At 46.5% G+C, this 72,089-nt stretch overlaps 1 protein-coding gene across 1 annotated transcript; it reads left to right on the forward strand.

Annotated features, from left to right (window-relative positions):
* Window positions 1-8,263: 8,263 nt before the first annotated feature.
* Window positions 8,264-41,698, forward strand: LOC138674750 (olfactory receptor 1500-like). The gene is made up of 2 exons (XM_069762566.1): window positions 8,264-8,836; window positions 40,772-41,698. The coding sequence occupies exons 1-2, from the start codon at window positions 8,264-8,266 to the stop codon at window positions 41,696-41,698; spliced, it is 1,500 nt and encodes a 499-aa protein (XP_069618667.1).
* Window positions 41,699-72,089: the final 30,391 nt, after the last annotated feature.

Genomic DNA, 72,089 nt, shown 5'->3' on the forward strand with positions numbered 1-72,089 from the left:
AAATTGCCTACAGCCATGTGTTATTATTTTAGGCCTTCGATGCCTGTCTGCGGTCACTCCTTCCACTAGGCCTCCACTGAGCACACCACTGCTGTCCGTGTACCCCTGGAACCAATTTAAAATTGCCTACAGCCAGCCCAATTTTTTTATTTTAGGCCTTCGATGCCTGTCTGCGGTCCATTCTTTCAACTACTACTACACTGACCAGGGCACTGCTGGCCGTGTTACCCTGGAACCAATTTAAAAGTGCCTACAGTCAGCCCAATTTTGTTATGTTAGGCCTTGGAAGCCTGTCTGCGGTCACTCCTTCCACTAGGCCTCCACTGACCACACCACTGCTGTCCGTGTACCCCTGGAACCAATTTAAAATTGCCTACAGCCATGTGTTATTATTTTAGGCCTTCGATGCCTGTCTGCGGTCACTCCTTCCACTAGGCCTCCACTGACCACACCACTGCTGTCCGTGTACCCCTGGAACCAATTTAAAATTGCCTACAGCCATGTGTTTTTATTTTAGGCCTTCGATGCCTGTCTGCGGTCCATTCTTTCAACTACTACTACACTGACCAGGGCACTGCTGGCCGTGTTACCCTGGAACCAATTTAAAAGTGCCTACAGTCAGCCCAATTTTGTTATGTTAGGCCTTGGAAGCCTGTCTGCGGTCACTCCTTCCACTAGGCCTCCACTGACCACACCACTGCTGTCCGTGTACCCCTGGAACCAATTTAAAATTGCCTACAGCCATGTGTTATTATTTTAGGCCTTCGATGCCTGTCTGCGGTCACTCCTTCCACTAGGCCTCCACTGACCACACCACTGCTGTCCGTGTACCCCTGGAACCAATTTAAAATTGCCTACAGCCATGTGTTTTTATTTTAGGCCTTCGATGCCTGTCTGCGGTCCATTCTTTCAACTACTACTACACTGACCAGGGCACTGCTGGCCGTGTTACCCTGGAACCAATTTAAAAGTGCCTACAGTCAGCCCAATTTTGTTATGTTAGGCCTTCGAAGACTGTCTGCCGTCACTCCTTCCACTAGACTTCCACTGACCATACACTGCTGCCCATGTACCCCTGGAACCAATTTAAAGTGCCTACAGCCAGCCCAATTTTGTTATGTTAGGCCTTCGAAGCCTGTCTGCGGTCACTCCTTCCACTAGACTTCCACTGACCAGACCACTGCTGCCCGTGTACCCCTGGAACCAATTTAACCCTCCGTCACATACAACTGATCTGACAGGCGCTTCTCTTTTACTTTCATTTCTCCTTCCTCACCAGATTGTGAGGAAACCCCCTCCCTCCAGGTAGTCTCCTGTCTCTTGAAGGTCTGTGAAACCTGATATCACAGTTGGATTTCAGAGCTTCAGGGGAGAGGATATAGCTGCACAGATCTCTCAGGCTCATTGTATGTGAATACGTCACATTCAGTAAGGTTGGTATTTTATGTTTTTATTCATCACAATAGTTTATTTAGCTTGTTTTATGAATGTATAGCACAAAATGTGAGGATATTTCATAGAAATAAGGGAGATTTTATAAAAGAAAGTGTGCTGCTCAGGCATATACAGTAGTTCCCTAACATATTCCTTCTCTTGCTTCAGATTATCTGCTGAAATGGAGAGGAAAATGTACAATTTATCCAAACAACTTGATGTTGAGGAAGTAACAAACATGCTGTTAGATGATAGAGACCTCACACTTCATGATGATGCTGCCATCGATCCTGGGACTGGGGCAGAAAAAAAAACGGAGATAATTACATTTTACAATGCCACCAAAGGGGGTGTGGATACAGCAGATCAGATGTGCTCCACTTTCAACGTCAGCAGAAACATCAAACGCTGGCCAATGGTCATATTTTTTGCTATGTTGAATTTGGGTGGTATAAATTCACAAGTAATTTATCTTGAAAACAAGCTTGAACCACTCCGTAGACGATTGTATCTGAAAAAATTGGCCCATGAACTAGTACTTGGAGAGCTACGCAGGAGAAGCGTGAAAACAATCGGTATCCCCTCTCGCCTTCAAGTTCAGCTCAAAAGGTTCCGCCCAGAAGATGATGGTGAAAAGTCACCATCTGCACCACCTCACAAAAGAAGGAGATGCACCACCTGCCAAACGGAAAGCGGAACCAGAAGGCTTTCAAATTATGAATGTCTCAAATGTCATAAAGCAATTTGCCTGACACATGCAAAAATGGTGTGTAATTCTTCCTATTTGCTCTGCAAGTGTGACTTTTCTGGGGAAACCTCAGCATCTACTTCTGATTGAATATGTTTTTAATAGTACTTAAGGTACCTTAAAATTAAGTTTGTGTTCAAAAATTTTCTTTGTACATTTTTTTGAGACAGTCGAACTGGGGACTATTTGGCGGGAGTTTTGAAAAGTTTGTATTTCATAGTTATTAGTTTTATGTTAAGTAAATGTTTTTTTTTGCAACTGATTATGTGTAGTCTCTTTTATTACATCCCTATGAAGGTCACTGATCACTTTTAGAGCACTGAAATTGCAAACATTAGATATTATAGGTATTTTTCCAGCAGGCGCCTGACAGGCACATTGTATGTGAACTCGTTAGTCCGAATATTGTATGTGACGGAGGGTTAAAAGTGCCTACAGCCAGCCCAAGTTTGTTATGTTAGGCCTTGGAAGCCTGTCTGCGGTCACTCCTTCCACTAGACTTCCACTGACCAGACCACTGCTGCCCGTGTACCCCTGGAACCAATTTAAAAGTGCCTACAGCCAGCCCAAGTTTGTTATGTTAGGCCTTCGAAGCCTGTCTGCGGTCCATTCTTTCAACTACTACTACACTGACCAGGTCACTGCTGCCCGTGTACCCCTGGAACCAATTTAAAAGTGCCTACAGCCAGCCCAAGTTTGTTATGTTAGGCCTTGGAAGCCTGTCTGCGGTCACTCCTTCCACTAGACTTCCACTGACCAGACCACTGCTGCCCGTGTACCCCTGGAACCAATTTAAAAGTGCCTACAGCCAGCCCAAGTTTGTTATGTTAGGCCTTGGAAGCCTGTCTGCGGTCACTCCTTCCACTAGGCCTCCACTGACCACACCACTGCTGTCCGTGTACCCCTGGAACCAATTTAAAATTGCCTACAGCCATGTGTTATTATTTTAGGCCTTCGATGCCTGTCTGCGGTCACTCCTTCCACTAGGCCTCCACTGACCACACCACTGCTGTCCGTGTACCCCTGGAACCAATTTAAAATTGCCTACAGCCATGTGTTTTTATTTTAGGCCTTCGATGCCTGTCTGCGGTCACTCCTTCCACTAGGCCTCCACTGACCACACCACTGCTGTCCGTGTACCCCTGGAACCAATTTAAAATTGCCTACAGCCATGTGTTATTATTTTAGGCCTTCGATGCCTGTCTGCGGTCACTCCTTCCACTAGGCCTCCACTGAGCACACCACTGCTGTCCGTGTACCCCTGGAACCAATTTAAAATTGCCTACAGCCAGCCCAATTTTTTTATTTTAGGCCTTCGATGCCTGTCTGCGGTCCATTCTTTCAACTACTACTACACTGACCAGGTCACTGCTGCCCGTGTACCCCTGGAACCAATTTAAAATTGCCTACAGCCATGTGTTATTATTTTAGGCCTTCGATGCCTGTCTGCGGTCACTCCTTCCACTAGGCCTCCACTGACCACACCACTGCTGTCCGTGTACCCCTGGAACCAATTTAAAATTGCCTACAGCCATGTGTTATTATTTTAGGCCTTCGATGCCTGTCTGCGGTCACTCCTTCCACTAGGCCTCCACTGACCACACCACTGCTGCCCGTGTACCCCTGGAACCAATTTAAAATTGCCTACAGCCAGCCCAATTTTTTTATTTTAGGCCTTCGATGCCTGTCTGCGGTCCATTCTTTCAACTACTACTACACTGACCAGGTCACTGCTGCCCGTGTACCCCTGGAACCAATTTAAAATTGCCTACAGCCATGTGTTATTATTTTAGGCCTTCGATGCCTGTCTGCGGTCACTCCTTCCACTAGGCCTCCACTGACCACACCACTGCTGTCCGTGTACCCCTGGAACCAATTTAAAATTGCCTACAGCCATGTGTTTTTATTTTAGGCCTTCGATGCCTGTCTGCGGTCCATTCTTTCAACTACTACTACACTGACCAGGGCACTGCTGGCCGTGTACCCCTGGAACCAACATCAGAAAATATAAAAATAAGTATTTTGCTTATAAAAAAGAAAATACTGGTGAGATATCAAATGCAGACATTTTAACATTAAAAACAAACACACAACTAAAATCTGGTACAGTACTAAAAATGGCCACCAGCTACAATTACTTTCTCCTGCAAGTAGTTAACTGAAAGTTTTTTTAAATTGAAAACACACATATGGCATCCACCGAGTGTTGTCCTGTCGCGTCTTCTTTATATTATTGCCGAGAAGATGCAAAATAATGAAAATAATAAAATCATTAATTACCAAAATAATAGAGAAAGTCAACACCACATTGCAAATAAACATTCATTCCAAATAAAGAAGCAGGGCGCGTCCGAGGGTGAGTATATACCTAATAAGAATCTAATCACCCTCGGACGCGCAATGCTTATTTCCAACAGCCTTCCTTCCTAAGAATCAGCCCTTCCGTCGTGTAGAGAGACGTTGTGTTACACTCCAAGGTGTTCCCCAGGTTGCCTTTCCTGAGCTTCGATCTTCCGGCTCTCGTTTAGTAGTTCTTGGAAACTACACTGCATTAGGCCTTCAAATTGGGTATGGGGTGTAGAGAGAGGGTGTGTTACACTCCAAGGTGTTCCCCAGGTTGCCTTTCCTGAGCTTCGATATTCCGGCTCTCGTTTAGTAGTTGTTGGAAACTACACTGCATTAGGCCTTCAAATTGGGTATGGGGTGTAGAGAGAGGGTGTGTTACACTCCAAGGTGTTCCCCAGGTTGCCTTTCCTGAGCTTCGAAATTCCGGCTCTCGTTTAGTAGTTGTTGGAAACTACACTGCATTAGGCCTACAAATTTGGTATGGGGGAAACATTGGCGCATCTGCGGTCCCTCCTTCCTCTAGGCCTCCACTGACCTGTCTACTGCTGCCCGTGTTCCCCTGGAACCAATTTTAAATTGCCTACAGGCAGCCCAATTTATTATGTTAGGGCTTCGAAGCCTGTCTGCGGTCCCTCCTTCCACTAGGCCTCCACTGACCTGTCTACTGCTGCCCGTGTACCCCTTGAACCAACATCATAAAATAAAAAAAAAAGGATTTTGCTTATAAAAAAGAAAATACTGGTGAGATATCAAATGCAGACATTTTGACATTAAAAACAAACAAACAGCTAAAATCTGGTACAGTACTAAAAATGGCCACCAGCTACAATTACTTTCTCCTGCAAGTAGTTAACTGAAAGGTTTTTTAAATTGAAAACACACATATGGCATCCACCGAGTGTTGTCCTGTCGCGTCTTCTTTATATTATTGCCGAGAAGATGCAAAATAATGAAAATAATAAAATCATTAATTACCAAAATAATAGAGAAAGTCAACACCACATTGCAAATAAACATTCATTCCAAATAAAGAAGCAGGGCGCGTCCGAGGGTGAGTATATACCTAATAAGAATCTAATCACCCTCGGACGCGCAATGCTTATTTCCAACAGCCTTCCTTCCTAAGAATCATCCCTTCCGTGGTGTAGAGAGACGTTGTGTTACACTCCAAGGTGTTCCCCAGGTTGCCTTTCCTGAGCTTCGATCTACCGGCTCTCGTTTAGTAGTTGTTGGATACTACGCTGCATTAGGCCTTCAAATTGGGTATGGGGTGTAGAGAGATGGTGTGTTCCACTCCAAGGTGTTCCCCAGGTTGCCTTTCCTGAGCTTCGATCTTCCGGCTCTCGTTTAGTAGTTCTTGGAAACTACACTGCATTAGGCCTTCAAATTGGGTATGGGGTGTAGAGAGAGGGTGTGTTACACTCCAAGGTGTTCCCCAGGTTGCCTTTCCTGAGCTTCGATATTCCGGCTCTCGTTTAGTAGTTATCGGAAACTACGCTGCATTAGGCCTACAAATTGGGTATGGGGTGTAGAGAGAGGGTGTGTTACACTCCAAGGTGTTCCCCAGGTTGCCTTTCCTGAGCTTCGATATTCCGGCTCTCGTTTAGTAGTTGTCGGAAACTACGCTGCATTAGGCCTACAAATTGGGTATGGGGTGTAGAGAGAGGGTTTGTTACACTCCAAGGTGTTCCCCAGGTTGCCTTTCCTGAGCTTCGATCTTCCGGCTCTCGTTTAGTAGTTGTTGGAAACTACGCTGCATTAGGCCTTCAAATTGGGTATGGGGTGTAGCGAGAGGGTGTGTTACACTCCAAGGTGTTCCCCAGGTTGCCTTTCCTGAGCTTCGATCTTCCGGCTCTCGTTTAGTAGTTCTTGGAAACTACACTGCATTAGACCTTCAAATTGGGTATGGGGTGTAGAGAGAGGGTGTGTTACACTCTAAGGTGTTCCCCAGGTTTCCTTGCCATTGCTTCGGTCTTCCGACTCTCGTTTAGTAGTTGTAGAAAAGTACACTGCATTAGGCCATACAAAATGGGTATGGGGTGGAGAGAGATGGTGTGTTACACTCCAAGGTGTTCCCCAGGTTGCCTTTCCTGAGCTTCTATCTTCAGGCTCTCATTAAATTGTGGTTAAATGGAACAACTGCATTTGGCGTACTAGTTGGTTTGGGGCCTACTATCGGTGTCTGCCACTCCTTGCTGTTCTCCTCCACTGAACAAAGCTGTGCCGCCTGTTTACTACGGTTGCCAATTTTGAACTGCATTTCGACTACTTACTGATTTGGCCCTACTCTCTGTGTCAGCCTCTCATTCCAGTTGTCCTCCACTGCAATGCCCCCTGGTTATTCCTGTGTTACCAATTTTGAACTGCATTTAGCCCACTTTCTTCTTTGGGCCTATATCTGTGTTTCCACTTCATCGTGCCCATTGCCCAGCCAGTGATAGATGAGTCTGCTGGTACATTGACCCATAACGCAACATTCCCCGTGCACGCTACACAACAACATTGTGACCCTGCTGAAAGTCAGGTTGCTCTTCCCGCATACCATACCACCTTACACGGGGACAAAGAGGAAGGTGCAGATGAAAGTGCAGGTTCCTTCATCAGGTGGGGGGAGGAATACTAGTTGGCGACGTCACTGGCACAGGGCCTCTCATAGTACGCAAAAGTGTTGCTGCCGGTGGGAGGCGCCCCCGCCGTGCAAACACACCGCTGTACTTTGAGGGGCCCTGTGCCAGTGCCAATGCCAACGAGTGGGCCCCCCTGCTTGCTCAGGTTCACAGCACTTGCAAAGTTGAAATACTTACCTCTCCCTGCTCCACTGCCGTGACGTGGTCCAGATTTCCTGGGCCCACTAATTACTTGAACCAGCCCTACCCCCCACAACTTTAGCCAAATGACCCCCAATTTCAAATGCCTTCCAATTATTATAAGGTAAATTACGCTTGACAAGCTTCATTAAGAAGAATGGATGGTTTTGACATTAAAATGGGCACTCTAGGTGTTTTCCTGGCCCCCACTCACTGCCGACTATGCTGCCCCATTGACTTGCATTGGGTTTCGTGTTTCGGTCGATCCCGACTTTACGTCATAATCGGCCGATTTCACTCGACCCGACTTTGGACATAGTCGGGTTTCGCAAAACCCGGCTCGACTCTAAAAAGGTCAAGGTCGCTCAACTCTACTGGAGACTTAATGAATCGTTGTTTGATAGCCCGAGACATACAGACAAACTTAGAGCCATCATCTCTCATTTCTTCAGTGAAAACATAAATACGGGTCATCTCACTCCCATTATATGGGAAACACATAAAGCCGTCCTCAGGGGTGAACTCATCTCACTTAGCTCGTAAATTAAAAAACAAAGAGAAAAAGAAATCCAATCTCTCCTCCACCAAATAACCACTGCAGAACGTACACATAAAAGTACTAAATCACCCGAGTCTCACCAGGATCTTGTTTTTCTTCGTAACAAGCTCAAAGACTTATTAAATGTAAAGTCAGCTAAATTGTTTATGTATTGCAGACACCGCTTTTATTTGCATGGCAACAAAAGTGGGAAACTCACCACACAATTGCTAAAGAAGCAAAAAGAGAAAAAATTCATAAAAAAAATTGTTGCGTCGACAGGCAGGAGAGTGGTAGACTCAAAAGAGATTGCTGAGACCTTCCGGCAATACTACGAATCCCTCTAATAACCTGCCCCTTTCTGATGATCTGAAAAATTGCCCGACAGCCATGACTAAAATCCAAACTTTTTTGGCCTCTCTTCCCCTTCCAAAAATCTTCCCTGAAGAAGGTAACGCACTCACGGCCAAAATTACACTTAAAGAATTAGAAGACATCTTAAAAACCATCCCGAGTGGGAAGGCACCTGGCCCCGATGGTTTCCCGGTGGGCTATTACAAAAAGTTCTCTGATATTCTTCTTCCCCACCTAGTTGATCTGTTTAATTCCTTTCTAGAAGGGAAGCTCCCACCTCGCCAGGCCTACATTGCTATTATACCTAATATAATTGCTATTATACCTAAGGAAGGGAAAGACGACAGCCTGTGTAGCAATTACCGCCCTATCTCATTGCTCAACACTGACCTGAAACTGTGGGCTAAGGTGTTGGCTTCGAGGTTGAATGGTGTCTTGTGCAAAATTATTCGGCCTGACCAGGTGGGTTTTGTGAAGGGTCGCGAGGGCAAACATAATTCTACTAAAATCCTCCACGCTATTTCATATGCAAAGAAGACTAAGACTCCATTGACTATTCTGTCCACTGATGCTGAAAAAGAATTTGACAGAATTAGCTGGAGATACATGGTCTGTACACTTCAAAACTTTGCCTTCCCACAAGCCTTTATAGATGCTGTAATGTCCCTCTACGTAGATCCATCTGCTAGGGTTGGTGTGAACGGTATTTTTTCCGAATCATTTAATATATCTAACGGTACCAGACAGGGCTGTCCTCTCTCTCCCTCCCTCTTTATCATGGTCATGGAAACCCTTATGGAAAAGATTAGACAGGATAGTGAGATCATAGGCCTTAAGATGGGTAAACTTGAGGTCAAAGTAGCTGCTTTTGCCGACGACCTTTTAATCTTAACCTCCAATCCCAAAACATCTTTCCCGAAGTTAATGTCCCTGTTTGCCGATTTTGGTGAGATATCTAACTTTAAAATAAACGCAAATAAATCTGAAGCAGTAAATATCTCAGCAAAAAACTCAGATATCCTAGATTTAAAAGAAAACACCCCTTTTAACTGGCCATCAGAGAAACTAAAATATCTTGAAATTTATCTAACGGCCGACCCTTCCTCCCTTTATAAATGTAATTATACTCCCCTCCTGGCACGGCTTCAAACGGACTTAAAAAATTACGACATACCTTATTTATCTTGGATGGGCAGAATAAATGTCTTTAAATCTTATATTTTCCCCAAAATATTTTATACCATGAACATGGTTCCCATACCCCTTCCCAACTCATTCTTCCATTCAGCCAACCAACTGATCTCCCAGTTTATATGGAAATACAAAAGAGCCAGACTCCCTTTTAAAATTCTCTCTCTTCCTAGAGGTAGCGGCGGTCTTGGCCTTCCAGACATCAAAACCTATTACAAAGCCATACATATTGCTAGATGGTTTAACCTGGTAAAACCCAATCCAGAAAATCTCAGTACAAATCTAGAACTTGCTATACTAGGGGATGAAGCTGATCTCTATCTTTGGTCGTCTTTTAATTGCACACGCATTGTTAGGACTGGCGGAACGCACCAAGACAGATGGTATAGATGCGTTCGCAGTCCGGGGTCCACCGTGCAGGTGAAAACCTGCTGCTAGCAATTAGCAGACTATATGGTGGTACACTAGAGTATACACGCGTGGGTTAACCTCACCCAGCGTGAAAGAAGCAATCCTGTTAAGGCACAGGACCGCGGTACCGCACCTAAAGCGCGAGCAAGTAGTCAGCGAACTCAACCCCAACTGGGATTGAAGTCCGATTAGACCCTTGCTGGCGCAACACCGCAACTGGGTGTGAAATGAAACAGAAGAGCATGCAGTGCCGCACTGACGAACGCCACTAACCACCCAGGCTTGGGTAAGGAAAGCACAGAGGAAGTGCACGGCGCCGTACTGGCGGACACAGCAACTGGACGCTATAATGTGTGACTAGTGCTGTAGGATAAGTCGGGCGCTAGGTAGCAGCCATACACCTTCCGCGAACAGTCATACTATAGGGTAGGGGTATCCAAGGACGACTTGCACTCACAACATACACACATTAGCAATTGTTTGACAATACTAGCGCATGGCCGTGCGGTCATGCGCAGTTTATATAGCAGCAGCACAGGAAGTGGCCACAGCACTTTTGCCCTTCTAGGACCTGCCAAGAGGACCAATGGAATGTGCTGCAGAGCCTGAGCACATGACCCTCGATCTCCAACAGGAGACCTTACGCTGGGCATGCTCAGTACGTGCAGACAAGGACTTAGTCCCAGAGAAGTCCGCTCGCTGCTGACCAGCACTGACTTTAATGGCAGAGACTGGAGAAGCAGCAGTAACTCTCAGAACAGAGTGAGAATGAGCAAGACGCTGGGACCGACGTCCTTGCTGAGCAGGCTCCACTGCGGCTGGACAAGAATGGGAGACCGCAGCGGAAGTGGTTCGAGATTCCCCCTGTGCAGAAGCGGGAACTCGACCCCTAACACGCATAAAATCTAATGAGATCCTGTCTAACACCCTATCCATAAAGCGTTCCCTTATACCAAACCAGCTTCCGTATTGTCATTTTCTAGACAATATTCCAATTAAGATCATCCCATGGTTGGTGGACCCTACCTATGAAGACATTTATGGACTCTGGACATCCCTACCAGACGCCCCAATCTCTCAGTTCCTTTCAAACTGAATACCTTGCATTGAAAATTGGCCAATCAGTGCCATAATACAACCTACTAATTTTCTCCAGAAATATCATATACACCGTATAATGACCGCGTTTAGAACTAAGATAAACCAATCTGCGGATTGGCTCTGGCTTGACTTGCTAGGGAGGTTGAAAACTCCAATCACTAAACTGGTTTCTAAACTATACGTGAACCTCCTCAAAAGTTCAACTCAATTTAAACCCTTATATCTTTCTTCCTGGGAGATGGAGTTGGGTCTGACGCTTTCCCCTCATGAAACTCAGCGGGTACTAGCCAATTCCCATGGGTTTTCCAGATGCATCCTATTGCAGGAAAATGCATTTAAGATCCTTTCCAGGTGGTATCATACCCCGGAAAGATTGTTTCATTTGGGATTGGTGGATTCCCCGCTGTGTTGGAGGTGTTCTCGATGTGTGGGGTCCTTAGCGCATATTTTCTGGCTCTGTCCGGAATTAAAACAATTTTGGGCAGATGTAAATATATCTTTACAAGATATGGGCCTGATGGATCGGGATCTAACTCCCCAGGAGGTGTTACTCTCTCTTCCTTCTTCCTCTTTTAACCCAAAGAAACACGACTTACTACCCATTTTATTAGCGGCCGCAAAACACTTAATCTCAATACACTGGAGAAAAACATCTCCGCCAACGCTGGAAGAATGGATCCTCAAAGTCCAAGACTTATATCATTTGGAGGAATTATCTAGTTGGGAGGCACGCTCTCACGAGAAATTCAAGGATTCTTGGCTTCCGTGGGAGGTGTTTTTGTCCCCTGCTCTTAGACTTGGGGCGGAGGACCCCCCTTGAGGAATTCATCTACTAGCTCCCTACCAAGAGTTCTGTTTAGCCCTCCAACTTATCTTTTCTTTAGCAAGACGCGATGACCGTCCCGACTCTATTTTTTGCATGTTCCAGCTTTTTTCTTTGCCATCCATTCCTCCTCCACCTCATCTGAATTCAATTTTATCCGCGGTAAATTAGTCCTTCCGTCGCACCCTCTAGCCTTACAAATTTCTATCATAACTTGTACTGTATCAAGGGCTAGTTCTTTGTAGTCCTGAAATTTTGTTCTAAGTTCTGAAAGCTCAATTGTCTTCACTGTCTAAGGAATGCATACGTATAATCCATCTGCCATGAATATCTTTAGACATATTATAAAATGACAAATACCTGTATTTCTTGACATGAGAACGAATGTTTACTGTTTTATTTCTGTTCATTGAAAACTTAAAGAATTTCAAAAAAAAAAAAAAACTGTTTAACGAGAGCCTGCAAATTGAAGCTCAGGAAAGGCAACCAGGAGAACACCTTGGAGCGGCAGACACTGGTAGTAGGCCCCAACCCAAGTACTAGCCCCACTGCAGTTTGATTAATAAACTATTTAATGAGAGCCTGCAAATTGAAGCTCAGGAAAGGCAACCAGGAGAACACATTGGAGTGGAAGAATCAGTTTGTAGACCACAACGAAACTTGTGGCCCCAATGCAGTTTTATAATTCTGACAGGCTGAAAACCATCCTTTTTTTTTTTTTTTGAGGAGAACAGCTGTATTAAGTGGCGCAGACAGACACTGCTAGTAGGCCTTACACCACAAAGTTGGCTCACTGCAGGTTGAAAAAAAGGTACATGTGTACACGGTCGACATTGGTGTGGACCGCAGACAGACTTAGTAGGCCTACAGTAAAAAAGTAGGCTCTATGCACTTTTAAATAGGTTCCAGGGGTACACAGGCAGCATTGGTGTGGTCAGCGGAGGACTATTGGAAGGAGGGACCACAGACAGACTTAGTAGGCCTAAAATAAAAAAAATTAGGCTCAATGCAGTTCAAATTATCATGCAGGGGTACACAGGCAGCATTGGTGTGGTCAGTCGAGGACGATTGGAAGGAGTGACTGACACAGTTAGTGCTCCCAAAAAATAAATAGATGTTAATGTCTCGCAAAACAACAAAACCAAAAAACAAAAGGGTGGCATACTTAGGTACAGGGGTGGGTTCCTCTGCTGAGTTTCAGACATAGTAATTTGGCGCCGCTAAGTATTTACTGGTGTCAATATAGGACCCTGACCCTGACTATTTTAACTAGCATCATACATGTCAACAAATTGGTATTGTCAGTGCCAGGCATTGAAGGATGTCAGCGCATAGACTAAACATTGGTGGAGCTGTGAGAGATAATTTTGCAAGTGGTAGAGCACTGTTTGAGCTGGGGGGGAACTCTCTTGTGGCCGGCGGTACAGGCCCAGGGCCCCTCATGTTACAATGATGTGTCTGACGTTGGGTGCGCGCCACCACCACCAGAGACACTTTATTGTACTATAAGGGACCCAGTGGCAGTGCCGTCGACCAAAAGCGGGCACACCCACCTCTTCAGACAAATGGCACTCTCACGGGTGCTTGCGCCAAGTGGCGAGACCACGGCCCCGTGGGGGGAGTTTGCCCATTTATGGAGGTGTAAACCTGTTGTATGCTGGACAAACAGCTGCTGCAGATTAAGAGATTGGAACAGTCAGTAAGACCAGTCCACAAGCAAGACCTTTTTATAGGAAAGCTAGGTGTCAGCCGGGAAAGGTGGGGCAAAATAATTCGAAATCCATGAGTGGTTCATTTTAATGAAGGTTAGATCATCAACATTTTGGGTAGCCAGACGAGTCCTTTTTTCGGTCAATATTGAACCAGCAGCACTGAATACTCTTTCTGATAGCACACTAGCTGCTGGGCAAGCAAGCTCCTGCAATGCATATTCTGCCAATTCAGGCCAGGTGTCTATTTTGGATGCCCAGTAATCAAATGGGAATGACCTGAACCCGGCCTTGCAATGCCAACAGTTTCTATCGGCCCCAGAGAAGCTTCCTCATTCAAAAAATACTCATCCCCATCATCCTCCACATCCTCCTCCTCTTCGCCCGCTATCTCGTACTGTAGACTGCCCTGACCAGACAATGGCTGACTGTCATCAAGGCTTTCCTCTTCCTCAGCTGCAGACGCCTGCTCCTTTATGTGTGTCAAACTTTGCATCAGCAGACGCATTAGGGGGATGCTAATGCTTATTATGGCATTGTCTGCACTAACCAGCTGTGTGCATTCCTCAAAACACTGAAGGACTTGACACAGGTCTTGTACCTTCGACCACTGCACACCTGACAACTCCATGTCTGCCATCCAACTGCCTGCCCGTGTATGTGTATCCTCCCACAAATACATAACAGCACGCCTCTGGTCGCACAGTCTCTGAAGCATGTGCAGTGTGGAGTTCCACCTTGTTGCCACGTCGATGATTAGGCGATGCTGGGGAAGGATCAAAGACTGCTGATGGTTCTGCATACGGCTGGAGTGCACGGGCGAACGGCGGATATGCGCGCAAAGTCTGCGCACTTTGAGGAGCAGGTCGGGTAACCCCAGATAACTTTTCAGGAAGCACTGCACCACCAGGTTTAAGGTGTGAGCAAGGCAAGGAATGTGTTTCAGTTGTGAAAGGGCTATGGCAGCCATAACATTCCTTCCATTATCACTCACTACCTTGCCTGCCTCAAGATGTACAGTGCCCAGCCATGACTGAGTTATGTTCTGCAAGAACTCGGACAGAACTTCCGCGGTGTGTCTGTTGTCGCCCAAACACTTCATTGCCAATACAGCCTGCTGACGCTTGCCACTAGTTGTCCCATAATGGGACACCTTGTGTGCAACAGTGGCAGCTGCGGATGGAGTGGTTGTGCGACTGCGGTCTGTGAACGAGCTCTCGCTTCTGCAGGAGGACGAGGAGAAGGGGGGCGAACGCCTACAGCCAACTGTTTCCTAGACTGTGGGCTAGGCAGAACTGTCCCAATATTGCTGTCCCCTGTGGACCCTGCATCCACCACATTAACCCAGTGTGCTGTGATGGACACGTAACGTCCCTGGTCATGACTACTGGTCCATGCATCTGTTGTCAGGTGCACCTTTGTACTCACAGATTGCCTGAGTGCATGGACGATGCGGTCTTTTACATGCTGGTGGAGGTCTGGGATGGCTTTTCTAGAAAAGAAGTGTCGACTGGGTAGCTCGTAGCGTGGTACAGCATAGTCCATCAGGGCTTTGAAAGCTTCGCTTTCAACTAACCGGTAGGGCATCATCTCTAGCAATGTGGGCGTTCAAACCCTGTGTACGCGGATGTGAGGATGAGTACTTCCTTTTCCTAACAAGAGTCTCATGTAGGGTGAGCTGGACTGGAGAGCTGCAGATCGTGGAACTAGCAGGGGTGCCGGTGGACATGGCAGACTGAGAAAGGGTTGGAGATGGTATTCTTGCCGGTGCCCTACATGCTGTGATTCCTACCACGAACCTAGTGATTCCCTGGCTGCTTTGGCATGGCGACAAAACATGCACATAAACTGCAGGTGGTGCGGGAAATGGTGGGCTTACAATCAGGGAAGGGATGTAGTGTTACTGACTAGCTTCATTGGCCGAGGGTGCTACAACCTTAAGGGACATTTGGTAGTTAGTCCAGGCTTGCAAATGCATGGTGGTTAAATGTCTACGCATGCAACTTGTATTTAGACTTTTAAGATTCTGACCTCTGCTTAAGGTAGTTGAACATTTTTGACAGATGACTTTGCGCTGATCATATGGATGTTGTTTAAAAAAATGCCAGACTGCACTCTTTCTACTATCGGATACCTTTACAGGCATTGCAGACTGAGCTTCTTTAACCAGATGGCCACGCTATCCTACAACTGGTTTTGGTTTTGCCATGCGTTTTTGGCCAGATACGGGCCCGGCAGATGGAACCTGTTGCTCTGTTGATGCCTGCTGCGGCTCCTCCTTCTCCGCTTCAGAGCTACTGCCGCCTGCACCCTGTTCCCCAATGGCTGACAATCGGGGTCAACAACTGGGTCATCTATGACCTCCTCTTCTATCTCGTGTGCAACTTCGTCTGTGTCACCGTGTAAGCCGGTGGTATAGCGTTCGTGACGGGGCACCATAGTCTCATCAGGGTCTGATTCTGGATCAGTACACTGCGAGGGCAATATTCTGGTCTGAGTGAAAGGGACAGCATAGTAATCTGGCTGTGGCTGTGCGTCAGTGCACTCCATGTCAGATTCAACTTGTAATGGGCATGGCCTGTTAACTGTTTCACTTTCTAACCCAGGAACGGTATGTGTAAAGAGCTCCATGGAGTAACCCGTTGTGTCGCCTGACGCATCCTTCTCTGTTGTTCTTGGTGAAGAAGAAAAGGAAGCGACTTGTCCCTGACCGTGAACATCCACTAACGACGCGCTGCTTTTACATTTAGCAGTTTTAGAAGAGTAGGCGAAAGAGCTAGAGGCTGAGTCAGCAAGGTAAGCCAAAACTTGCTGTTGCTGCTCCGGCTTTAAAAGCGGTTTTCCTACTCCCAGAAAAGGGAGCGTTCGAGGCCTTGTGTAGCCAGATGACGAACCTGGCTCCACAGCTCCAGACTTAGGTGCTATATTGCTTTTCCCACGACCACCTGATGCTTCACCACCACTACCATCATTACCAGCTGGCAATAACCGCCCACGGCCACGACCTCTTCCACCAGACTTCCTCATTGTTTTAAAAACTTAACCAAACTAACGGTATTTGTTACTGTAAAACCAGTTACAAGGTGAACTCAAACTTCTGTTGGATTTATATATCCTTTTATAGGTGGGTGAGACTGCAGGGAAAATCAGGCCCAATGTATAACAGTACACAGCTTCAGTGGCAGACAGATGTGCCACTAACAGGACTGACGCTGATGCAGACACTACAAATTAAAATCTCCCCCTTTTTATTTTTTCTGGGAGAATATTGAAGAAATGTGGCCCACTCTTATACAGTATATGTTCTGTGGCACACAATTTGAGACAGGTGGCACACACAGCACTGGCACCAAAGCAGATATGCCAATCTTAATCCCCCACTATTTTTTTTTATTTATGGGAGAATTGGCAAGAAATCAGGCCCACTGTTAGACTGTATGTTTTCTGTGCCAGAAAATGAGACACAGATGCCACACACAGGACTGCCACTGATGCAGATTTGACAATTTTAATCTGCACCCTTTTTTTTTTCTCTTCAGGGAGACTAGTGAATAAATATGGGCCACTGTATTATAGTATATTTTCTGTGGCAGAAAGTGGCTTGAAGAGATATAACGAAAAAAAAAAAGGGACTGTCCTACAATTACTATCTCCCTGCAGTAATCTCAGCAAAGTATGGCAGGCAGCAATAACAAGGAGTGGACTGCTGCACAAAAAAGTCAAAAGTGTGGACAAACAAACAAGATAGCTGTGCAGAAAGGAAGGAGCAACAGGATTTGTGCTTTGAAAAAAGCAGTTGTTTTGCACAGCGGCGTACACACAGCAATGCAGCTATCAGGGAGCCTTCTAGGGCAGCCCAATGAGCTACAGAGCTGAGGAAAAAAAAAGTAGCCTCCACTGTCCCTGCAAACAAAAGGTGGTGTTGGACAGTGGAAATCGCTACAGCACAAGCGGTTTGGGGGTTAATGGACCCTGCCTAACGCTATCCCTGCTTCTGACGAAGCGGCAGCAACCTCTCCCTAGGCTCAGATCAGCAGCAGTAACATGGCGGTCGGCGGGAACGCCCCATTATAGCCCCTGTGATGCCGCAGACAGCAAGCCAATCACTGCAATGCCCTTCTCTAAGATGGTGGGGACCAGGACCTATGTCATCACGCTGCCCACACTCTGCGTCCACCTTCATTGGCTGAGAAATGGCGGTTTTTGCGTCATTGAAATGCGACTTTGGCGTGAAAGTCGCGTACCGCATGGCCGACCCCGCACAGGGATCGGGTCGGGTTTCATGAAACCCGACTTTGCCAAAAGTCGGCGACTTATGAATATGAACGACCCGTTTCGCTCAACCCTAATCATCACTACACCTGTAGATAAAAAAATCTACTCTTCTAGAAATTAGGGGCTCTGTATGTCGAGTCCGCAATCTGTTTAGGAAAATCTGTGGTCCAGGAGGCAAATAGCACTCCGTTCCTCCCGAGTCTCTCTGTATGGCTAAGCAGTTGTCATGTCGGACGCTGTTCACACTAGGGCATCCGAAAGACAGCGGTAATTCCACATTTGTCCACTATACGCTCATTGGCGCTGGCTAGATTTTATCCAGGATATCCAGGGTTAATCTGGCTGGTACTCTGGTTGGAGGCTGGATCACGCCCGTGGCCTTTAAATAGTCATTCTGGACTTTGGGCGTCGCCGATTATAGCTTGTGTCTTTTGCCTGGTGATCTCGGTCTGGAGTGATGGTCTAGGAGTTGAAGTATCGTATCTGGTGGTGTATTATCCTTTGTCATATTTCTCCTTCCTATATTTGTGTTTATTTTTGCCCTGTGCACATTATAGTGTTTTCCTGTGTGTCTGCGGCGAGGTGCGTTTTTAGTTTTCCCTGTCTGTACTTTCTGTGTAGGTTGGTGTGTGGTCTTATCACTGGGTGGCGGGTGGAGGTTTCAGCATAGGGCTGAAACAGGAGTCAGGGTCAGGCCTGTCGGCCCAGACAAGCACACCATCAGTGTAAATTCTGGGAGAGGGACAGACAGGGTTTTCCCCAGTCTGAGGGATATTGCAGGGGCCCGGGTAATCAGCTTTAGTCTACCCAATACCCCCGTGACAGCAGTACTGTACAGCCACATATGGGGCATTGCCATGTTCAGTAAAAATTCTGGGAAAAATTTATTTAACAGCCATGGAATCTGTAGATGAGCCAATCTGTTAGACATGCTTGTAGTTGGCCTCAAATTTTGCAAACATTTTAATTTTCTATCATTCAAATTTTTTTGTGATTCACTTCTTGCGAACTCAGCAAAGTGTCAGTTAGGTTGCGTCTATATTGCTGAATGTAATAAGCATAATGGTTAAAACAAATCCTTCACAGCATTATCTGTCCTGTTAAGACAGCCCTCGCTCTGCTAATCTGTGTCTCCTCCCATTTCTTTTGACAATCTTACCTTGGTTCATGGCTCCTGCAATTGAGTAGTGCCCAGTAGGGTTGAGCGAAACAGATCGGCACTTTTCAAAAGTCGCCGACTTTTAGCAAAGTCGGGTTTCGTGAAACCTGACCCCATCCCACTCTGGGATCGGGTCGGCGGTCGGCGATCTCTACTGAAAAGTTGGGTTTTGTTATATATATATATATATATATATATATATATAATGTCATTCAGACACATATATATATATATATATATATGTATATATAATTATATTAAGTTCAGCGCGATATAGCAGAAAAGTCGGTAATTCAATTACCGGCTTTTCTTTTCTCCTGCCAAAACCCGACATATGAGGAATGGTTTACGTACAATAAACCATGTCATATCCCCCTTTTTTTTTTGCATATTCCACTGTTCTGCCCACCTTAATGTGCAGAGTTAATTATCATGTTATTCAAGTTGTGGCCACTGGAGGTCATCAGTTGCCTACTTTTCATGTTGTTTACCAACCTTTCCCTCCTAAGAGCAATGTCTTATGGGTTAGTTCCGCCCACATTCTTCTTGTGAAGACAAGCTTCAGTAGCCATTTTTCCTCAGATCTGCAGAGAGGCACACGTGCTCCTGTCTCGATTACTTTCTTACCCCTGTCCTAACGGATCTCGGTACGTTAATAAAGGTTTAATGCATCTTATGTTTGTGTTAGTATTTAAGCCTTATGCAGCTCCTATAGTCAGATATAGTTAGGCAGATGTGATTTGCAGCTTGCAGTTAGGTTAATGTGTACTCTGCATTTAGATAGATGCATTCTTGTATAGAATAGGGCAGTGCTGCTAGAATTACTGTGTAATGCACTCTGTATAATTCTTGCTGTAATGTCCCAGTTATTTATGTGATATGCATATGTGCATATACTGAAATGCTGTTATTCTTTACAGTTTTTCACCAGTCATCCACTATGATCAGTCATCCACTATGATCAGCCATCCACTATGATCAGTCATCCACTATGATCAGCCATCCACTATGATCAGTCATCCACTATGATTATTCACTGAACATCCACCTTGTACATCAACATCATTCACTATTCGATCATCTACTATGAATACTGTCCACCATTGTTGTTCAAGGTTATAGTTTTGGTTATCATCACCCTAATAAATAAGACTTAAGCATCAACACAGTCTGTTTACTGGGATGTGGATGAAGGTTTAGCCATATGTTGGAATCCACACAGCATCCTACGTGGAGGAAGACAGAACAGTGAAAAAACGAGACCGCCAGTCGCAGGCGGTGATTGTAAAGTAAGAACAGATTAGCTGCCTTCAGTGAAACTGATAGCCGGTCGCAGGCTGTAGTTGTTCAGACTGTACGGAACCGCTAACACCCACACTGCTCCGCATTCGGGTATCACAGCAGCCGCCATACAGCCGCAGGACTATACTGCAGCCCGCCAAGAGGAGCTACATCATTCCCGCCACGCGGAAGCTCACCGCACCTAGACTCAGTTTCCCGCCAAGACACTCAGCAGTACGCAGCTAAGCGCACAATGTCTCGAAACAGCACATCCTCACTCAAGACGAGGTCACGAGCAAGCTCTAGCAGGTCATCATTAGCAGAGCTGGCTGCTGTCGCTCGTGCTGAAGCTGAAGCAGCCAAAGCGAGGTCTTCCTTCGCTGAGAAAGAAATGCATCTAAAGCTGAGACAAGCAGAGCATGCAGCAGAAAATGCACGTATGCGGGCAGAGCATGAAGCAGAAAATGTACGTTTGCAGGCTGAAACCGCACATTTGCGGGCAGAGCATGAAGCAGAAAATGCACGTTTGCAGGCTGAAACCGCACGTTTGCGGGCAGAGCAAGAAGCAGAAGGTGCGCGCCTGCAAGTGTCTCTAGAAAGACTTATGGTAGACAAAGAGGCAGCAGCTGCAATAGCTAAGGCAGAGTACTTGGAAGCCATGAAGGATCCTGATTATGAGAGACACAGCAACGTTCTTGGAACAGATCTAGAGCAGCAAGATCTAGCTCAGCACGTCTCAGAGTACGTTCATCGACACTCCAGCATGGACAACACCCTCGACAGACTACAACGATCAGCCTACGCCGATTATCATCGATCCAACCCCGAACTTCACTACTACAAACAAGAAGACGTCCAACACAGAGGAGTCGACCACAGCTACCGTTCCACTGAGAAGAAGGTACCCCTTCCACCTCACCTTAAAGAGACATCTTCTTCACCAGAAAGGTACTATGCAGACTGTCTGAAGCCAAGAGCATCTCACAGGTATGGTGATGCACCACACACTAGACATGGCTATAACATACCGGCTCGTACCAACACTGATCAAGCCACCATAGACTTGGCAAAGTTCTTTGCCCGCCGAGAACTGGTAACAAAAGGACTTGTAAAGTTCACTGACAAAGCCGAAAACTACAGGTCGTGGCGAGCTTCGTTCCAGAACGCCATTCAGGGACTGGACCTTTCTAGTAGTGAGGAGTTAGATCTCCTGGTAAAGTGGCTTGGAACTGAATCGGTCGAGCATGCTAAAAGACTAAGAGACCTTAACATAGAATACCCACACATAGGTTTACGTAAAGTGTGGGAAAGACTTGACGAATGCTATGGGTCCGTAGAAGTAATAGAGAATGCTTTATTCAAAAGAATTGATGATTTCCCTAAGATAGGGCCCAAGGGTTATCAAAGACTTAGAGAATTGAATGATTTATTGATAGAGTTACAGGTCGCCCAGAAGGAAGGTCACTTGGCTGGATTGGCATTCTTAGACACTGCTAGGGGTGTCAATCCAATAGTACAAAAACTTCCTTACAATCTTCAAGAAAGGTGGATTATACATGGTTCACGGTATAACAAATTCATAACGTACCATTCCCTCCTTTTACTGTATTTGCTGAGTTTGTCACCCAGCAAGCCAAGATCAGAAATGACCCTAGTTTTGATCTCACTCTGTCATGTTCCACTACCCCTGGTGTCAAACCCAGTAAGACACCCGTGGCAGTCCATAAAACTGATATTGATTCCACAGGTCCTCCACACAAGACAACTAAGCCCCCTACGGAAGAGAGCAAACCTCAGGATGTCAGTAAGCAGTGTCCTTTACACAGGAAACCACATCCTCTACTAAAGTGCAGAGCCTTCAGGGAGAAGACTTTAGAGGATCGCAAAGGTTTCCTCAAGGAAAACAACACCTGCTTCAAATGCTGTGCTATGACCTCTCACTTCGCCAGGAACTGTGGAGCTAGCGTGAAATGTGCAGAATGCAGCAGCACGGATCACAATACAGCCTTGCATCCTGGACCACCTCCAGGAGTGTTGTCACAAGCAGAGGAGCACAATGAGAAACAGAAGAACACCGACGAAGACACCCCTGCGGTCACCTCTCAATGTACGGAGATCTGTAAGGGACTCAAGGGAGGAAGATCCTGCTCAAAAATCTGCCTTGTCCGAGTCTATCCAACAGGCCACAGAGACAAAGCGCTCAAGATATATGCAATCCTAGATGACCAAAGTAATAGGTCTTTAGCCAGGTCCATCTTCTTTGACAACTTCAGCATTGTAGGCCCCGGTTCTCCCTACTCCCTTAGGACATGTTCAGGTACCGTCAAGACGGCGGGGAGGAAAGCAACCGGATACAAAGTGGAGTCCATCAATGGCCAGACCTGTCTGTCACTACCGACCATCCTGGAGTGCAACCAGATTCCTGACAACAGGTCTGAGATACCTTCACCAGAGATGGCAACGTATCACCCCCACCTGAAGCGTATAGCCCACCTGATACCTAAGTTGGAACCAGAAGCGCCAATAGCTTTACTTCTGGGAAGAGATATACTACGAGTCCACAAGACTAGAGAATATATCAACGGCTTACTGAATGCTCCATACGCGCAGAGGCAAGACCTTGGATGGGTCATTGTAAGAGATGTCTGTCTAGGAGGAGCACACAAGCCGGTCTCAGTCAACAGTATGCTTACCAGCACACTAGAAAATGGACGTCCATCCCTCTTCCAGCTGTGTCACAATAGTCTGCTGGTAAAGGAACTACCGAGCAGCACTCCCCTACCTTGCCCTTTCTCAGTTCCTATCAATGAAGACCACGCCTGTGAAGGTGAACAAGACCACATAGGATGTACAGTCTTCCACAGGACGAAGGAAGACAACAAGGTAGCGATGTCTATAGAAGACAAGATATTCCTGGACATCATGGACGAACAAATAGTCAATGATACGGCGAATAGTTGGGTCGCACCTCTACCATTTCGACCTCAGAGGAGACGCCTACCCAACAACAAGGAATTGGTCTACAGCAGATTCATCTCCCTAAGACACAAGCTTCAGAAGTCACCTGAGACGAAGGAACATTTCTTTACCTTCATGGGAAAGATATTCCAGAACAACCACGCAGAGATTGCACCTGCACTTCGACACGGAGAGGAGTGTTGGTACCTGCCCATCTTCGGAGTGTACCATCCTAAGAAGCCAGGTCAAATTAGAGTGGTATTCAACTCAAGTGCCAAATGCGAAGACGTGTCATTGAATGATGTCTTACTGTCGGGCCCAGACCTCAACAACCGACTTCTGGAAGTATTACTCTGTTTCCGTAGAGATTCAGTGGCATTTATGGCTGACATACAACAGATGTTCCACTGTTTTCTCGTCAAAGAGGAACACAGAAACTACCTGAGGTTCTTCTGGTACCGTGACAACGACCCGGACGAAGACATCGCAGAGTACCGGATGCGGGTACACATCTTTGGGAACAGTCCTTCCCCAGCGGTCGCAATCTACGGCCTCCGACATTCTGCCAAAAAGGGTGAAGAAGAGTATGGCTCGGACGTCAGGTCCTTTGTGGAAAAGGATTTTTACATGGATGACTGTTTGAAGTCCACACTGACAAGTGAGGCCGCAATCAGTCTACTAAAGAGGACTCGTGACATGCTCGCTCAGTCTAACCTAAGGTTACACAAGATTTCTTCCAACAGCCGAGAGTTGATGGAAGCCTTTCCCTCTGAAGACTATTCCAGCGATCTAAAGGATTTAGACCTCAGCATCGACCCCCTTCCTATGCAGCGGAGCCTTGGATTGCTGTGGGACCTGAAGACAGATACCTTCACCTTTCAGATCAGCAAGGATGAGAAACCCTTCACGCGCAGAGGAGTTCTTTCCTTCGTGAATAGTTTATACAACCCCTTGGGGTTCGTAGCTCCAGTAACCATCCAAGGAAAGCTGATGCTCAGGGACTTCACCCAAGACACTACTGATTGGGATGATCCACTTCCAGCGGGAAAGGCTGACCTGTGGGCAGAGTGGAGGAAGTCTCTTGAAGCCCTGACCAACCTTTGTGTGAAACGACCGTATGCTCCTGTGCCATCCACAGAGGTCAAAACGCAAACACTTTGTATTTTCTGTGATGCATCAGTCAAAGTGATTGCAGCTGTAGCGTACCTCAAATCCACAGACGTAAGCGGACAATGCCATATCGGGTTCGTTATGAGCCGGACGAAATTGGCGCCACTTCGTGAACACACGATACCCAGACTGGAACTCTGTGCTGCTGTCCTCGCAGTTGAGTTGGCCGAGCTGGTCTCGGATGCGATGGGCCTGAAGATCGGGGATGCAGAGTTCTACACCGATAGCAAGGTGGTACTGGGGTACATCTGTAACGAGACACGACGCTTCTACGTCTACGTCAGCAACCGGGTACTTCGGGGAAGAAGATCCACCGACCCTAATCAGTGGCACTACGTACCTTCTCACCACAATCCTGTGGACCACGCAACTGGATCCGTTGCACCCAGTCATCTGAAGGACACTTCATGGTTCACAAGTCCTACCTCTTTGTACCGTTCGATGCCCCACATCAGCAGGCCTGAAACTTTTGAACTTGTGGGTCCAGACACAGATGAAGAGATCCGACCTCAAGTGTCTGCTCTACATACAGAGAATCCAAGCTGCCACCTTGAATCTCACCGGTTCAGCAGGTTCTCCACCTGGAAGTCACTCGTTCGAGCTATAGCTTGTCTGTTTCATGTAACGCAGTCCTACAAGACAGCACTTTCTAGTGATTCTGGAGATCCATCCATCCTTACTCCTGCAATGTTACTCACACAGTAAACCTGTGTCCCGAAAGCTCCACTCGGAGAATTCAATGACAAAGACCTCTACAGACGACAATGGAGGCAAGTACAAAGCGTGTCCAACGTCTTCTGGAATAGATGGAGGAAACAGTATCTCTCCACTCTGCAAACCAGGACAAAGTGGAAGAAAGACCGCCCAAACATTCAATCTGGCGATGTTGTACTCGTCAAAGACAGTCAGTCACATCGGAACGAGTGGCCACTCGACCTAGTCATTAAGACCCTTCCCAGTAAAGATGGGAAAGTGCGGAAAGTAGAGGTCAGAGTGTGCAAGCTTGGAGAAAACAAACTGCTCCTCAGGCCCGTTACCGAGCTTGTATTTTTATTTTCCCCAAAATAACCTAATTGTGGCATCTGTTGACGCCAAGCGGGGAGTGTTCTGCCCATCTTAATGTGCAGAGAGTTAATTATCATGTTATTCAAGTTGTGGCCACTGGAGGTCATCAGTTGCCTACTTTTCATGTTGTTTACCAACCTTTCCCTCCTAAGAGCAATGTCTTATGGGTTAGTTCCGCCCACATTCTTCTTGTGAAGACAAGCTTCAGTAGCCATTTTTCCTCAGATCTGCAGAGAGGCACACGTGCTTCTGTCTCGCTTACTTTCTTACCCCTGTCCTAACAGATCTCGGTACGTTTATAAAGGTTTAATGCATCTTATGTTTGTGTTAGTATTTAAGCCTTATGCAGCTCCTATAGTCAGATATAGTTAGGCAGATGTGCTTTGCAGCTTGCAGTTAGGTTAATGTGTACTCTGCATTTAGATAGATGCATTCTTGTATAGAATAGGGCAGTGCTGTTAGAATTACTGTGTAATGCACTCTGTATAATTCTTGCTGTAATGTCCCAGTTATTTATGTGATTGCACCCTGTATGTGCATATACTGAAATGCTGTTATTCTTTACAGTTTTTCACCAGTCATCCACTATGATCAGTCATCCACTATGATCAGCCATCCACTATGATCAGTCATCCACTATGATCAGTCATCCACTATGATTATTCACTGAACATCCACCTTGTACATCAACATCATTCACTATTCGATCATCTACTATGAATACTGTCCACCATTGTTGTTCAACGTTATAGTTTTGGTTATCATCACCCTAATAAATAAGACTTAAGCATCAACACAGTCTGTTTACTGGGATGTGGATGAAGGTTTAGCCGTATGTTGGAATCCACACAGCATCCTACGTGGAGGAAGACAGAACATCCACACTACTAATGTTAGTAGTGTGTATGTGCAAAATTTCAGCGCTCTAGCTCTTAAATTTAAGGGTTAAATTGCGGAAAAAATTGGTGTGGGCTCCCGCGCAATTTTCTCTGCCAGAGTAGTAAAGCCAGTGACTGAGGGCAGATATTAATAGCCTGGAGAGGGTCCATGGTTATTGGCCCCCCCTGGCTAAAAACATCTGCCCCCAGCCACCCCAGAAAAGGCACATCTGTAAGATGCGCCTATTCTGGCACTTGGCCACTCTCTTCCCATTCCCGTGTAGCGGTGGGATATGGGGTAATGAAGGGTTAATGCCACCTTGCTATGTTAAGGTGACATTAAGCCAGATTAATAATGGAGAGGCTTCAATTATGACACCTATCCATTATTAATCCAATTGTATGAAAGAGTTAAAAAAAACACAAGCACATTATTAAAAAGTATTTTAATGAAATAAACACACCGTTTGTTTTAATATTTTATTGTACGCTCAATCCACTGGCTGAAGACCCTCGTTCTGTAACAAATAAAAAATAATAAACCAACAATATCCATACCTTCCGTAGATCTGTAACGTCCCACGTTGTAAATCCATCTGAAGGGGTTAAAATATTTTACAGCCAGGAGCTCTGCTAATGCAGCGCTGCTTGTGGCTGTAAACCCCAGCGAATGAAGGTAATATAGGTCAATGACCTGTAGTTACCTTCATTCGCGGTGATGCGCCCCCTGCTGGATGTCCCTGGAGCATGGGAAAAGTTCCCAGGCTCGAGGTCATATGAGGACATCCAGCAGGGGGCGCATCACCGCGAATGAAGGTAACTATAGGTCATTGACCTACATTACCTTCATTCGCTGGGGTTTACAGCCACGAGCACAGCTGCATTAGCAGAGCTTGTGGCTGTAAAATATTTTAACCCCTTCAGATGGATTTACAACGTGGGACGTTACAGATCTACGGAAGGTATGTATATTGTTGGTTTATTATTTTGTATTTGTTACAGAGCGAGGGTCTTCAGCCAGTGTATTGAGCGTACAATAAAATATTAAAACAACCTGTGTTTTTATTTCATTAAAATACTTTTTAATAATGTGTGAGTGTTTTTTTTAACCATTTAATGCAAATGGATAATAATGGATAGGTGTCAGAATTGACGCCTCTCCATTATTAATCTGGCTTAATGTCACCTTACAATAGCAAGGTGACATTAACCCTTCATTACCCCATATCCCACCGCTACACGGGAATGGGAAGAGAGTGGCCAAGTGCCAGAATAGGCGCATCTTCCAGATGTGCCTTTTCTGGGGTGGCTGGGGGCAGATGTTTTTAGCCAGGGGGGGCCAAAAACCGTGGACCCTCTCTAGGCTATTAATATCTGCCCTCAGTCACTTGTGTTGCCAGTCCTGTATGCCATCTGTCAAATAGTGGGCCACAGAAAGCCTACTGTCTGTTTTTTTATTTTTATTATTTTGGTTTTAAAATTCTCCCTGAAAAAAAAATAAACAGTGGGAGATTAATATTGGTCTTTGTGCTTTGTGTGCCAGTCCTGTGTGCCATTTCTCAAATAGTGGGCCACAGAAAGCCTAGTGTCTGTTTTTTTATTTTTTTTTATTTTGGTTTTAAAATTCTCCCTGAAAAAAAAATAAACAGTGGGAGATTAATGTTGGCCTTTGTGCTTGTGTGCCAGTCCTGTGTGCCATCTTTCAAATAGTGAGCCACAGAAAGCCTAGTGTCTGTTTTTTGTTTTTTTTTTGTTTTTAAAATTCTCCCTGAAAAAAAAAAAATAAACAGTTTTTATTTTGGTTTTAAAATTCTCCCTGAAAAAAAAAAAATAAACAGTGGGAGATTAATATTGGCCTTTGTGCTTGTGTGCGCGCCAGTCCTGGGTGCCATCTCTCAAATATTGGGCCACAGAAAGCCTAGTGTCTGATTTTGTTTTTTTTTTATTTCGGTTTTAAAATTCTCCCTGAAAAAAAAAAATAAACAGTGGGAGATTAATATTGGCCTTTGTGCTTGTGTGCCAGTCCTGGGTGCCATCTGACAAATAGTGGGCCACAGAAAGCCTAGTGTCTGTTTTTTGTTTTTTTTTATTTTGGTTTTAAAATTCTCCCTGAAAAAAAAAAAAAAAAAACAGTGGGAGATTAATATTGGCCTTTGTGCATGAGTGACAGTCCTGCGTGTGTGGCATCTCTTCTCATTTGGTGCCACAGAAAACATAGTGTGTAACATTGTGCCTGATTTTCCTTGCAGTCTCACCCACCTATAAAGGGATCTCTAAATCCTACAGAAGTTTGAGTTCACCTTGTAAGTTGTTGAACAGTAACAAATACCGTTACTTTGGTTACGTTTTTAAAACAATGAGGAAGTCTGGTGGAAGAGGTCGTGGCCGTGGGCATTCATTGCCAGCTGGTAATGATGGTAGTGGTGGTGGAGCATCAGGTGGTCGTGGGAAAAACAATATAGCACCTAAGTCTCGAGCTGTGAAGCCAGGTTCGTCGTCTGGCTACACAAGGCCTCGAACGCTCCCTTTTCTGGGAGTAGGAAAACCGCTTTTAAAGCCGGAGCAGCAAGAGCAAGTTTTGGCTTACCTTGCTGACTCAGCCTCTAGCTCTTTTGCCTCCTCTTCTGAAGCTGGTAAATGTAAAAGCAGCGCGTCATTAGTGGATGTCAGGGACAAGTCGCTTCCTTGTCCTCTTCAGCAAAAACAACAACAAAGAAGGATGCGGCAGGCGACACAACGGGTTACTCCATGGAGCTCTTTACACATACCGTCCCTGGCTTAGAAAGTGAAACAGTTAACAGGCCATGCCCATTACAAGTTGAATCGGACATGCACAGCCACAGCCAGATTACTATGTTGTTTCTTTTACTCAGACCACAACATTGCCCTCGCAGTGTACTGATCCAGAATCAGACCCTGATGAGACTATGGTGCCCCGTCACGAACGCTATACCACATACTTACACGGTGAAACAGACAAAGTTGCACACGAGATAGAAGAGGAGGTTATAGATGACCCAGTTGTTGACCCCGATTGGCAGCCATTGGGGGAACAGGGTGCCGGCGGCAGTAGTTCTGAAGTAGAGGAGGAGGGGCCGCAGCAGGCCTCAACATCGCAACAGGTTCCATCTGCCGGGCCCGTATCTGGCCCAAAACGCGTGGCAAAGCCAAAACCTGTTGGAGGACAGCGTGGCTATCCGGTTAAAGCTCAGTCTGCAATTCCTGAAAAGGTATCCGATGCTAGAAAGAGTGCAGTCTGGCATTTTTTTAAACAACATCCAATTGATCAGCTCAAAGTCATCTGTCAAAAATGTTCAACTACCTTAAGCAGAGGTCAGAATCTGAAAAGTCTAAATACAAGTTGCATGCATAGTCATTTAACCACCATGCATTTGCAAGCCTGGACTAACTACCAAACGTCCCTTAAGGTTGTAGCACCCTCGGCCAATGAAGCTAGTCAGCAACGCAACGTCCCTTCCGTCACTATAAGGCCACCATTTTCGGCACCACCTGCAGTATCTGTGCAGGTTTCGTTGCCTAGCCAAAGCAGTCACGGTCAGGGAATCACCAGTTTCGTAGTAGGAAACACTGCATCTAGGGCACCGGCGGCAAGAATACCGTCTCCAACCGTCTCTCGGTCTGCCATGTCCACCGGCACCCCCGCTAGTTCCACGATCTCCAGCTCTCCAGTCCAGCTCACCCTACATGAGACTCTCGTTAGAAAAAGGAAGTACTTAGCTTCGCATCCGCGTACACAGGGTTTGAATGCCCACATAGCTAGACTAATCTCGTTAGAGATGATGCCCTACCGGTTAGTTGAAAGCGAAGCTTTCAAAGCCCTGATGGACTACGCTGTACCACGCTACGAGCCACCCAGTCAACACTTCTTTTCGAGAAAAGCCATCCCAGCCCTCCACCAGCATGTTAAAGAGCGCATCATCCATGCACTCAGGCAGTCTGTGAGTACAAAGGTGCACCTGACAACTGATGCATGGACCAGTAGGCATGGCCAAGGACATTACGTGTCCATCACGGCACACTGGGTGAATGTGGTGGATGCAGGGTCCACAGGGGACAGCAATTTTGGGACAGTTCTTCCTAGCCCATTGTCTAGGAAACAGTTGGCTGTAGCCGTTCGCACCCCCTCCTCCTCCTCGTCGTCCTCCTGAAGAAGCGAGAGCTCATCCACAGACTGCAGTCGCACAACCACTTCATCCGCAGCTGCCACTGTTGCACACCAGGTGTCCCATTATGGGGCAGCTACTGCCAAGCATCAGCAGGCTGTATTGGCTATGAAGTGTTTGGGCGACAACAGACACACCGCGGAAGTTCTGTACGAGTTCTTGCAGAAAGAAACGCAGTCGTGGCTGGGCACTGTACAGTCATGGCCAAAAGTTTTGAGAATGAGACAAATATTAATTTTTCCAAAGTCAGCTGCTTCATTTTTTCTAATGGCAATTTGCATATATTCCTGAATGTCAGAGTGATCAGCTTAACAGTAATTACTGTACTTGCAAAGTCAATATTTGCCCAGAAAATGAACTTTAACCCCCAAAACACATTTCAACATCATTGCAGGCCTGCCTTAAAAGGAGCAGCTAACATCGTTTTAGTGATTGATCCATTAACACAGGTGTGGGTGTTGACGAGGACAGGGCTGGCGATCAATCAGTCATGATTAAGTAAGAATGACATCACTGGACACTTTAAAAGGAGGCTGGTGCTTGGAATCATTGTTTCTTTTCAGTTAACCATGGTTATCTCTAAAGAAACACGTGCAGCCATCATTGCACTGCACAAAAATGGCCTAACAGGGAAGAGTATCGCAGCTACAAAGATTTCACCTCAGTCAACAATCTATCGCATCATCAAGAACTTCAAGGAGAGAGCTTCCATTGTTGTCAAAAAGGCTCCAGGGCGCCCAAGAAAGACCAGCAAGCGCCAGGACCGTATCTTAAAACTGTTTCAGCTGCGGGATCGGACTACCAGCAGTGCCGAGCTTGCTCAGGAATGGCAGCAGGCTGGTGTGAGTGCTTCTGCACGCACTGTGAGGCGGAGAATCTTTGAGCAAGGCCTGGTTTCAAGGAGGGCAGGAAAGAAACCACTTCTCTCCAGAAAAAACATCAGGGACCGACTGATATTCTGCAAAAGGTACAGGGAGTGGACTGCTGAGGACTGGGGCAAAATCATTTTCTCTGATGAATCCCCTTTTCGATTGTTTGGGACATCTGGAAAACAGCTTATTCGGAGAAAAAGGGGTGAGCGCTACCACCAGTCTTGTCTCATGCCAACTGTAAAGCATCCTGAAACCATTCATGTGTGGGGTTGCTTCTCAACCAAGGGAATCGGCTCACTCACACTCTTGCCTAAAAACACAGCTATGAATAAAGAATGGTACCAGAATGTCCTCCAAGAGCAACTTCTCCCAACCGTCCAAGAGCAGTTTGGCGCCCAACAATGCCTTTTCCAGCATGATGGAGCACCTTGCCATAAAGCAAATGTGATAACTAAATGTCTCATGGAACAAAACATAGAGATTTTGGGTCCATGGCCTGGAAACTCTTAATCCCATTGAGAACTTGTGGTCAATCATCAAGAGACGGGTGGACAAACAAAAACCAACAAATTGTGGCAAAATGCAAGCATTGATTATGCAAGAATGGACTGCTATCAGTCAGGATTTGGTCCAGAAGTTGATTGAGAGCATACCAGGGAGAGTTGCAGAGGTCTTGAAGAAGAAGGGTCAACACTGCAAATATTGACTTGCTGCATTAACTCATTCTAACTGTCAATATAACCTATTGGTACTCATAATATGATTGCAATTATATTTCTGTATGTGATATAAACATCAGGCAAACACTAATAAAAACCAGAGGGCAGCAGATCATGTGAAAATATAATTTTGGTGTCATTCTCAAAACTTCTGGCCATGACTGTAGATCTTGAGGCAGGCAAGGTAGTGAGTGATAACGGAAGGAATTTCATGGCTGCCATCTCCCTTTCCCAACTGAAACACATTCCTTGCCTGGCTCACACCTTAAACCTGGTGGTGCAGTGCATCCTGAAAAGTTATCCGGGGTTATCCAACCTGCTCCTCAAAGTGCGTGGACTTTGCTCGCATATCCGCCGTTCGTCCGTACACTCCAGCCGTATGCAGACCTATCAGCGGTCTTTGAACCTTCCCCAGCATCGCCTAATCATCGACGTTGCAACAAGGTGGAACTCAACACTGCACATGCTTCAGAGACTGTGTGAACAGAGGCGGGCTGTTATGTTTTTGTGGGAGGATACACATACACGGGCAGGCAGTTGGATGGCAGACATGGAGTTGTCAGGTGTGCAGTGGTCGAAGGTACAAGACCTGTGTCAAGTCCTTCAGTGTTTTGAGGAATGCACACGGCTGGTTAGTGCAGACAACGCCATAATAAGCATGAGCATCCCCCTAATGCGTCTGCTGATGCAAAGTTTGATGCACATAAAGGAGCAGGCGTCTGCAGCTGAGGAAGAGGAAAGCCTTGAAGACAGTCAGCCATTGTCTGGTCAAGGCAGTGTACAGGACGAGGTAGCAGGCGAACAGGAGGAGGAGGAGGACGAGGAGGATGATGGGGATGATTATTTTTGTAATGAGGAAGCTTCTCCGGGGCCAATAGCAACTGGTGGCGTTGCAAGGGCGGGGTCAGGTTTTTTGAGGGAGACAAGTGACTTAGATGTGCCTGAAACTGCCCCTCAACTCAGCACAACCGCAGATTTGACAGCTGGAACTTTGGCCCACATGGCGGATTATGCCTTACGTATCCTCAAAAGGGACACACGTATTTGTAAAATGATGTTCGATGACGATTACTGGTTTGCCTGTCTCCTTGATCCTCGCTATAAAGGCAAATTGCAAAATATTATGCCACATGAAAACCTGGAACAAATATTAGCAACCAAACAATCAACTCTTGTTGACCGTTTGATTCAGGCATTCCCAGCACACAGCACCGGTGATCGTTATCACACAAGCTGCAGGGGGCAGCAGGCCAGAGGTGTTAGAGGTGCACAAATCAGAAGTGGCGTTGGACAGAGGGGTTTTCTGACCAGGTTGTGGAGTGATTTTGCTATGACCGCAGACAGGACAGGAACTGCAGCATCAATTCAAAGTGACAGGAGACAACATTTGTCCAGTATGGTTACTAACTATTTTTCATCCCTTATCGACGTTCTCCCTCAACCGTCATCCCCATTTGATTACTGGGCATCCAAATTAGACACCTGGCCAGAATTGTCAGAATATGCATTGCAGGAGCTTGCTTGCCCAGCAGCTAGTGTCCTATCAGAAAGAGTATTCAGTGCTGCAGGTTCAATATTAACTGAAAAAAGGACTCGTCTGGCTACCCAAAATGTTGATGATCTAACCTTCATTAAAATGAACCACAACTGGATTTCGAATTCTTTTGCCCCACCTTGCCCGGATGACACCTAGCTTTCCTATGAAAAGGTCCTTGTGGACTGCTCTGACTGACTTTTCCAATCTCGTAATTTGCAGCAGCTGTTTGTCCAGCATACGACATGTTTACACCTCCCTAAATGGCCAAACTCCCCCCACGGGGCCGTGGTCTCGCCACTTGGCGGAAGCACCCGTGAGAGTGCCGTTTGTCTGAAGAGGTGGGTGTGCACGCTTTTGGTCGACGGCACTGCCACTGGGTCCCTCATAGTACAATAAAGTGTCTCTGGCGGTGGTGGTGCGCACCCATCGTCAGACACACCGTTGTAACATGAGGGGCCCTGGGCCTGTACCACCGGCCACAAGAGATTTCCCCCCCAGCTCAAACAGTGCTCTACCCCTTGCAAATTTATCTCTCACAGTTCCATCAATGTTTAGTCTATGCGCTGACATCCTTCAATGCCTGGCACTGACAATACAAATGTGTTGACATGTATGATGCAACTTAAAATAGTCAGGGGCAGTGTCCTATATTTACACCAGTAAATACTTAGCGCCAAATTACTAGGTCTGAAACTCAGCAGAGTAGCCCACCCCTGTACCTAATTATTCCACCCTTTTGTGTTTTCGTTTTGTTGTATTGCGAGACATTAACATCTATTTATTTTTTGTGAGTACTAACTGTCAGACACTCATTACAATCGGCCTCCGCTGACAACACCAATGCTGCCTGTGTACCCCTGCAAGAGAATTCCAAGTGTCTACAGCCCACTTTTGTTATGTTAGGCCTAGTAAGCCTGTCTGCGGTCCCTCCTTCCACTAGTCCTCCACTGACCAGACCACTGCTGCCCGTGTACCCCTATAACCTAGTTTAAAGTGGCTACAGCCTAATTTTGTTATGTTAGGCCTAGTAAGCCTGTCTGCGGTCCCTCCTTCCACTAGTCCTCCACTGACCAAACCACTGCTGCCCGTGTACCCCTGGAACCTATTTTAAAGTGGCTACAGCCTAATTTTGTTATGTTAGGCCTAGTAAGCCTGTTTGCGGTCCCTCCTTCCACTAGTCCTCCACTGAGCAGACCACTGCTGCCCGTGTACCCCTGGAACCTATTTTAAAGTGGCTACAGCCTAATTTTGTTATGTTAGGCCTAGTAAGCCTGTTTGCGGTCCCTCCTTCCACTAGTCCTCCACTGACCAGACCACTGCTGCCCGTGTACCCCTGGAACCTAGTTTAAAGTGACTACAGCCTAATTTTGTTATGTTAGGCCTAGTAAGCCTGTTTGCGGTCCCTCCTTCCACTAGTCCTCCACTGACCAGACCACTGCTGCCCGTGTACCCCTGGAACCTATTTTAAAGTGCCTACAGCCTACTTTTTTCTTTATTTTATAATTATAAAGCCCAGATGGACTACGCTGTACCACGGTACGAGCTACCCAGTCGTCACTTCTTTTGCGAGAAAAGCCATCCCAGCCCTCCACCATCATGTAAAAATCCGCTTTGTCCATGCTCTCAGGCAATCTAATAGTAGAAAGGTGCAGCTGACAACAGATGCATGGACCAGTAGGCATGTCCACGGAAGGTTACATGTCCATTACGGCGCACTGGGTTAATGTGGTGGATGCATGGTCCACAAGGGACAGCCTACTAAGTCTGTCTGCAGTCCCTAATTGAAATTGTCCTCCGCTTACCACACCAATGCTGCCTGTGTACCCCTGGAACATTTTATAAACTGCATTGAGCCAAATTTTTTGTTTAAGGCCTACTACCAGTGTCTGCCGCTCCAAGGTGTTCTCCAGGTTGCCTTTCCTGAGCTTCGATCATCAGGCTCTTGTTAAACATTTTTTTAATCAAACTGCAGTGGGGCTAGTACTTGGGTTGGGGCCTACTACCAGTGTCTGCCGCTCCAAGGTGTTCTCCTGGTTGCCTTTCCTGAGCTTCGATCTTCAGGCTCTTGTGAAACAGTTTTTTAATCAAACTGCAGTGGGGCTAGTACTTGGGTTGGGGCCTACTACCAGTGTCTGCAGCTCCAAGGTGTTCTCCAGGTTTCCTCTCCATAGCTTCGAGCTTCTAGCTCTCATTTAGTAGTTGTTGAAAACAACACTTCATTAAGCCTACAAGTTGGGTCTGGGTTGTAGAGACGGTGTCTTCCGCTCCAAGGTGTTCCCCAGGTTTCCTCTCCATTGCTTCGAGCTTCTAGCTCTAGTTTAGTAGTTGTTGAAACAACACTGCATTAGGCCTACAAGCTGGGTCTGGGTTGTAGAGACGGTGTCTTCCGCTCCAAGGTGTTCCGCAGGTTTCCTCTCCATTGCTTCAATCTTCATGCTCGTCATAAGTAGTTGTTGAAAACAACACTGCATTAGGCCTACAAGTTGGGTCTGGGTTGTAGAGACGGTGTCTTCCGCTCCAAGGTGTTTACCAGGTTTCCTCTCCATTGCTTCAATCCTCATGCTCGTCTTAAGTAGTTGTTGAAAACAACACTGCATTAGGCCTACAAGTTGGGTCTGGGTTGTAGAGACGGTGTCTTCCGCTCCAAGGTGTTCCCCAGGTTTCCTCTCCATAGCTTCGAGCTTCTAGCTCTCGTTTAGTAGTTGTTGAAAACAACACTGCATTAGGCCTACAAGTTGGGTCTGGGTTGTAGAGACGGTGTCTTCCGCTCCAAGGTGTTCCCCAGGTTTCCTCTCCATAGCTTCGAGCTTCTAGTTCTCGTTTATTAGTTGTTAAAACAACACTGCATTAGGCCTTCAAGTTGGGTCTGGGTTGTTGTTATGGACCTGGTGGTTAGGAGCACCTGGAATGACCTGATGGTTAAACTAACACAGGACAAGCTCTGGGAAGTGGGAGCTCTGCTGACCGCAATCCCTAATCCTATCACACACACTAGAAATAGCCGTGGAGCGTACCTAACTCTGCCTAGACACCTCTTCACAGCCTAAGAGCTAGCTACCCCTAGAGAAAGGAAATAAAGCCTACCTTGCCTCAGAGAAATTCCCCAAAGGAAAAGGCAGCCCCCCACAAATACCAGTGTCTGCCACTCCAAGGTGTTCTCCTGGTTGCCTTTCCTGAGCTTCGATCTTCAGGCTCTTGTTAAACTTTTTTTAATTAAACTGCAGTGGGGTAGTACTTGGGTTGGGGCCTACTACCAGTGTCTGCCGCTCCAAGGTGTTCTCCAGGTTGAATTTCCAGAGCTTCAATCTTCAGGCTCTTGTTAAACTTTTTTTAATTAAACTGCAGTGGGGTAGTACTTGGGTTGGGGCCTACTACCAGTGTCTGCCGCTCCAAGGTGTTCTCCAGGTTGAATTTCCAGAGCTTCAATCTTCAGGCTCTTGTTAAACTTTTTTTAATTAAACTGCAGTGGGGTAGTACTAGGGTTGGGGCCTACTACCAGTGTCTGCCGCTCCAAGGTGTTCTCCAGGTTGCCTTTCCTGAGCTTCAATCTTCAGGCTCTTGTTAAACATTTTTTTAATTAAACTGCAGTGGGGTAGTACTTGGGTTGGGGCCTACTACCAGTCTCTGCCGCTCCAAGGTGCTCTCCAGGTTGCCTTTCCTGAGCTTCAATTTGCAGGCTCTTGTTAAACAGTTTTTTAATTAAACTGCAGTGGGACTAGTACTTGGGTTGGGGCCTACTACCAGTGTCTGCCGCTCCTTGATATTCTCCTCCACTTAACAACCAGTGCCGCCTGTTTACTTCTGTTACCAATTTTGAACTGCATTTAGCCTACTTACTGATTTGGGCCTACTCTCTGTGTCAGCCTCTCATTACAGTTGTTCTCCACTGAACAAAGCAATGCCCCCTGGTTAGTCCTGTTACCATTTTTGAACTGCATTTAGCCCACTTTATTATTTGGGCCTATATCTGTGTTTCCTCCTCATCCTGCCCATTGCCCAGCCAGTGAGAGTCTGCTGGTACATTGACCCAGAACGCTACATTCCCCGTGCACGCTACACAGCCAGAATGTGACCCTGCTGAAAGTCAGGTTCCCCTTCCCGCATACCATACCACCTTACACGGGGACAAAGAGGACGGTGCAGATGAAAGTGTAGGTTCCGTCATCAGGTGGGGGGGAATACTCATTGGCGACATCACTGGCACAGAGCCCCTCATAGTACGCAAAAGTGTCGCTGCCGGTGGGAGGTGCCCCCGCCGTGCAAACACACCGCCGTACTTTGAGGGGCCCTGTGCCAGTGCCAATGCCAAACAGTGCCCCCCTCCCTGCTTGCTCAGGATCACTGCACTTTCAAAGTTGAAATACTTACCTCGCCATGCTCTAATGCCGTGACATGGTCCAGATTTCCTGGGCCCACAAAATTCTTGAACCAGCCCTACCCCCAACAACTTTAGCCAAATGACCCCCAATTTCCAATGCCTAACTATTATTATAAGGGAAATTAAGATTGACAAGCTTCATTAAGAAGAATTGATGGTTTTGCCATTAAAATGGACACTCTAGGTGTTTTCCTGGCCCCCACTCACTGCCGACTATGCTGCCCCATTGTCTTGCATTGGGTTTCATGTTTCGGTCGATCCCGACTTTACGACATAATCGGCCGATTTCACTCAACCCGACTTTTGAGATAGTCGGGCTTTGCGAAACCCGACTCGACTCTAAATTAGTCAAGGTCGCTCAACCCTAGTGACCACAACATGATAGCGATTGGTGTTGGCTGTTACAGACCTGCAAAATGGTCCAGAATAAATAAACAAGGAAAAGGGTTTATTTCTTCACTGCTAAAAAGTCCAATAAGGAGAGGCGGACATCATGGATGAACCAGGAGAAATTCAAGATCAGTTACATTTCCAACTAGTGTTGAGCGATACCGTCCGATACTTGAAAGTATCGGTATCGGATAGTATCGGCCGATACCCGAAAAATATCGGGTATCACCGATACCGATATCCGATACCAATACAAGTCAATGGGACATCAAGTATCGGAAGGTATTCTCATGGTTCCCAGGGTCTGAAGGAGAGGAAACTCTCCTTCAGGCCCTGGGATCCATAGGGATGTGTAAAATAAAGAATTAAAATAAAAAATATTGATATGCTCACCTCTCCGGCGGCCCCTGGACTTCACGCTGCTAACCGGGAGGCTTCTTTGTTTAAAATGCGCGCCTTTAGGACCTGGGAATGACGTCCCGGGTTCTGATTGGTCGCGTGCCGCCCATGTGACCGGCACGCGACCAATCAGAGGCTGCGACGTCATTCGCAGGTCCTCAATTCCAAGAATTAGCAGTTTTGTGAATGAGAATGACGTCCCGGCTTCTGATTGGCCGCGTGTCGGTCACATGGGCGGCACGCGGCCAATCAGAAGCCGCGACGTCATTCTCATTCACAAAACTGCTAATTCTAGGAATTGAGGACCTGCGAATGTAGTCGCGGCCTCTGATTGGTCGCGTGCCGGTCACATGGGCGGCACGCGACCAATCAGAACCCGGGACGTCATTCACCGGTCCGAAAGGCGCGCTTTTTAAACAAAGAAGCCTCCCGGATAGCAGCGTGAAGTCCAGGGGCCGCCGGAGAGGTGAGCATATCAATATTTTTTATTTTAATTCTTTATTTTCCACATCCCTATTGATCCGATACCGATACCCGATATCACAAAAATATCGGATCTCGGTATCGGAATTCCGATACCGCAAATATCGGCCGATACCCGATACTTGCGGTATCGGAATGCTCAACACTATTTCCAACGCATTATGGAGTTCACTTACTTCTTCAGAACATACTTCTCTCATTATTAGACCTCTTGGCAACAGAAAAAAAAATCATTATCTATTCAGCCTGGATCATGACATTATAACACACATTGTTCAAAGCCTCGTCAGCACCTTAGGGGGAGCACATTGTAATGTTGTGACATTGTGACTTGTGGTGACATGCGAGACATACTCACTGCCGGAAACTCGGTACCAAGTGAAGATCATGGAATCCAATGTGAGAAGACGTGCGGAGTACCAGACGATGCTGGTAAGCGGTGAGGTGAAATTTTTTTTTAATTTATATTTGTTAGTGTTGAGCATTCCGATACTGCAAATATCGGGTATCAGCTGATATTCGTTGTATCGGATTTCCGATCCTGAGTTCTGATACTTTTAAGATATTGGATACCGGAATTGGAAGTTCCCATAGTGCAATGATGCACTATAATGGAGTGTGGGCGGTGCGTGGGCAGAGACTGCGTGTCTGTATGTGCGGGCGGGATCTGTGCGTGCCCATGGGGGGTCTGTGCGGGCCTGCCGGGGGTCTGTACGGGCCTCTCGGGGGTCTGTGCGGCCTGCCAGGGGTCTGTACGGCCTGCTGGGGGTCTGTGTGGCTTGCCGGGGGTCTGTGTGGCTTGCCGGGGGTCTGTGTGGCTTGCCGGGGGTCTGTTCGGGCCTCTCGGGGGTCTGCCGGGGGTCAGACCCCCGGCAGGCCGTACAGACCCCCGAGAGGCTCGAACAGACCTCTGGCAGGCCGCACAGACCCCCGACAGGCTGCACAGACCCCCCGAGAGTCCCGTACAGACCCCCGTCAGGCCCGCACAGAACCCCCACGGTCCCACACAGACATGCAGTCTCCGCCCACGTACCGCCCACACTCTTCCCCCCTCCAGAACAGGATGTACAAGGAAAGAAAGGGCTTATTTTCATTCTGATATTTGTATCCCATTGACTTGGTTTCCGATATCGGAATCGGCAATATCTGATATTTTTTGGGTATCGGCCGATACAATCTGATCCCAATATTTCCGAATATCGGAAGGTATCGCTCAACACTATTTGTTATGTGTTGATTTCTATAAAGACCACAGACATTATTAAGAAACACTTGAGTTGCATGATATGATACAAACTGATTTTCTCCAACAAAATTTGCGCAATATGCAAAATTGGAATCTCATCAGATTAGTTTTTCTTGAATTTTCATGAAAAAAAAAGAACTCATCATATAGGATAAAAACTGCAACGTTTATGGCTGTCAAAAGATTAATACATTTTTTGTGTGTAGTTATTGCCAAGAAGTCATGCAAAAGTTGTAAAATATTAAGCACTTCCTTAATTATAATTTGTTTCTAGTTGATGAAATCTTATTGCTGATCATTTTCTTTTTATTCTAGGAGAATAACTTGACTGTGGTCAAAGAGTTTTTTCTCTTAGGCTTCCAAGGCAGTCAATGCTTCAGAATCTCCTTGTTCTGTCTTCTCCTGGTGGTTTACTGTGGGACAATATGTGGGAACCTCCTGATCATCACCCTGGTGTCCACCAGCAAGAACCTCCACACTCCAATGTACTTCTTCATCTCACAACTGTCCATCAGTGACATCTTGGTGACCACAAATATTGTCCCCAACATGCTTCACATTCTACTAAATGAAGGGGCTACCATTTCTTTTGCTGGTTGCATCACTCAGTTTTGTTGTTTCGGTGCTATGGAATCATCTGAATGTTTTCTTCTCACAGTGATGTCCTACGACAGATATGTGGCCATTTGTAACCCTCTTCGGTACACCTCTATTATGACAAGTGCATATTGTGTGAAATTAACAATTATTTCTTGGTTACTTGGCTTTGCTATTACATTACTTGACACAATTTCAATACCTATTCTTTCATTTTGTGGATCAAATATCATTGACCATTTTTTCTGTGATATTCTTGCTTTGATAGAAATTGCCTGTTCCGACACCTTTATGGTACAAATAAAGAGCTTTGTACTAAGCGTACCCGCCATCTTTATACCAACCTCAATAATAATCTTTTCTTATACTAATATTGTTCTTGTTATTCTAAGAATCCCATCCAATACTAGCAGACAGAAAGCCTTCTCCACCTGCAGCTCCCACCTCACTGTGGTCTCCATATTCTACTGGACAATATTCAGTGTCTATGTTGTCCCAACAAAGAAGCAAACAATGACCATCACTAAAGTCCTATCCTTGCTGTATACTGTATTTACCCCTATGATTAACCCTATAATATATAGTTTCAGAAATAAAGATACTAAGGAAGCAGCATGTAACATAATCCATAAATTTGTCACTTGACGTAAAATCCATGACCAACGTATAAATCTGCAGCTGACTTCTATCTGCTCTCTAAATCGACAATGAATTAACAAATGGCATCGAACTGTAGGACGATGGAACAAACTGAACCCAGCTCTGCGTTTTAGACAGGTGCAATGAAGTGGATGACTGTCTTGTATAATTTGTAGTTTTTTTTTTGCTTTTTTTTATTATTCAACCATTTTTACATCTTGTAAAATCTATTTCCTTATAAATTGGACTCTCTTCTGAGCATGGCTCTCTTGACATCTACTCTTAAAATAATTGTTTAGCCCCAAATTTGTAGTTTTGACATGTGAACAACTATTTTCTTAAAAGAATTCTAGAATTTTAAAGCGAATATGCCAACGGAATTTCACATCTCAAATTCTTTATATGCATATAAAGGGCGCCTGCGGGTGACCGTATTTTCTGTCCAAGTGCAATCTGACCTCATTTTTAGGTCTTTGTGTTATATTGTACCCAATTTGCCTTTTTTCCTCACCATTTCATGCTGTTCCAATGTGCATAAAGGAAATAAACATGTGCATAACAAATCATGTAATTGTAATAATTTTCTGGGAGAAATACTTCTCTTTCTGGAACAATTGCCAACATTTTACTGTACAGCCTCAATGTAGCTTTTCTGTGGGTGGGTGGTGCCACCTTATAATTTATCACTTTTTAGCAACTTTATTACACTTTTTCATGTTAATAAAGTTTGTATATTTTAATCATTGGTTCTTGTGTACACATTCTTTTATATGATGCAATTTCATTGTACTGAACCCCCAACTTGGCCATGGTAGTTTCCTGGCACCCTATTATCCCTTATCATTTAACTTGTTGATTTTCTCTTAGTAGGGAAGCCATAACTATAGAAACAGCATCCCCCTTTAGGTATTATTTTTCAATATTATATTAGGAGAGCAATAGTTTTTTTTCATTGAACTAGTGATGAGCGAGCGTGCTCGACACTGCTCAATACTCGATCAACCATCTGAGTGCTCATGCATGCTTGTTACTTGGTTGAGTATGTGTGCAACGGGGATCGGAAGATGGAAAGAGAAGAAGCAGAGGGGCCAGAAAAATGAGATCGAATGGAAGTATAGAGTTTTTTATTTTAGTTTTTTTGCATATTTTATTTAATATTATCTGTAATCTCATGAGACCCCGGAGCGTAATAAGGGACATTATAATTGTGGAGAATAACTTCTTTAACCCTTTATCTACCAATGTCCTTTTTTTGGGACGCCTAATCTTTAGCTTCTAGCAACTAAGATTTTATAATTTTTATAATTAGGTCCAATTTTTTGTGTTGTGTTTGTAAAATTAATGTTTTCAAAATAGGAAATCATGTCATTGTTATTTTTAATTGAATATTGAGACGCAGGTAAAATTTGTATACACCGGCGCTGCACCGACAAAACAATGCAGAAAGGAGGAAGAAAACTAAATGCACATGGGAGGGGGGGGGGTGAGCTGCTGGTGAGGTGACAGGGTCTGTGCTATACCCTGTCTAGGATAAAACAATATAAAATGAGTTAAATAAATCACCTGCGCTTATGGAGTAGAATAGATAGGATAATAGGTGCACTGCGGCTCCACTTAAAAAAGGCCCCAAAACAAGATACTATCTGATAGCACAATGGAATGGCCTGGCTGTGCCTGCAAACTAGCAGGATGATGACCAATCCACTGTGTGTGTGAAAGGAACACAGATAGTATAAATGCTGTATAGCAAACTAACATACAATTGCTGTCTGTAGTAATGAAGGTACCTGGATGGTTTAGTAGATGTCCGTATTCCTCCAGGAGTGGGTGTATCGGGCTGCACTGCAAATCTGCGGAGGAATGGCAGGACTGGCTATCCTCCAGAAAAGGTCTCTGCTTGCTGGGCGGCTGGCAGGGACAAGAAACCGCCAACTCCTAGCGTGCCCCGGCCGGAAGCAACGCCGGAGCAGTAGCGGTGTGTGAAGGGGGCGTGGCCAAAAACGTGACGTCACAAAAGTGGGCGGGCGCGAGACAGGGCAACCAATCCGACGCGTTTCGAAGGAAACACTCCTTCTTCGTCAGGGCTGGAGTTCCCTGTGAGACCCGTCCTTATATATCCTCCACCCCCTTGTTAAGACCTGCCCCTGTAGCTGACCGAAGATTAAATTAGTGTACTTGTTTGAGCCACAATCTGTGCAGCAGCATGAAGTCAGCATACACAGCAGGGCGCAGTTATATCAGGTGGATAGCAAACAGAATTATACATAGGTTTAAGCCCTAAAATTACTAAGCAGTATAGATATCTGGAACATGGTTCCCTTCACAGAGTTCGTGCGTGGCCATATGTTACCATAAAAACCAAACTAGGGCAGACAGGAGAAAAAGGGAAAGAGGAGATAGGGAAGAGTTACAGGGAATAAATGGGTAAGGGTTAATGCATGGCAAATACTATTATTGCTTGATTCTATTTACTTTTATTTTTATTTTTATTCAACTAAAAACACACATAAAAAGCCAGGTGGATATGCGCCTGGTTATATACTAAGATATAATTCATAAAAAAAAAAATTTTATTAATCGGGAAATGAATTAAAAAATAAAGAAACATACTTTTAATATTTTAATATTTTAATAAATACACACGTGACCTAACGTCAATAAAATAGGCCACTTTACACTCCAATGAGATAACGTTTTAAAATGTGTAAAAATTGTATAATTAAAATTAAAACGCATACAGCTCTAGTTCTTGATTAAGGCCTTTAGGGGCCAAACTGTCCAAAGTAATGATCCACTTAGATTCAACCCTAGACATTATTTTTATGAAATCCCCTCCCCTGGGGTTTTGTTGAACTGTTTGGATCCCACAAAAAAGGATATTTGCACAGGAGCGATTGTGCTGCTCCAAAAAGTGGCGCGATAATGGATGGCCTTTGAAACCTTTTTGGATATTGTCCAGATGTTCTTTAATACTAACTCTTAAGGGCCTTTTGGTTCGGCCCACATATATTTTGTTGCATGGACATGTCAGTGTATAGATCACTCCAGCTATTTCACAGGAGATCCTGTTCTTAATGTAAAAACTCCTGGTGCCACTTGAGTCCAAAAATGTGGTTTGAGTACATCTTTTACGGGATGTCCGTACAAAACATGGACAATGTCCACATGGTGTAAATCCCATAGAACGATGGTCTGCTGTAGTTGCGGGCACACCTTTTCTCACCATAACCGGTTTCGTTGTTGGCGCTAGGAGTAGGCCCAGATTTTGCGCCTTCGTATAGATAAATCTGGGATTCTCAGATAAGAGACCCCCAATAACCTTATCACCTTGTAAAATGCCCCAATATTTTCTTACTATCCTTGTAAATTTTCTATACCCTGAATGGAATTGCGTTACTATAGGTAGCTTGGTAATTTGTTGATGTATGGCTTGAGGAGGCTAATTATTGGCCTCTTTATGGACCAACCTCTCCCTGGGTACTTGACTTACTAGCTGTCTAGCTGTGTTCAAAGATTGTGGGTTGTACCCTTTGGCTACAAATTGCTTTGTAATGTGTGTTGTTTCATCAATGTAGTCCTCCAAATCTGTGCAGTTCCTCCTGATACGGGTATATTGGCCCTTAGGAATATTAGTGAGCCAGACTGGAAGGTGACAGCTTGTGATGTGTATAAAGCTGTTTGAGTCAACCTCTTTGTGGAAACACTTCGTTTTTAGTGTGTTGTTTTCCACATAAATTGTTAGGTCTAGGAAATTGATTTGCGCATTACTAATAGTAGGTGTGAATTCAAGACCGAATTGGTTATTATTTAGGTTAGAAATGAAGGAATTGAGTTCAGTAGTTGTGCCCTCCCAAATAAACAGAATGTCGTCGATAAATTGACGCCAAAGTTTCAGACCCGTTTGGAGTTCACCCCCCTTGAAGATGTGTTGTTGCCCCCAGTTACCTACGTATAGGTTAGCATAACTTGGCGCAAAACGCGTGCCCATAGCAGTGCCCCACGTTTGCAGATAAAACTGGTTCTCATACTGGAAGTAGTTATGCTTAAGGATGAACTCTATACTTTCCAGGAGAAATTGAATCTGGGGTTCCTTATATATTCCTAAAGAATGTAGGAATAATTGTGCTGACTCGCACCCTTTATCATGATTGATTACAGTGTACAAGGACTTAATGTCCAGAGTACATAAGATGAAATGATTTTGCCAGGTAATATGTTCCAAAGTTTGTATAGTGTGGGTGGTATCCTTAAGGTATGCCGGAATCAGTGGCATGCATTTCTGAAGGTGCATATCTACATACTTTGAAAGGTTAGCCGTCAGGCAATTTATGCCAGATATAATGGGGCGGCCTGGTGGGTTTACGGTACTCTTGTGAATTTTTGGAATATGGTAAAAAATGGCTATTGTTGGAGTTCGGTTATTTATAAAATGAAATTCCTTTTTGTTTAGGATCCCCAACGATTTGCCTTTTAGGGCCAAACAATTAAGCTTCTGAGTGTAGTTGATAGTGGGATTGGAAATTAATTTTTTATATGTAATGGTGTCATTAAGGAGTCTCAATGACTCATTATGGTATGCAGCACGATCCAACACAACAATGCCGCCCCCTTTATCCGAGACGCCCTTTTCTGAAGAATCCGTACTTGAAAAAATGTTGCTAATTATGTTTCTGATTCATTAGGACCCAAATCATTAAAAGTCTGTCATTAAAAAATTTAAATTGCTAATTTGGAAAGTAATGGGTTAAAAATCAAAATTTATTTGGAAAAAAGTGCACAAAGAGTTAAATTTGAATTTTGCCCAATCTGTTTATTGTTAGCTAAACTTATTTGCTAATATTATTTAATATATTGTAAAGATTCCAATTATTTTGAGGAATTGGGGGATTTTGAGGGATCTTCTGATGGAGGATTTTGTGTTATAGAGTCTTAAGATCTGGAAACAATTTCCTAATTCTAAATTAGTTTCATAAATCTTTAAAACCAATGTTAGAAAAAAAATGTGACTTTTCTCTTCAGAGACCATTAGTGAAATCTCCAATGATTTGTTCTGCTATTAATGTAATGTTTCCTCTATAAATCAGAGGATCTTATGTCTGGTATACTCTCACACAAGAATACAGTGCCTACAAGTAGTATTCAACCCCCTGCAGATTTAGCAGGTTTACACATTTGGAATTAACTTGGCATTGTGACATTTGGACTGTAGATCAGCCTGATGTTAGGGCTAGCGGAACGCACCGAGAAAATAGAGATGTTTATTAAGAAAGGTGCGTTCGCAACCCGGGGTCCACCGTGCAGGAGGAACCTGCTGCTAGCGAATGGCGGCACTGTTAGGCGGTATAGGCTAGCTCTGTTACTCCACAGAGTAGCCGTGAAAGGGAAGCACTGCACCCTGTTAGCTTCACAGGAGCACAAGCTTACTGCCAAGCTGATGGCAGTCGGTGGTTATGTAACATGCAATCTCCTCACCGGAGAAGCTGGTATTCTAGGGGCTTATTTCAGCCGGGTCCCTGAACACACTCATACAATCTCCTCACCGGAGAAGCCGGTATTCTAGGGGCTTATTTCAGCCGGGTCCCTGAACACACTCATACATAACCACACTGGTGCAAAGCACATATGACATAATACTAGCGCATGGCCATGCGGCCATGCGAGCCTTAAATAGCTGCAGCATGTTTAGGACCTTCAAAAGAAGGACCAATGGAGTGCTGCAGCACCTGAGCATGTGACCCTGGATCTCCACTGAGAGATCTCGCCCTGGGCATGCTCAGAGTGCAAAGCAGGATTTAGTCCTAGCAGCTACAAGGACCTTAGCTGCAGTATCTGATCATGTGACCCTCGATCTCCACTGAGAGATCTTACTCTGGACATGCTCAGAATGTGAAAAGCAGGACTTAGCCCCAGAAACATCCGCTCGTCGCTGCCCAGCACTGACTTCAATGGGAGAAGCAGGAAACGCAGCAGTAACTCTTAGCACAGAGTCAGACCGAGCGAGACACTGGGATCGACGTCTCCACTGAGCAGGCTCCACTGCGGCAGGAGAAGAATGGGAGACCGCAGCGGAAATGGCCCAAGATTCCCCCTGTGCAGAGGCAGGAACTCGACTCCTAACATTACCCCCCCTCCTAGGGCCCCCCCCTCCTTGGGCCTCGCTATGTTCGAAGGCAGCAATGGGCTGCGGAGCCCGAATGTGCTCAGCAGGCTCCCAGGACCTAGCCTCAGGGCCGTAACCCTTCCAGTCCACCAAATAAATTTTTTTGCCACGTACCACCTTGCACCCCAAAATAGCGTTTACCTCGTAATCGCCCGTAGATGAACCCGATGTCCCAGCAGATGACTCAGAAAACCGGGACATATACACGGGTTTCAAGAGGGACACATGAAAGGTGTCGGTGATACCCAGGCGTGGCGGAAGGGCCAAACGATAGACCACAGAATTAACCTGTTCGAGGACCTTGAATGGACCCAAGTAGCGAGGAGCAAACTTAGTGGACTCAACTCGCAGCCTGATGTTACGGGCGGAGAGCCACACCAAGTCGCCAGGAGCAAAGGTCGGAGCGGGGCGCCGATGTGCATCAGCGGAGGACCTCATTCTCTCCTTGGAGGCCCAAATGGCATCCTGAGTGCGGTCCCAAATATCCCGTGCCTCCACAGCCCAGTCTGCCACCCTGAAGTCGGCGGAAGACACGGGCATAGGCACAGGTACCCGCGGATGCTGACCATAGTTGAGGAGGAATGGGGTTTGTCCAGTGGAGTCAGCTACGGCATTGTTCAGTGCAAACTCTGCCCACGATAGTAAGGATGCCCAGTCATCCTGCCTGGCTGAAACAAAATGTCGCAGATATGTGACCAAGGTCTGGTTGGCCCTCTCTACCAACCCATTCGTCTCGGAATGATATGCAGAAGAGAGATTCAACTCAATGCTGAGAAGATGACAAAGCTCTCTCCAGAACCGAGACGCAAACTGGGGACCCCGGTCACTGACAATTTTGTCAGGCATACCATGTAGGGGGAAGATGTGTTTTATGAACAACGTTGCCAAGGCCCGTGCAGAAGGTAACCGTGGTAGCGGTACCAAATGCACCATTTTTGAGAAATGATCGGTGATGATGACCCAAATGATGGTACAGCCGCGAGACTTGGGTAAACCCACAACAAAGTCCATCCCGACCATCTCCCTGGGCCTATCTGCCACCGGCAAGGGATAGAGTAACCAAGGTGGCCTTTGACGAGGAGATTTATTTTTGGCGCAGGAGACACACGCTTGAATATAATCTCTGACATCCCGGACCATATGTGGCCACCAGTACGTCCTCGCCAGTAGCTCAGATGTCCTCTTTGTCCCAAAGTGTCCACCCACCCTGGACGAATGAGCCCAAGAGAGAACCTCCGGTCGCAAATTAATTGGCACAAAAGTCTTGCCGGGAGGCACAGACTCTAGCGAAACCGGCGCTACGGTTCTCAGGCTCTCTGAAGGGACAATAAGCCAAGGCTCCCCCTCCTCCTCCTCAGATGACACAACAGAGCGAGAGAGAGCGTCTGCGCGAATGTTCTTCTCCCCAGCGAGATAATGAAGAGTGAAGTGGAACGGGGAGAAGAAGAAGGACCATCTGGCCTGGTGAGAATTTAGCCGCTGGGCTGTTTGCAGGTATAACAAATTTTTGTGGTCCGTGAAGACCTGAAAGGGAAAACGAGCCCCCTCCAAGAGATGTCTCCACTCCGAGAAAGCCAGCTTCATCGCTAGCAACTCCCTGTCCCCAATGGAATAATTCCTCTCCGCAGGTGTGAAGGTCTTGGAGAAGAAGAAGCACGGATGCTTCCGACCCTGAGCATCCTATTGGAAGAGGACTGCTCCAGCACCAATGGAAGAGGCATCCACCTCCATTATGAACGGCTTATCAACATCGGGACGATGTAGGATGGGAGCGCTAGCAAAACAGGACTTAATAGAAGAAAAGGCCCTGGAGACCTCTTCAGACCACAATTTGGGATTTGCTCCCTTTTTGGTGAGGCCTACCAAGGGAGCTACCAAAGTTGAGAAGTGGGGAATGAACTGGTGGTAATAATTAATGAACCCCATAAAGCGCTGCACCGCTTTAAGAGAATGGGGTTCTTGCCAGTCCATCACAGCCTGTAGTTTGGCAGGATCCATAGCCAATCCCTGGGCGGAGATGATATAGCCCAGGAAAGGTAAAGACTCCTGCTCAAACATACACTTCTCCAACTTTGCATAGAGAGAATTTGCCCGTAAGAGGTCGAAGACTCTGCCAACATCTCTCCGGTGGGAGTCAATATCTGGAGAAAAGATGAGAATATCATCCAGATAGACTACGATCGAGGTGGAAAGCATATCCCGGAAGATGTTGTTGACAAAGTCTTGGAAAACGGCTGGGGCATTACAGAGCCCGAAGGGCATCACCAGATACTCATAGTGCCCATCTCTGGTGTTAAATGCCGTCTTCCATTCGTCCCCCTCAAGGATGCGAATCGGGTTATAAGCACCCCGCAGATCCAATTTGGTAAATACCTTAGCTCCCCTTAGCCTATCAAAAAGCTCAGAAATCAGGGGCAGCAGATACTTATTTTTAACGGTGATGGCGTTAAGACCCCTGTAATCTATGCAAGGACGTAATTCTCCATTCTTCTTCTGCACGAAGAAGAACCCTGCCCCTGCTGGTGACACTGACTTCCTAATGAACCCTCTTACCAAATTCTCCTGGATGTATTGGGACATGGCCTCCGTTTCCGGAAGAGAGAGGGGATAGACACGTCCCCGAGGAGGTTCTGCTCCAGGCAAGAGATCTGTAGGACAGTCATAGGGGCGGTGAGGTGGAAGGGTCTCCGCAGCCTTTTTGGAGAAGACGTCTGCATAGGACCAATAGTATTTGGGGAGAGAAGAGAGATCTGCGGGTATCTCAGTGGTGGAAACCTGAACGCACTCTTTCACACATCTGCCCTTACAGGATTCATTACAACCCAATATCCTCCCAGAGGACCACTCAATATGTGGGGAGTGGAAACGGAGCAAGGGTATTCCCAGCAGAATCTCATCCATTCCCTCGGGAAGGACAAGAAGGGAAATTATCTCCTGGTGGGATGGGGACATAGCTAAAGTGAAAGGGACAGTCTGGTGTGTGATCTGAGATGGAAGTGTTGACCCGTTCACTACTCTAACAGTCACCGGTTTGGCGAGCATCACCAGAGGTATTGCATGGCGCAGAGCAAAAGTCGAGGACATGAAATTCCCCTCAGCTCCGGAGTCCACACAAAGCTCGACTGTTAGAGAGTGAGAGCCTAATATGATTGTCCCCTTGAAGTACAGCTTGGAGGAAAAAGCCGCTGTGTCTAGAGAACCTCCATCAAGGGTTACTAGACGCGGTCGTTTACCCAACCGCCGTGGACATTTATTGGCATAATGTCCCCCTTGTTGGCAATTTCTGCAAACCACGGGTACTCGAGCGGTCCGAGACTTAGGTCCCGCTCGAGAGACCTCCATGGCCTCATAGGAGTCGGACGCCTGAACGGAAGATTCTAGAGGTCTGGCAAAGGTGGGAGCCAGCCGAAACCTCTGCCTACACTGGGCCCGCTCCAACCTCCGCTCGTTAAAATGGAGGTCGATGCGGGTAGATGTAGAAATAAGCTCCTCCAGTGTGGCGGGAATCTCCCTGGTGGCCAAGGCGTCCTTCACATGGTCTGCCAGTCCTCTCCAGAACACCGGAATAAGGACTTTATCTGACCACTCCAGCTCCGAGACCAGAGTCCGGAATTGGACGGCGAACTGGCTGACCATGGACGAACCCTGGGTTGTAGCCAACAATTGGAGCGCGGTATCGTGGGTGACACGAGGTCCCAAAAAGACCTGTTTCAGAGCGTCCAAGAAGAGAGGAACACTCTGTACCACACGATCATTTCGCTCCCATAGCGGTGTTGCCCACTCCAACGCCCTGCCCGATAAAAGGGATAAAATAAATCCCACTTTTGCCCGTTCCGTAGGAAAACGTGCAGCCAGAAGCTCAAGATGTATGGAGCACTGACTCACGAATCCCCGACATTGTTTACTGTCACCAGCAAACTTGTCTGGAAGCGGGAGATGGGATAAAGTCGGAGCAGGGGTGGCAGAAGACAAACTGGCTGCAGCCACACTTGCAGCCTGAACAGCGACTGCGGTAACATCCACAGCTGAGGTTGTGCGCTCGAGAGCCGCCAACCTACCCTCCAGCTGCTGGATGTACCGCTGTAAACGCTGACCATCCGCCATTTACTAGCCAGACCCTGGCGCTAGTATACTGTTAGGGGTAGTGGAACGCACCGAGAAAATAGAGATGTTTATTAAGAAAGTTGCGTTCGCAGCCCGGGGTCCACCGTGCAGGAGGAACCTGCTGCTAGCGAATGGCGGCACTGTTAGGCGGTATAGGCTAGCTCTGTTACTCCACAGAGTAGCCGTGAAAGGGAAGCACTGCGCCCTGCTAGCTTCACAGGAGCACAAGCTTACTGCCAAGCTGATGGCAGTCGGTGGTTATGTAACATGCAATCTCCTCACCGGAGAAGCCGGTATTCTAGGGGCTTATTTCAGCCGGGTCCCTGAACACACTCATACAATCTCCTCACCGGAGGAGCCGGTATTCTAGGGGCTTTTTTCAGCCGGGTCCCTGAGCACACTCATACATAACCACACTGGCGCAAAGCACATATGACTTGATACTAGCGCATGGCCGTGCGGCCATGCGAGCCTTAAATAGTTGCAGCATGTTTAGGACCTTTCAAAGAAGGACCAATGGAGTGCTGCAGCACCTGAGCATGTGACCCTGGATCTCCACTGAGAGATCTCGCCCTGGGCATGCTCAGAGTGCAAAGCAGGATTTAGTCCTAGCAGCTACAAGGACCTTAGCTGCAGTATCTCATCATGTGACCCTCGATCTCCACTGAGAGATCTTACTCTGGGCTTGCTCAGAATGTGAAAAGCAGGACTTAGCCCCAGAAGCGTCCGCTGCCCAGCACTGACTTCAATGGGAGAAGCAGGAAACGCAGCAGTAAACTCTTAGCACAGAGTCAGACCGAGCGAGACGCTGGGATCGACGTCTCCGCTGAGCAGGCTCCAATGCGGCAGGAGAAGATTGGGAGACCGCAGCGGAGATGGCCCGAGATTCCCCCTGTGCAGAGGCAGGAACTCGACCCCTAACATTAACCCTAACATTAACACCTGGAAGTGTAAAATGCACTGCAACAAAAAAGAATGTTGTTTCTTTGTTTATTTTTTTTTTTAAATTGTGAAAAGTTTTTTCAGAGGGTCATTTATTATTCAACCCCTCAACCCACCAGAATTCTGTTTGGTTCCCCTAAAGTATTAAGAAGTAGTTCAGGCACAAAGAACAATGAGCTTCACATGTTTGGATTAATTATCTCTTTTTCCAGCCTTTTCTGACTATTTAAGACCCTCCCCAAACTTGTGAACAGCACTCATACATGGTCAACATGGGAAAGACAAAGGAGCATTCCAAGGCCATCAGAGACAAGATCGTGGAGGGTCACAAGGCTGGCAAGGGGTACAATACCCTTTCCAAGGAGTTGGGCCTACCTGTCTCCACTATTGGGAGCATCATCCGGAAGTGGAAGGCTTATGGAACTACTGTTAGCCTTCCATGGACTGGACAGCCTTTGAAAGTTTCCTCCCGTGCCGAGGCCAGGTTTGTCCGAAGAGTCAAGGCTAACCCTAGGACAACAAGGAAGGAGCTCCGGGAAGATCTCATGGCAGTGGGGACATTGGTTTCAGTCAATACCATAAGTAACGTACTCCACCGCAATGGTCTCCGTTCCAGACGAGCCCGTAAGGTACCTTTACTTTCAAAGCGTCATGTCAAGGCTCGTCTACAGTTTGCTCATGATCACTTGGAGGACTCTGAGACTGACTGGTTCAAGGTTCTCTGGTCCGATGAGACCAAGATCGAGATCTTTGGTGCCAACCACACACGTGACGTTTGGAGACTGGATGGCACTGCATACCACCCCAAGAATACCATCCTTACAGTCAAGCATGGTGGTGGCAGCATCATGCTGTGGGGCTGTTTCTCAGCCAAGGGGCCTGGCCATCTGGTCCGCATCCATGGGAAGATGGATAGCATGGCCTACCTGGAGATTTTGGCCAAGAACCTTCACTCCTCCATCAAGGATCTTAAGATGGGTCGTCATTTCATCTTCCAACAAAACAACGACCCAAAGCACACAGCCAAGATAACCAAGGCCTGGTTCAAGAGGCAGAAAATCAAGGTGTTGCAGTGGCCTAGTCAGTCTCCTGTCCTTAACCCAATTGAAAACTTGTGGAAGGAGCTCAAGATTAACCCCTTCCCGACCTTTGACGCCACGTAGGCGTCATGAAAGTCGGTGCCAATCCGACCCATGACGCCTATGTGGCGTCATGGAAAGATCGCGTCCCTGCAGGCCAGGTGAAAGGGTTAACTCCCATTTCACCCGATCTGCAGGGACAGGGGGAGTGGTAGTTTAGCCCAGGGGGGTGGCTTCACTCCCCCCCCCCCCCCCGTGGCTACGATCGCTCTGATTGGCTGTTGAAAGTGAAACTGCCAATCAGAGCGATTTGTAATATTTCACCTATTATAACTGGTGAAATATTACAATCCAGCCATGGCCGATGCTGCAATATCATCGGCCATGGCTGGAAACACTAATGTGCCCCCACCCCACCCCACCGATCGCCCCCCCAGCCCTCCGATCTGTCCGGCACACTGCTCCGGCTCCCCTCCGTCCTGGGCTCCGCTCCCCCCGTGCTTTTGTCCGCTCCCCCCATGCTCCAATCACCCTCCCCGTGCTCCAATCACCCCCCCTTCACTCCAATCCACCCCCCTCCGTGCTCTGTTACACCCCCGTGCTCCGTTCCACCCCCCGTGCTCTGTTCCACCCCCCGTGCTCCGTTCCACCCCTCCCGCGCTCCGATTCACCCCCCCATGCTCCGATCCCCCCCCCGTGCTCCCCCCACCCCATCATACTTACCGATCCTGCCGGGGTCCGTCCCGTCTTCTCCCTGGGCGCCGCCATCTTCCAAAATGGCGGGCGCATGCGCAGTGCGCCCGCCGAATCTGCAGGCCGGCAGATTCGTTCCAAAGTGCATTTTGATCACTGAGATAGATTATATCTCAGTGATCAAAAAAATAAATAAATAAATGACCCCCCCATCCTTTGTCACCCCCATAGGTAGGGACAATAAAAAAATAAAGAATTTTTTTTTTCACTAATGTTAGAATAGGGTTAGGGGTAGGGTTAGGGTTAGGGGTAGGGTTAGGGCTAGGGCTAGGGTTACGGCTAGGGTTAGGGTTAGGGCTAGGGTTAAAGCTGGGGTTAGGGGTAGGGTTAGGGCTAGGGTTAGGGTTTCGGTATGTGCACACGTATTCTGGTCCTCTGCGGATTTTTCCGCTGCGGATTTGATAAATCCGCAGTGCTAAACCGCTGCGGATTTATGGCGGATTTACCGCATTTTTTCTGCGCATTTCACTGCGGTTTTACAACTGCGATTTTTCTATTGGAGCAGTTGTAAAACCGCTGCGGAATCCGCACAAAGAAGTGACATGCTGCGGAATGTAAACCGCTGCGTTTCCGTGCAGTTTTTCCGCAGCATGTGCACAGCGATTTTTGTTTCCCATATGTTTACATTGAACTGTAAATTCATGGGAAACTGCTGCGGATCCGCAGCGTTTTCCGCAGCGTGTGCACATACCTTTAGAATTAGGCTATGTGCACACGGTGCGGATTTGGCTGCGGATCCGCAGCAGTGTTCCATCAGGTTTACAGTACCATGTAAACATATGAAAACCAAATCCGCTGTGCCCATGTTGCGGAAAATACCGCGCGGAAACGCTGCGTTGTATTTTCCGCAGCATGTCAATTCTTTGTGCGGATTCCACAGCGTTTTACACCTGTTCCTCAATAGGAACCCGCAGGTGAAATCCGCACAAAAAACACTGGAAATCCGCGAAAAATCCGCAGGTAAAACGCAGTGCCTTTTACCCGCGGATTTTTCAAAAATGATGCTGAAAAATCTCACACGAATCCGCAACGTGGGCACATAGCCTTAGGGTTAGGGTTGTGGTTAGGGTTAGGGGTGTGTTGGGGTTAGGGCTGTGGTTAGGGGTGTGTTGGGGTTAGGTTTGTGATTAGGGTTATGGCTGCAGTTGTGATTAGAGTTAGGGGTGTGTTGGGGTTAGTGTTGGAGGTAGAATTGAGGGGTTACCACTGTTTAGGCACATCAGGGGTCTCCAAACGCAACATGGCGCCACCATTGATTCCAGCCAATCTTGTATTCAAAAAGTCAAATGGTGCTCCCTCACTTCCGAGCCCTGACGTGTGCCCAAACAGTGGTTTACCCCCACATATGGGGTACCAGCATACTCAGGACAAACTGCGCAACAATTACTGGGGTCCAATTTCTCCTGATACCCTTATGAAAATAAAAAAATGCTTGCTAAAACATCATTTTTGAGGAAAGAAAAATGATTTTTTATTTTCACGGCTCTGCGTTGTAAACGTCTGTGAAGCACTTGGGGGTTCAAAGTGCTCACCACATATCTAGATAAGTTCCTTGGGGGGTCTAGTTTCTAAAATGGGGTCACTTGTGGGGGGTTTCTACTGTTTAGGCACACCAGGGGCTCTGCAAACGCAACGTGACGCCCGCAGACCATTCCATCAAAGTCTGCATTTCAAAAGTCACTACTTCCCTTCTGAGCCCCGGCATGTGCCCAAACAGTAGTTTACCTCCACACATGGGGTATCAGCGTACTCAGGAGAAACTGGACAACAGCTATTGGGGTCCAATTTCTCCTGTAACCCTTGGGAAAATAAAAAATTCTGGGCTAAATAATTATTTTTGAGGAAAGAAAACGTATTTATTATTTTCACGGCTCTGCATTATAAACATCTATGAAGCACTTGGGGGTTCAAAGTGCTCACCACACATCTAGATAAGTTCCTTTCGGGGTCTAGTTTCCAAAATGGGGTCACTTGTGGGGGGTTTGTACTGTTTAGCCACATCAGGGGCTCTGCAAACGCAACGTGACGCCCGCAGAGCATTCCATCAAAGTCTGCATTTCAAAACGTCACTACTTCACTTCCGAGCCCCGGCATGTGCCCAAACAGTGGTTTACCCCCACATATGGGGTATCAGCGTACTCAGGAGAAACTGGACAACAGCTTTTGGGGTCAAATTTCTCCTTATACCCTTGGGAAAATAAAAAATTCCAGGCTAAAAGATCATTTTTGAGAAAATATTTTTTTTTTCATTTTCATGGCTCTGCGTTATAAACTTCTGTGAAGCACTTGGGGGTTCAAAGTCCTCACCACACATCTAGATTAGTTCCTTTGGTGGACTAGTTTCCAAAATGGGGTCATTTCTGGGGGATCTCCAATGTTTAGGCACACAGGGGCTCTCCAAACGTGACATGGTGTCCGCTAATGATTGGAGCTAATTTTCCATTTAAAAAGCCAAATGGCGTGCCTTCCCTTCCGAGCCCTGCCGTGCGCCCAAACAGTGGTTTACCCCCACATATGGGGTATCAGCGTACTCAGGACAAACTGGAAAACAACATTTGGGGTCTAATTTCTCCTATTACCCTTGGCAAAATAGGAAATTCCAGGCTAAAAAATAATTTTTGAGGAAAGAAAAATTATTTTTTATTTTCATGGCTCTGCGTTATAAACTTCTGTGAAGCACCTGGGTGTTTAAAGTGCTCAATATGCATCTAGATAAGTTCCTTGGGGGGTCTAGTTTCCAAAATGGGGTCACTTGTGGGGGAGCTCCAATGTTTAGGCACACAGGGGCTCTCCAAACGCGACATGGTGTCCGCTAACAATTGGAGCTATTTTTCCATTCAAAAAGTCAAATGGCGCGCCTTCCCTTCCGAGCCCTGCCGAGTGCACAAACAGTGGTTTACCCCCACGTATGAGGTATCGGCGTACTCGGGAGAAATTGCCCAACAAATTTTATGATCCATTTTATCCTATTGCCCATGTGAAAATGAAAAAATTGAAGCGAAAAGAATTTTTTTGTGAAAAAAAAGTACTTTTTCATTTTTACAGATCAATTTGTGAAGCACCTGAGGGTTTAAAGTGCTCTCTCGGCATCTAAATAAGTTCCTTGGGGGGTCCAGTTTCCAAAATGGGGTCACTTGTGGGGGAGCGCCAATGTTTAGGCACACAGGAGCTCTCCAAACGCGACATGGTGTCCGCTAACGATGGAGATAATTTTTCATTCAAAAAGTCAAATGGCGCTCCTTCCCTTCCGAGCCTTACCATGTGCCCAAACAGTGGTTTACCCCCACATGTGAGGTATTGGTGTACTCAGGAGAAATTGCCCAACAAATTTTAGGATCCATTTTATCCTGTTGCCCATGTGAAAATGAAAAAATTGAGGCTAAAGGAATTTTTTTGTGAAAAAAAAGTATTTTTTCATTTTTACGGATCAATTTGTGAAGCACCTGGGGGTTCAAAGTGCTCACTATTCATCTAGATAAGTTCCTTGGGGCGTCTAGTTTCCAAAATGGGGTCACTTGTGGGGGAGCTCCAATTTTTAGGCATACGGGGGCTCTCCAAACCTGACATGGTGTCCGCTAAAGAGTGGAGCCAATTTTTGATTCAAAAAGTCAAATGGCGCTCCTTCCCTTCCAAGCCCTGCCGTGCGCCCAAACAGTGGTTTACCCCCACATATGAGGTATCCGCGTACTCAGGACAAATTGGACAACAACGTTCGTGGTTCAGTTTTTCCTTTTACGATTGGTAAAATAAAAAAATTGTTGCTAAAAGATAATTTTTGTGACTAAAAAGTTAAATGTTCATTTTTTCCTTCCATGTTGCTTCTGCTGCTGTGAAGCACCTGAAGGGTTAATAAACATCTTGAATGTGGTTTTGAGTACCTTGAGGGGTGCAGTTTTTAGAATGGTGTCACTTTTGGGTATTTTCAGCCATATAGACCCCTCAAACTGACTTCAAATGTGAGGTGGTCCCTAAAAAAAATGGTTTTGTAAATTTCGTTGTAAAAATGAGAAATCGCTGGTCAAATTTTAACCCTTATAACTTCCTAGCAAAAAAAAATTTTGTTTCCAAAATTGTGCTGATGTAAAGTAAACATGTGAGAAATGTTATTTATTAACTATTTTGTGTCACATAACTCTCTGGTTTAACAGAATAAAAATTCAAAATGTGAAAATTGCGAAATCTTCAAAATTTTCGCCAAATTTCCGTTTTTATCACAAATAAACGCAGAATTTATTGACCTAAATTTACCACTAACATGAAGCCCAATATGTCACGAAAAAACAATCTCAGAACCGCTAGGATCCGTTGAAGCGTTCCTGAGTTATTACCTCATAAAGGGACACTGGTCAGAATTGCAAAAAACGGCAAGGTCTTTAAGGTCAAAATAGGCTGGGTCATGAAGGGGTTAAAGTCCACATGAGACACCCAAAGAACCTAGATAACTTGCAGAAGATCTGCATGGAGGAGTGGGCCAAGATAACTCCAGAGACCTGTGCCGGCCTGATCAGGTCTTATAAAAGACGATTATTAGCTGTAATTGCAAACAAAGGTTATTCCACAAAATATTAAACCTAGGGGTTGAATAATAATTGACCCACACTTTTATGTTTAAAATTTATAAAAATTTAACTGAGAGTAGTGTATAATAGCCATGATCCGTCAAACTCAATCTGACAGGTGCCCCGCCCCTATCAAAGTGTATCAAAGTGTGTAACCCCTCCCCTCCTCCTGTCAGCCAGCTGTCCCTGAGGCTGGCTGATTTCCCCTTTTGATATCGTTTATATAACACATGTTTATAATTATAGCCTAGTCGTGTATTTATTTTACACGTTGTTTATAACACCTTTCTCATTTGTTTTATATTAGATTTTATACGTAGCCCGAGTTTGATTCTGCAAGCTGTGTTTTATTCAGTGTATTCATATAGTGCAGAACTTAAAGCTGTTTATTTGTGGTCCTACAGAACATTAACTAAATGGTAGGGTTATTTGCGGGTCAGAGGTTTATAAAGCCTAGGTCAATTGCTGTTGTAATCGCTTTACCAATAAATGTTTATTTACACAAACAGAAAAGTTATTGTGTCCTGTAGATGTCATCTGAGGTTATTTGTTTTTTGTATTAGCTTTCTCAGAAAACAGCTGTGTTATCTGAGGGTCAGATATTTTTGTACAAACTCATGCTGTTTGGTGATCTTTGTGAAGCAGAACTTTGTTTTATAACACATTTGTACCTGTAGATGTTATCTGTGGGTCATGTGCCCAGGCATTGGTTTTTATAACGCCCCATGTTTGATATTTGCTTTCTCTTTGTGTCTGTAGACGTCAGCTGCGAAGTTATTTGTGCGTCTACTACCCATTAATAGAAAATTGTAAGCTGTGTTTATTCACAGTGTAGCAGATTTTCTCCTTGTGGCTGCCTTATATACACAAGCAGAAAAGTTACTGGACAACTTATTTCTATATATATATTATATATATATATATATATATATGTATATATATATATATATATATATATATATATATATATATAATATGACCCAATGTTACAACACAAGCAAGTAAGAAGCGGTATGTTTTATACGAATATAAATTTTATTTCTCACAATAAAACAACAGCTCAAAGACATTTCAATACTATAAAATTCCAGGAAGCACATTTTAAGTTAGCTAACAGCATGATGCTGACAAATGCATCTTTGCGGTATCTGATAACGACAACTTATGTCCGTGTGATATTTCAGTTTTTCTTTTTAATAAATTCGCAATTTTATATTGAATTACTGCAGATCGCCGGCATGACTGAGTGTTATATTGCACTCAATACTGTGCAAAGGGTCTGAATACTTATGTCCGTGTGATATTTCAGTTTTTCTTTTTAATAAATTCGCAAAAAAATCTACATTTCTGTTTTGTTCAGGCATGATGACGTGCAGAGTGTACATTAATGTATATATCTCAGAATGCAACTGAATAGTATTGCTAATTAGTCCATATAAATAGAAAATTATGTAGAAACCCAAAGTTTTGATAAGTGTATGAAAATACACCAATATTAACTATTTGTGCTATTTTAGGCGTAAATTTGGCTCCCCAATGTTACAACACAAGTAAGTAAGAAGCGGTGTGTTTTATACGAATATAAATTTTATTTCTCACAATAAAACAGCATCTCAAATTTTAAGTTAGCTAACAGCATGATGCTGACAAATGCATCTTTGCGGTATCTGATAACGACACGATGAACATTAATTCTGCATTATTTTATCACATGATGAAAATAGCCATTTTATATTGAATTACTGCAGATCGCCGGCATGACTGAGTGTAATATTGCACTCAATACTGTGCAAAGGGTCTGAATACTTATGTCCGTGTGATATTTCAGTTTTTCTTTTTAATAAATTCGCAAAAAAATCTACATTTCTGTTTTGTTCAGGCATGATGGAGTGCAGAGTGTACATTAATATATATATATCTCAGAATGCAGCTGAATAATAATGCTAATTAGTCCATATAAATAGAAAATTATGTAGAAACCCAAAGTTTTGATAAGTGTATGAAAATACACCAATATTAACTATTTTCGCCCGCATTTTATATAAAATCTGCATAAAAAAATCTTCTTGGCTGCACCAAAACACGTAAGAAACAAATGTACAACTTTCAGCGCTGCAGCATCCGCAGATATTATTCCAGCGTTCTTTAATTCTACATTATTTTATCACACATTAATTTCACAACTTTTATATGATATTTATAACACATTCTCATTTATAAGGGATTTATAACACAATATTGTAAAATCATTTATTGGTTCGCGGCCTTACTAATATCCTTTGAAAATAAATTCAGCATTATTATTCCATGCTGTGACATTTTTATTCTGCAGCAACCTGTTTAGTAAAAATTCAGCATTCTTTTTATATCTTTGGTTTATATTATATTAGCTTTTTGTCATAGGTCAGGGATTTTTTGCACTTTATTAATGTGCGGTTATTAGTCATTTAGGACTTATGTTATCATGTTTTTTGCACTTTATTAATATGCGGGCCACATAGGTCAGTGATTTTTGCACTTTATTAATATGCTGTACACATATAGTATTTTTGATATCTCAAAAGGGTGTGACACATTCCCATATATTATTCCAGCTTTCTTTAATTCTACATTATTTTAGCACATATTAATTTTACAGGGGCCTGTGCTGTCTATAATTTGACTCCTTTTTATTCAAAGACATCTAACATATACAGACTTTTAATGTTTTTGTGTAAAATCGCGGGCAGACAGGCACGAACACACACACACACACAACAAACACACAGAACTCACACACACAACACAGAACTCACACACAACAAACACACATAACATACAAAACACACACAACACATACAACACACACGACAAACATACACACACACACAACATACAGAACACATACAACACATGCGACACACACACACAAACAACACACACACAACAAATACACATGATTTTTTGCACTTTATTAATATGCGGGCCACATAGGTCAGTGATTTTTGCACTTCATAGGTCAGGGATTTTTTTGCACTTTATTAATATGCGGTTATTAGTCATTTAGGACTTATGTTATCATGTTTTTGCACTTTATTAATATGCTGACCACATAGGTCAGGGATTTTTTGCACTTTATTAATATGCGGTTATTAGTCATTTAGGACTTATGTTATCATGTTTTTGCACTTTATTAATATGCTGACCACATAGGTCAGGGATTTTTGCACTTTATTAATATGCGGGCCACATAGGTCAGTGATTTTTGCACTTTATTAATATGCTGTACACATATAGTATTTTTGATATCTCAAAAGGGTGTGACACATTCCCATATATTATTCCAGCTTTCTTTAATTCTACATTATTTTAGCACATATTAATTTTACAGGGGTCTGTGCTGTCTATAATTTGACTCCTTTTTATTCAAAGACATCTAACATATACAGACTTTTAATGTTTTTGTGTAAAATCGCGGGCAGACAGGCACGAACACACACACACACACACAACACAGAACCCACACACAACAAACACACAGAACCCACACACAACACATACAACACACACAAGAAATAGACATTTAGGACTTATTTATGATTAATATGCGATTATTAGTCATTTAGGACTTATGTTATCATGTTTTTGCACTTTATTAATATGCGGTTATTAGTCATTTAGGACTTATGTTATCATGTTTTTGCACTTTATTAATATGCTGACCACATAGGTCAGGGATTTTTTGAACTTTATTAATATGCGGGCCACAAACACTTCTGCACCCACGGGCGCTTCTCAGCCAACCATGCATCCGGTACTCATCAGGCACTGTGAAATAATGCAAAAATACATCTGTGTGCGGCTGTCGGCATCAACATTTTGCTATTATAAGTTTATGGTTCTGTAAAGAACACGCAACACATACAGAACTCACACACACACACAAATACACACAACACACAACACGCACATATTATGAAAAATGACAATCATTGTATGTGATTTAAAAGACTTTAGTTAGATTTATCAGGGGTGATTTAGTTTGAAAGCACGCAGCTCCTCGGTAATGTCTGGTGTTGGACATGCATTTAACAGTCTTTCATATGTATCGCAGAAAGATTTTAGTTCCATCTGTGCGAGTTTGCTTTGAGCGTACTGCGCAGACATGTCAGTAAACATTTTGACATGGTCAGCATCCCACGAAGGTCGACCTGTGTAAGGTGTATGTACAGCAACTTTCTGCTTTCTACCTACACGGCGCCGGGATACGGCGCGTTTCTTTAGATGTAATACAGGGGCAAAAACGCTAGAAGAGCCTGCAAGAGCAGTATCTGCAGATTGCACAGTCTGGCACAGAGGTATATTGAGGGGCTCTATGGGTGACCACATACCCTCGGAGAGCTGTTCAATTTCTCTGTTTTCAGGAGTAACTTGTGGTATGGCGTCTGTGCTATTGGCGGGCCGAGTTATGCGGGGCCTAGCGTTCTGCGCTGCACGTTTCTCTCTTGAAACGTTCGTATATTTCTGATGTGAAATCTTGGGGCTTGGATTCCCGGGTTGTTTTGGTGCCGCGTAGCATTCATCACGATCCACAACACAGATGGGCGAAAGAGATGTTGTTCGCACCGCCGTATTAGCTCTTTGTGGTTGATTCTCTTCAGCGCCGTAATTACGCCGGTGCAAAACTCGTTGCTGAAGAGGCGACGTATCTAAAAGAAAAGATACAAGTAGCGGTTAGCCGCGAAACGGCGCAAAATTGGAAAAGCTAAACGGCGACGCATAGCTATGATCATGCGTAATATTTGAAAAGTTAATGGGGACAGGTACCCATGAAATCATTGTAACAATATTTACATAAACCTGTATAGAGCAGTCCAGATATATACTTACAAGTATGAAGCGGGAATTGTCCCACAACAGCTCCTGGTTTAACGGGCGGCGCAATGCTCAAACTCGCAGAGGCGGGAATATTCTCTTTTTCAAGCTGTATTTTCCGGGTACCTAGGTTAGCTGGTGTAAGTAAAAATATAACGATTAGCGAACACAGAATTGATTTTCTACACAAAACTGCAGCGTTGAGACGGATATATATATATATATATATATATATATATATATATATATATATTCAAAAATGAATTTTCTGACAGTTAGCTAGCAGCTGTAAGTAAATATGAGTATTACACAAAAGTGAGAATCGACTGTATTTCAAGTGAACAGATACCTTTTCTATTCTTGAAACACCGGCGTAACGAGCTGCCGCGTCTTTTAGGCGCATCGGGTTTCGCTGAAGTTGCAGGGTTCTTGACATCTATGATCTCCACGTCTGAACACAGCGTATCGCGTGGTTCGGGAACACACCAGTTTTCAGGCATATCGTCAGATGTCTCCGTGTCAGTATCTGTATGAGAAATTGTGCGTAGTTCGTGTTTACATACAAAGGATTAAAGCAACTGATATAGTATAATATAGTTTTACGATATAAACATATTTGCGGTGTAAATTAATATAGCAAGACTTATGCCGCTATATATTAATAATTCAGTATTATATTGGTGGCTACTAGTGTTGAGCGATACCTTCCGATATCGGAAAGTATCGGTATCGGTTTGGATCGGCCGATATTCAAAAAATATCGGATATCGCCGATACCGATACCCGATCCCAATGCAAGTCAATGGGACCAAAATATCGGAATTAAAATAAACCCTTTCTTTCCTTGTAGGTTCATTCTACATGAAGGAAAACAACTAAGAATAATGTAGGATGTATGGGGGAGGTGGCGGAGACATTAAAGGCAATGAGGATTAGTCCAATCAAATAGAATAGCATGTTTTTTTTTTTTTTTAAAGACGTTCGGATTGAAAAAGATATTGACTATGTAAATTTTTTTTATTTTGTCAGATATTGATGTTTCACTATTCCACGACCTTCCCCTTCTTTTTTTTCCTTTTCCCACACTTTCATCTTCATCATCATCAGCATCTTTGACATCAACTTCTTCACCTTATTCATCTTCTTCTTCATCTTCTACCTATATTTTTTTTTTATTAAATTCTTCATATTCATTTTCTTCAACTATTATTATTCTTCCTATTCTACATATTCTTTTTATTCCACTGTTATTATTCTTCCTATTCTACTTCTTCATCATATTCTCATTTGTGACAGGCATTCCCGTAGTTGTTATCTATAAAAGTTGGAAGATTACACCTTCCGTTCTGCCAGTCACAAAAGTTACATTTGTCCGCGTTCAGTTTGGCCTGCAGCATCAGGCTTTATCCAGGGGCACCACGAGGAGGAACGGACTCACCCCCATACACTGCTTAGTCTTCTTCTGCATATAATTTAGATAATATCTTTTGCTCTGATATTAAGTCTTATGCTTAATGTTCTTCTGCTCTTTGTTCTGCAGCCTCTTGTTCTTCTGCTTCTCGGTCTTCCATGTTGTCGTCTCCAGGGTCGTCGTCTCCAGTGTCGTCATCTCCGCCGTCGTCGTCTCAGCCGTCGTCGTCTCCGCCGTCGTCGTCGTCGTCGTCATCGGGGTGGTCTTCCGGGTTGTCGACGTTAGGGTCTTCAACTTGGAAATGTAGCAGAAGGTACAAGAAGGCTGAGAAAATGCCAAGAACCAGCTGATGGAACTGGAACTCGGATGGCTACCCGAAGGTTCAAGAGCCTATGGAACTTCCGAGGACCAGCTGACGTTACTGGAACCCGGTTACTAAGCAGGAGGTACCCGTGCTAAAAAGCACTACCAAGGACCGCCTGACGTTGGCGGAACTCGGATACCCAGAAGGAGGCACCTAAGCCAAAGGCTCTGCCCGGAACCAGCTGACGTTACTGGAACCAGGATGGGGAGCAGAAGGTACAAGAGCAAAAGACACTGCCGAGAACCAGCTGACGGTACTGGAACCCGGATGGGTAGCCGAAGGTCCAAGAGCCAATGGAACTACCAAGGACCAGCTGACGTTACTGGAACCCGGTTACTAAGCAGGAGGTACCCGTGCCTGAAAGCACTACCAAGGACCACCTGACGTTGGTGGAACTTGGATACCCAGAAGGAGGCACCTAAGTCAAAGGCTCTGCCCGGAACCAGCTGACGGTACTGGAACCAGGATGGGTAGCCGAAGGTCCAAGAGCCAATGGAACTACCAAGGACCAGCTGACGTTACTGGAACCCGGTTACTAAGCAGGAGGTACCCGTGCCTGAAAGCACTACCAAGGACCACCTGACGTTGGTGGAACTTGGATACCCAGAAGGAGGCACCTAAGCCAAAGGCTCTGCCCGGAACCAGCTGACGGTACTGGAACCAGGATGGGGAGCAGAAGGTACAAGAGCAAAAGACACTGCCGAGAACCAGCTGACGGTGCTGGAACCAGGTGGTGGACCTGAAGGCCCACAGGAGAGGAGAGAACAGCTAGGCCGCGAGGCAGCCGCAGTTACCGAACCCCAACAGTCCTACAGGGGGAGCTGGGCCTACTGGCACTACAGAACCAGCCTTGACTACCAGTTCACGCAGCCCACATAGGAAGCTCCTAAACTGGAGGCACCCTGGAGTTGGCTAACTCGACCGCACCACGACGGGGCAAGCATAGGCGTCTCAGTGAAGTTGACACAACCCGGAAACAGCTGACGGTGCTGAAACCAGGCTTGGCACGAGGGAGTACCTGTGACAAGAACACTGCCGAGAACCAGCTGGCGGTGCTGGAACCCGGATGCGTTGCCCCAGTGTGCAAGAGCCAATGGCACGACCGAGGACCAGCTGACGGTGCTGGAACCCGGTTACTAAGCTGTAGGTGCCCGCGCTTAAAAGCACTACCAAGGACCGCCTGGCGTTGGCGGAACTCGGATACCCAGGAGGAGGCACCTAAGCCAAAGGCTCGGCCCGGAACCAGCTGACGGTGCTGGAACCAGGTGGTGGACCCGAAGGTCCACAGGAGAGGAGAGAACAGCTAGGCCGCGAGGCAGCCGCAGTTACCGAACCCCAACAGTCCTACAGGGGGAGCTGGGCCTACTGGCACTACAGAACCAGCCTTGACTACCGGTTCACGCAGCCCACATAGGAAGCTCCTAAACTGGAGGCACCCTGGAGTTGGCTAACTCGACCGCACCACGACGGGGCAAGCATAGGCGTCTCAGTGAAGTTGACACAACCCGGAAACAGCTGACGGTGCTGAAACCAGGCTTGGCACGAGGGAGTACCTGTGACAAGAACACTGCCGAGAACCAGCTGGCGGTGCTGGAACCCGGATGCGTTGCCCCAGTGTGCAAGAGCCAATGGCACGACCGAGGACCAGCTGACGGTGCTGGAACCCGGTTACTAAGCTGTAGGTGCCCGCGCTTAAAAGCACTACCAAGGACCTCCTGGCGTTGGCGGAACTCGGATACCCAGGAGGAGGCACCTAAGCCAAAGGCTCGGCCCGGAACCAGCTGACGGTGCTGGAACCAGGTGGTGGACCCGAAGGCCCACAGGAGAGGAGAGAACAGCTAGGCCGCGAGGCAGCCGCAGTTACCGAACCCCAACAGTCCTACAGGGGGAGCTGGGCCTACTGGCACTACAGAACCAGCCTTGACTACCAGTTCACGCAGCCCACATAGGAAGCTCCTAAACTGGAGGCACCCTGGAGTTGGCTAACCAGACCGCACCACGACGGGGCAAGCATAGGCGTCTCAGTGAAGTTGACACAACCCGGAAACAGCTGACGGTGCTGAAACCAGGCTTGGCACGAGGGAGTACCTGTGACAAGAACACTGCCGAGAACCAGCTGGCGGTGCTGGAACCCGGATGCGTTGCCCCAGTGTGCAAGAGCCAATGGCACGACCGAGGACTAGCTGACGGTGCTGGAACCCGGTTACTAAGCTGTAGGTGCCCGCGCTTAAAAGCACTACCAAGGACCGCCTGGCGTTGGCGGAACTCGGATACCCAGGAGGAGGCACCTAAGCCAAAGGCTCGGCCCGGAACCAGCTGACGGTGCTGGAACCAGGTGGTGGACCCCAAGGCCCACAGGAGAGGAGAGAACAGCTAGGCCGCGAGGCAGCCGCAGTTACCGAACCCCAACAGTCCTACAGGGGGAGCTGGGCCTACTGGCACTACAGAACCAGCCTTGACTACCAGTTCACGCAGCCCACATAGGAAGCTCCTAAACTGGAGGCACCCTGGAGTTGGCTAACTCGACCGCACCACGACGGGGCAAGCATAGGCGTCTCAGTGAAGTTGACACAACCCGGAAACAGCTGACGGTGCTGAAACCAGGCTTGGCACGAGGGAGTACCTGTGACAAGAACACTGCCGAGAACCAGCTGGCGGTGCTGGAACCCGGATGCGTTGCCCCAGTGTGCAAGAGCCAATGGCACGACCGAGGACCAGCTGACGGTGCTGGAACCCGGTTACTAAGCTGTAGGTGCCCGCGCTTAAAAGCACTACCAAGGACCGCCTGGCGTTGGCGGAACTCGGATACCCAGGAGGAGGCACCTAAGCCAAAGGCTCGGCCCGGAACCAGCTGACGGTGCTGGAACCAGGTGGTGGACCCGAAGGCCCACAGGAGAGGAGAGAACAGCTAGGCCGCGAGGCAGCCGCAGTTACCGAACCCCAACAGTCCTACAGGGGGAGCTGGGCCTACTGGCACTACAGAACCAGCCTTGACTACCAGTTCACGCAGCCCACATAGGAAGCTCCTAAACTGGAGGCACCCTGGAGTTGGCTAACGCGACCGCACCACGACGGGGCAAGCATAGGCGTCTCAGTGAAGTTGACACAACCCGGAAACAGCTGACGGTGCTGAAACCAGGCTTGGCACGAGGGAGTACCTGTGACAAGAACACTGCCGAGAACCAGCTGGCGGTGCTGGAACCCGGATGCGTTGCCCCAGTGTGCAAGAGCCAATGGCACGACCGAGGACTAGCTGACGGTGCTGGAACCCGGTTACTAAGCTGTAGGTGCCCGCGCTTAAAAGCACTACCAAGGACCGCCTGGCGTTGGCGGAACTCGGATACCCAGGAGGAGGCACCTAAGCCAAAGGCTCGGCCTGGAACCAGCTGACGGTGCTGGAACCAGGTGGTGGACCCCAAGGCCCACAGGAGAGGAGAGAACAGCTAGGCCGCGAGGCAGCCGCAGTTACCGAACCCCAACAGTCCTACAGGGGGAGCTGGGCCTACTGGCACTACAGAACCAGCCTTGACTACCAGTTCACGCAGCCCACATAGGAAGCTCCTAAACTGGAGGCACCCTGGAGTTGGCTAACTCGACCGCACCACGACGGGGCAAGCATAGGCGTCTCAGTGAAGTTGACACAACCCGGAAACAGCTGACGGTGCTGAAACCAGGCTTGGCACGAGGGAGTACCTGTGACAAGAACACTGCCGAGAACCAGCTGGCGGTGCTGGAACCCGGATGCGTTGCCCCAGTGTGCAAGAGCCAATGGCACGACCGAGGACCAGCTGACGGTGCTGGAACCCGGTTACTAAGCTGTAGGTGCCCGCGCTTAAAAGCACTACCAAGGACCGCCTGGCGTTGGCGGAACTCGGATACCCAGGAGGAGGCACCTAAGCCAAAGGCTCGGCCCGGAACCAGCTGACGGTGCTGGAACCAGGTGGTGGACCCGAAGGCCCACAGGAGAGGAGAGAACAGCTAGGCCGCGAGGCAGCCGCAGTTACCGAACCCCAACAGTCCTACAGGGGGAGCTGGGCCTACTGGCACTACAGAACCAGCCTTGACTACCAGTTCACGCAGCCCACATAGGAAGCTCCTAAACTGGAGGCACCCTGGAGTTGGCTAACTCGACCGCACCACGACGGGGCAAGCATAGGCGTCTCAGTGAAGTTGACACAACCCGGAAACAGCTGACGGTGCTGAAACCAGGCTTGGCACGAGGGAGTACCTGTGACAAGAACACTGCCGAGAACCAGCTGGCGGTGCTGGAACCCGGATGCGTTGCCCCAGTGTGCAAGAGCCAATGGCACGACCGAGGACCAGCTGACGGTGCTGGAACCCGGTTACTAAGCTGTAGGTGCCCGCGCTTAAAAGCACTACCAAGGACCGCCTGGCGTTGGCGGAACTCGGATACCCAGGAGGAGGCACCTAAGCCAAAGGCTCGGCCCGGAACCAGCTAACGGTGCTGGAACCAGGTGGTGGACCCGAAGACCCACAGGAGAGGAGAGAACAGCTAGGCCGCGAGGCAGCCGCAGTTACCGAACCCCAACAGTCCTACAGGGGGAGCTGGGCCTACTGGCACTACAGAACCAGCCTTGACTACCAGTTCACGCAGCCCACATAGGAAGCTCCTAAACTGGAGGCACCCTGGAGTTGGCTAACTCGACCGCACCACGACGGGGCAAGCATAGGCGTCTCAGTGAAGTTGACACAACCCGGAAACAGCTGACGGTGCTGAAACCAGGCTTGGCACGAGGGAGTACCTGTGACAAGAACACTGCCGAGAACCAGCTGGCGGTGCTGGAACCCGGATGCGTTGCCCCAGTGTGCAAGAGCCAATGGCACGACCGAGGACCAGCTGACGGTGCTGGAACCCGGTTACTAAGCTGTAGGTGCCCGCGCTTAAAAGCACTACCAAGGACCGCCTGGCGTTGGCGGAACTCGGATACCCAGGAGGAGGCACCTAAGCCAAAGGCTCGGCCTGGAACCAGCTGACGGTGCTGGAACCAGGTGGTGGACCCCAAGGCCCACAGGAGAGGAGAGAACAGCTAGGCCGCGAGGCAGCCGCAGTTACCGAACCCCAACAGTCCTACAGGGGGAGCTGGGCCTACTGGCACTACAGAACCAGCCTTGACTACCAGTTCACGCAGCCCACATAGGAAGCTCCTAAACTGGAGGCACCCTGGAGTTGGCTAACCCGACCGCACCACGACGGGGCAAGCATAGGCGTCTCAGTGAAGTTGACACAACCCGGAAACAGCTGACGGTGCTGAAACCAGGCTTGGCACGAGGGAGTACCTGTGACAAGAACACTGCCGAGAACCAGCTGGCGGTGCTGGAACCCGGATGCGTTGCCCCAGTGTGCAAGAGCCAATGGCACGACCGAGGACTAGCTGACGGTGCTGGAACCCGGTTACTAAGCTGTAGGTGCCCGCGCTTAAAAGCACTACCAAGGACCGCCTGGCGTTGGCGGAACTCGGATACCCAGGAGGAGGCACCTAAGCCAAAGGCTCGGCCTGGAACCAGCTGACGGTGCTGGAACCAGGTGGTGGACCCCAAGGCCCACAGGAGAGGAGAGAACAGCTAGGCCGCGAGGCAGCCGCAGTTACCGAACCCCAACAATCCTACAGGGGGAGCTGGGCCTACTGGCACTACAGAACCAGCCTTGACTACCAGTTCACGCAGCCCACATAGGAAGCTCCTAAACTGGAGGCACCCTGGAGTTGGCTAACTCGACCGCACCACGACGGGGCAAGCATAGGCGTCTCAGTGAGCTTGACACAACCCGGAAACAGCTGACGGTGCTGAAACCAGGCTTGGCACGAGGGAGTACCTGTGACAAGAACACTGCCGAGAACCAGCTGGCGGTGCTGGAACCCGGATGCGTTGCCCCAGTGTGCAAGAGCCAATGGCACGACCGAGGACCAGCTGACGGTGCTGGAACCCGGTTACTAAGCTGTAGGTGCCCGCGCTTAAAAGCACTACCAAGGACCGCCTGGCGTTGGCGGAACTCGGATACCCAGGAGGAGGCACCTAAGCCAAAGGCTCGGCCCGGAACCAGCTGACGGTGCTGGAACCAGGTGGTGGACCCGAAGGCCCACAGGAGAGGAGAGAACAGCTAGGCCGCGAGGCAGCCGCAGTTACCGAACCCCAACAGTCCTACAGGGGGAG

This window comes from Ranitomeya imitator, chromosome 4 (genome assembly GCF_032444005.1).
Source record: "Ranitomeya imitator isolate aRanImi1 chromosome 4, aRanImi1.pri, whole genome shotgun sequence".
NCBI classification, from domain to species: domain Eukaryota; kingdom Metazoa; phylum Chordata; class Amphibia; order Anura; family Dendrobatidae; genus Ranitomeya; species Ranitomeya imitator.

Coding starts and splice junctions, on each gene's coding strand:
- LOC138674750 (XM_069762566.1), top strand. CDS start 8,264: ATGACTAAAATCCAAACTTTTTTGGCCTCTCTTCCCCTTCCAAAAATC. Junction 8,837..40,771: donor GAATTAGCTGGAGATACATG/GTCTGTACACTT, acceptor TTTTTATTCTAG/GAGAATAACTTGACTGTGGT.